Source organism: Danio rerio, chromosome 15 (assembly GCF_049306965.1).
Source record: "Danio rerio strain Tuebingen ecotype United States chromosome 15, GRCz12tu, whole genome shotgun sequence".
NCBI lineage: Eukaryota > Metazoa > Chordata > Actinopteri > Cypriniformes > Danionidae > Danio > Danio rerio.
Genome location: NC_133190.1, coordinates 29,390,369 through 29,462,457, shown reverse-complemented (window position 1 = coordinate 29,462,457; position 72,089 = coordinate 29,390,369). Strand labels below are relative to the sequence as shown.

At 35.3% G+C, this 72,089-nt stretch overlaps 3 protein-coding genes across 16 annotated transcripts in view; 1 reads left to right on the top strand and 2 right to left on the bottom strand.

Moving 5' to 3' along the window:
- The window catches only part of bcas3 (BCAS3 microtubule associated cell migration factor), a 402,314-nt gene extending 378,630 nt beyond the window's left edge, over positions 1-23,684 (bottom strand). For all 9 annotated transcript variants that reach the window (XM_021481360.3, XM_005157643.6, NM_200622.1 and 6 more), the window contains 7 exon segments: positions 23,628-23,684; positions 22,823-22,911; positions 22,576-22,630; positions 21,778-21,853; positions 19,010-19,116; positions 7,422-7,503; positions 2,853-2,925 (listed from right to left, as the gene is read on the bottom strand). In XM_021481360.3, coding sequence (XP_021337035.1) covers positions 2,853-2,925; positions 7,422-7,503; positions 19,010-19,116; positions 21,778-21,853; positions 22,576-22,630; positions 22,823-22,893 — 464 coding nt within the window. In that variant the 5' untranslated portion in view covers positions 22,894-22,911; positions 23,628-23,684.
- Positions 23,685-25,354: 1,670 nt separating this feature from the next.
- Positions 25,355-31,539, bottom strand: ppm1da (protein phosphatase, Mg2+/Mn2+ dependent, 1Da). The gene is given in 6 exon segments (NM_201090.2): positions 25,355-26,481; positions 28,004-28,234; positions 28,322-28,503; positions 28,943-29,067; positions 29,609-29,837; positions 30,984-31,539. Coding segments are annotated over 6 exon segments (1,608 nt in total). The 5' UTR covers positions 31,456-31,539; the 3' UTR covers positions 25,355-26,112.
- ccdc9 (coiled-coil domain containing 9) lies at positions 30,785-60,845 on the top strand. 6 transcript variants are annotated; one of them, XM_073923029.1, is made up of 16 exons: positions 30,785-30,900; positions 33,761-33,796; positions 35,579-35,683; positions 35,879-36,028; positions 38,310-38,639; positions 40,009-40,092; positions 40,179-40,346; positions 40,848-41,029; positions 42,798-42,856; positions 43,085-43,129; positions 45,694-45,799; positions 49,043-49,187; positions 49,307-49,757; positions 52,350-52,472; positions 52,568-52,666; positions 59,602-60,844. In XM_073923029.1, exons 2-16 carry the CDS (start codon positions 33,794-33,796, stop codon positions 59,604-59,606), a joined length of 2,055 nt encoding a protein of 684 aa, XP_073779130.1. In that variant the 5' UTR covers positions 30,785-30,900; positions 33,761-33,793; the 3' UTR covers positions 59,607-60,844. The 6 variants fall into 6 exon arrangements, with proteins under 6 accessions (XP_073779130.1, XP_073779129.1, XP_073779131.1 ...); XM_073923028.1 differs by having other exon boundaries at positions 43,082-43,129; XM_021481405.3 differs by lacking the exon at positions 30,785-30,900 and adding an exon at positions 33,225-33,306.
- The last annotated feature ends 11,244 nt before the right edge of the window (positions 60,846-72,089 follow it).

Below are 72,089 nucleotides of genomic sequence, written 5' to 3'. Positions count from 1 at the left end.
GCTCTAAAATATATTCTTTTCAAATGTCTGGGTAAAAAAAAAAAATTTTCGCCTTTGAACAAAAAATATTTTAATTTGAGATACATTTAAAATATTTTGGAACAGTAAACATGTCAGACTAAATAATTAAAATGAATCATTGACTTATGCTGTCTTCATTAGTTTTCTAAAAACCTAAAAAAAAAAAAAAAAAAAAGGAATGGTAAAGCAGATAATTTTGGTGGTTTTAAAGCCTTGACTTTTCCAAACCACGATACACCTTGAAAACGGTTATCGTCCCATCCCTAGTCAGCAGGGTTACGCCATCTCTTCTAGAACACTCCCTGGCCCTCGTCGGACCTTTGATGCAGGTTATTATGCAGAACAAATTACGGGTTTTCAAATGTACTTAAGATTTGTACCTCATAATATCTAAATGTTGCACACGCTAAGGGATGTGGCTTGGCCTAGACTGTGCTTTAAAATGGGAAAACGCCATAAACCAGACAACAGACGGAACATTCCATTAGCACATGGACTTCACTTCATGAAGAGTTTTACATGTCTCCACTCGTGTCGCGCACTGCGGGAGAAGGATACATGCCTATTATATCCATAAAACTTCACTTTAGGGAAAAGTACAAAAATTTTAAATGGCCTTGACCTGCATTTCACCTCAACTGGACTTTCTCAAATCATGACATGGTGCAATGTTTTTGCAATATGTCGGCACACTAATTATATTCATATTATATTCATATTAAATCTCAAATGAGACCTTCAAACAGCACAAAAATTTCCACTTACCTATTCTCATGCAGATTTTTAGTACTTAAAAAAAAAACTTGAGAGAATCTAGTTATCGGTTGATTGTGTCCCCAAACATCAGTCACCTGCCTCCGAACTCAAACGATCACGACAAGGACTGCTACTGTGTTTAGTGACTGTAGTTCTGAGTCACAACACATTTATTATAAAGAAGGAGGCATTACAGTTGCTTTCCCACTGGCAGGAACTTCCATTTTCATTATTGATATATTGTCTCATTTTCCCATGAAGTAACTATTTTATTGTCTTGAACACATGGGATGGAAACATTTTATATATGAAAAATGTTTTATTCAATATTCTAAATTTGTGCATAAGTTAGATAGAAATATTGGTAATGGCAAATTAATGCAGTGGTTCACGATCCATTTTCCATATCCATTCTTACTAATTCTCAATAGCACAAATCCATTTCTGTGAAAAGCATACAGATCAACAAGAAAATGATCTACTGAAGTGAGTAGTCAGGGGCACATATTTAAATGCTGTTGAGAATCTGAAAACACTTCAGAAAAGCTCATAAGCACAAACTTTGTGTGTGTTGCAGTCAAGTGTATGTTCTGCATAATAGGCTTAAAAGAACACTTTCTTGATGTTTAGTGTTTTAATGTGCATCTATATAGCGTATTTATTGGGTATGGCCATACACCCAAAGCACATTACAATTATATGAGAGGACTCGCCTCACCATCACCAGTGTGCAGCTCTACCTACAGATAAATGCACAAACTATAATATAAACACTACAGATTACAAAATATGACAGCACAGAAATTTAGACTAGGTCAAAAATATATAATTTTATAGTTTTAAAGGGCAATTATTTAAGCCCTTTTTCAAGATTTAAGATAAGTATTTTGTGTCTCCAGAATGTGTCTGTAAAGTTTCAGCTCAAAACACCCATCAAATTATTTATTATACCTTTCAAAATATTGAAATTGTCTGCTCTGAACACAATGTAGTTGCTTTTGTTGCCTGTGCCTTTAATGCTAGTTCTTCCCACCCACCGTTCCCACGTGCCTGTCAGAGTGTGCCTCAATCTCCACCTTGGCTGCATCAGATAAATAGCACAGTGACAGACATGAAGGAAACAGATCTCACAAAATGTTTGTGAGAAACACTACAGTAAGAACTTTACTAATGATTGTTAGATGTATTTGTTGTGGACTTGCAACGATGAGTCTAACACAATGTCGTTACAAAGTTAACGCATGCATGCACACATACAAACATCGATCGCAATTAACTTTGCACGTTTTTGCGTGGCAAATGTGACAGGATACATGCTAATATTCACTGCTGTATGGATATCCATTATGTTAATGTCCAAAACAAATGGAATTTAACATCTATAAACCAGGATTCAAGCGTCTTTCATTTATAACTGTACACACAGGTGGCTGTGGTAATAAAGTGAAGACGGTAAAATCGCTGTAATTCATTACAAACATGTTTTAAAACATTTAAAAGTTGTACATGTACATTTGATGATGACTGATGATCACAGAGAGCTGAACAGTTCTTTTAATCCCAGTTACTTTGCGCATGTCCTGTCTTGTTGATACGATTATACGCGTCACTACAGAGACATGTTAATACGCAACTGTCAATCAATTTGGTAGGCGGGGAAACCGCATTCCTACATCACGTTGTGGTCGGCTTCAAAATGGAAGGGATTTGAATCCTATTTTAATGTCAGGACACTAAAAAGAGACCAATTGTCTTTATATCACCCCGATATGACTGTGGAGACACTACACACAGTTCTGTCCAAACAGCTTACAAAAGATGATTTTCATCATAGGTGCCCTTAAAATGTCTCTGGTGCTAATCAATAATAGTGTCTCTCATTATAATACGTGATGGAAAATAATCTAAAAAGAACAAAAAAAGTTTTCGATAATAATTCTGTAATTGTGACCCTTCTGCTTAAACCGTACTTGTGTGCAGCTTTAAAAACAGCCAAGCATGACCTGTGAATATGAAAGCTCCTGTAACACTAGGCCGAGCTGACAGTGGAAGTGACGTGGTCGTTGTTCACTCACCCTGAAGAACCCGTGCTCTTGCACACGCCGAGGAGGGGCCGTTTCTCAGCGAAGCTGTCAGTGTTGAGGGAACCTGCACCCGGAGGGACAGAAGGGGGAACATTAACCACTGACCCACATAAAGAGGGACATTCATTAGCCACCCGCATATGAGGCCCGTTGTCTCTCTGCCAAAGCCACCCACCCGCCGAACTCCATCTTAAAAAACAGCTACCGCAACAGGAAGCGTGTTGATTGCATTACAAGAGATCTGTAATCAAAATTATGCCTTGAAAATATCCTTTTAAAAAAAGCGGGCACCTCACTCCTGTCAGCTTTGACATACACACAACCTCACTTACCAGAAAATAATGCCCTGGTCCTCACAAAGACTTATAGGGATCAAATGAAATTAAAATACCAGCATGCAAGACATTAAATGGAGACAGAGAACAGAAACGCCACTCAGCTCAATGTGTTGAACACAAACCATTTCTCCTCCGACTCTAATGGAGAAAGCCTTCAAAGCTTTCGGAGGAGTCTTCTGTCTGACTGGCTTTAATTTCAAGGCTTCGGAGGAATTACAGAATGGCAAAAGGCCGGTAGGCATACTTTGGGTGGAGAAAACATGTCGCAGTAAGTTTACAGATGCCATATTTATCTAATTCTCTTGATTTAAAAGAGAAGGCGGGGGGAGAGACGTTCATTCATGTTGGGGTAGAAGAAGATGTTAGCCTTTGTGGAGCTGTAATTTGGACAGCCATGCCATGACACTAATCAGCTCCAGGAGAGAACGGTCCCTGTGGCATGGCGTGTGAGTGCAAATGTGTCATTCTCAAACCTTAACACTTTAAAGGGCCTCTCCTCTATCTTCACTTCTATGTCATCAGACATTGCGACTGCTCACGATATCCAATCATAACGCAAATACGACAGGCTTCTAAAGGACAACAGCTGCCTTCTATTTAAAAGAACAATTAAGGGGCAGAAACCACCCCGTGTTCTTGTCTGCCCGTAGCTGTGTCCCCCGAAAACGGCTGGACTTTAAAAAGTGGCTTTCGTTTAAGATTTCCAATGTCTGCTTTTAATTTATGCGGAGAAATATTAAGGGAATTGTTTTCTGGAAGACATAACAAATTTCCTGTATTTCAGAAAAAGGTACATTTTTAGGAGAGCTGCTTTCAACAGTTAGATAAATTGAAATGGTGAGGAAGCAATCGCTGACTTTTGGTCAGCTGTGAATAGGAACATCCGTAGCGGTCACCTGGAAATGAATCATTGCAAAACAACAGCACAAGTCAGAAACGGAACGGATGTGAGGAAAAGAAAAGAGAGAGCCAGTTTGTCTCTTTAGAGAAAGTGGAACTTCCTTCTTTATTCTGGGAAAGACCTTGCCTTATTAAAATTGACACCTATTTTCAGGACTTTCCAAATCCGCCCACCCAGCTAAAACAATTACTCTTTTTAAATCCCACTACAGTATGACACTGTTTGCGCCAAACAGATCGCAATCAGTTTCCCCACTTGTACAATTCATTTGATTTAGCAGAGAAGCGTTCTCCTCATGTGTCGGCTGTCTGCTGCTTCTTATTATGACAATTCTCTTTTATCCCAATCCAGCCGGCATTCAATGCCTTTATTGTGCATTGTTTAAATCTGCCAAAAGGACAGAAAGCAAATTCTGGGCATAAATGTCACCCAACAATACAACTCAGTGCATTTCCTATTCCTTTTGTTTTTACATTTGCATATGGGATAAAAAAAAAAACAGGATTAAATTTAAAACTAACAACCTGATTTATTCACAAAAACCACCCTAATTTATCAAAAAGAAAATGAATATCTTTAAAAGGGAGAGAATTTGACCTTACATAAAAATCCTAGCACACCTAATCAGGTTGCACATTTTTTCTGTTTTGAAAGATGTAGCGTTCTTTTGTCAGGCTATTCATTTTGGTCCCCTAACAAACGGAATGAGCACAAGCATGCGATGACCAATGAGTGAGTCGTGATGAAAGAGAAGGAAAATCACAGAAGTCTGCAGTTCCTCTCTGCCAAAGCGGCGGTAAAAGTCCAGGCAGCCAGCTGACAGCATGCCAACATAATCGTGAAGGACTGATTTTAATATTATGATGGGAAAACAGCGGGGCTCTGGCGAGCTCTCTGCGCTATTAAGAAACAGAAGGTAGTCTTTAATTTAAACATGATATATGGAAAAGCCAGTAAGGAAGAGAGACATGGAACTTTATAAATTGCTACATCTCGGTCTAACTTGATTCGAAAAAGCATGTAACTGCCTCAAACTGATTTTATTTTCTGCAAATTTATGGACAAATAGCAGTGGCAAACGTAACATGTAAAAGAACGTGCCGTTTATGTGACATATGACATGTGAAATAAATTTAAGCGTAGCCGGAGATCGTGCTCTGTCGACACATATTTCAATTTGGGGGTGGACGCTTGTTCATGACAAGCTGAAAATTAAGATGTCACTGGAATGTAGAATTTGTAATAATATTTCAGAGCAGCAGCTTTGCACACAGTAATGAAAGGGCTTCTGGCAGGGATCTCAACCCAAAGTTGGATCCTATTATATCTATTCAGGAAAACAGCAGGAAGAGAAAACACTAAATAAATTCTAAAATAATAAAATTTAAATTAAATGAAACAGTTTTTATATATGCTAACTGTAGGATGGCAAACAAACTTTTATCATAGAGAAAAATGCTTCATAAAAGCAATTGTTTTATCTACAATATGCATTTATTTCATTAAAATACTGTAAATGCATTAAAAAATGCATTAAAAAGTGAAATACTATAGCAATTTAGTATAAAATAGTTTATACTAGACTTTTGTCTCTATTTTAAAACAAAGCTAAAGTAAAGCAGGAATTACTCCATTACTTCAGTGTCACATGATCCTTCAGAATGAATTTTAATCAGCTGATTTCATACTGATTTTGATTATCAGTGTTAAAAAATGCATTTTACTGTTGGTCAACAATAAGGTGTTGGGTGGAAAATGTTTGAATCAAGAAACAAAACCAGTTCAGAATCACAGTCCTACATTATAAATTAGCCCTCAAAATTTAGACAGTTAACAATATTAAAATATAACTTAATAAATAGACAGTGCTTCCCACACATAGACTTTACTTGGGCGGGCTGCCCAGATATATTTATGGCCACGTAAGTATATTTATTGACACTTTTTTTTTTACTATTATTAACATGCTTTTACACTTTTTGTATCCGCTCAATATAACCAAACATCAGCGATCGATTAAGTAGTGGAAAATCTTCTCTCATTTACCAGTTTTGTTCTGTGCCCGCGAGACTTGAGACTGTCTGCAGGACTGTTGACAAGTGCTCTGCATACCCACAGAGATGCATATTTTTGGGACTTAAAGTTCATCCAGCCTGGGTTTCTAAATCTCCTAAAATGTCCCGAATTCAACTTTTGCTGTCGCTTTCTAAAGCTCGTATGCATTTTTGCATTACTCTTTTATTAAAGACTACTTTCCAGCTGGTTTCACAGCTGACAGTGCACACACAGCCGCAATACAGAGAGAAAAAGTAAATAATAGATTCATTAATCTAAATGACTCCGAAAAACTTTACAATACACACAAAGGCGAAATGTCATCCAAGGCTGCAAAATAAATACATTGACTATTTTGAGGGATGTAAACAAAAACAATGATCCCAAATTATTTCCTGCTTAACACTTTTAATTTATATAGCTTCCAAGAATCCAAAAAGAGCCACATATGGATAATGTTATAATAGCCGTTTTAACTTTAAATTACGATTGAATTGCCTCTTGTAAAAGTTATGAAATAGTTTGATAACAAGCTGGAAATGTTCATAGGCCAATGACATCACCATATTGAAATAGTCTATACCATTAGTAATGGTTAATCAAGGCATTTGCCTTATTTTTAAAAAAATCTACTCGTTTTAAACTTGCAATTATTAAGTTTTTTAGAGATATTGTCTGTTTTTATTACCTTTTCTGTCATTTATTTCTTATTTGCTGATTATTTGATTAATTTGATGATGTTAATATATTACATGGGCTAGTTTATATACATATCTAAAATGCTTTGGCATTCTAGTTTGCTTTGAACTTGAAAGAGAGAGCGAAGCAGATTTTACCTGTCAGTGGGTGCACATGGCTCCTGATTAGCATAAAAGTTTTTTTTTTTTTTACTTTAACCTATTAAAAACAGTGTATAACAGTGTCATAATAAACACAAGTATTATTAAAAAGTATGTTTTGTTTGTCAAATATAGCTAAGTACCTATGTGGTGTGGGTAAATGGTGTGTTTCAATCCAGCTACCTCCACAAGTATACTTCAAGCCTATGCGAAGCACTGATATATAGCATGGCTATAGACAACAAAACATCAAAATAAGTGGCTTTGTTTCAGTCAGGCATTTCTTTTGAACATGCATTCATTTTAACAGCATGCAAAAGGGTAAATGTTTCAAGGAGTTGCTGTATGCTATTAAAATGAATGCATTTATGCGTCTCTGGCTGGTTCTGTTGAAGTGGGATGACAAGGTAGTGCATCTGACACTCACTGATATGTGGAGCAGGTAGGATTCTAGCAGTTCGCACAGGCCCATGCCGCACAGAGAAGAGCTCCTGTGCCTCCCCATTCAGCTGCAGAGAGAAGAAACATGTTTAAAGACACCGCATGGTGATGTTTGAGAGATAAACTCAGTTCAAAGACACAGAAGAGGGGACGGTGGGTGTGAGAATGTGAAGCATAAACTGTGAATGTGCATATGGGTTTATACCAGAGTCACATCACTAAGGTTATCAGGCCCGAAACAAGACGGTGTCCATAAATAACAGTACAAAGTTGATTGGGCTACATGGTTTTATCTTTTTTTTTTTAAATCAGCCAACACACAAAAAAGTTGACAAAGAGTGTCTGACTAAAAACACCCATGACGAATGTCCTAAACACTGTGGCATCCCTTTGGAACATTAACAGACATAAATGTCCTTGACTGTGATTCACACAATGCTCTGTTTGGTCTGAAGTGGCTTTGATGTGGTTTGATAATGAGTCACCCAACAACTAGAAGATAAACATCAGGCATCTATAGACAAACCGACGCAAGACACCACACACACACACACACACTCACCCATATACACACAAAAAGCAGTGTAATATTATCTGGCCTTCGGACATGAACAGAAAACGAATAGAAGCCACAAAACTCAAAGTTATTAATAATGACATATGCATTTGATATCCAGTAGAGTGGTGCTGTTCAAGCGAGAACGTAAACCATAGTTGAATTGCTTTCTCATCTTCATTTTTGAAGATTGTTTATTTCAGCCATTGTTAATTTTATAGAATAAAAGTGGATAAGTGAAAATGAGAAAAAGAAACTACAAAATGATCATAAGTGTTTGATTAACATGTTGTATTTCATGAGCCATAAATTTACAGGGAGAGTCATATAGTCATCGTTTTGTGTCAAGAGCACTCCAGTGTTTTTTATTCAAATTTTGATTTACCTCTTCCTGGAAAAGTAGTGATGAACAGTTCACAGACTTACAATTAGTTTGAACCAGATCTTTTAAATGGATCATTTTATCCAGCTTATAGCAGGGAACTGATTGATTCAGTCAGTCGGATTTTGGTTAGAGTTTAGCGGAACAGCTCACTAAAAAACACTATGTTGAGCAACTAATAATTCTTTATCAAGTGAGTTGCTGTGTTCATTCATTCATTCATTTTCCTTCGGCTTATACCGAGTTCAGACTGCATGATTTTCAAAGTAATCATGAAACTGATGTGTTCACACTGCATGACTTTCTGGGTTTGCGTCCTGTCACTGCTCTGTTTACACTCCAAGATGGATCAGCAACATTGGGTTTCATACTGAATTACTTTACAATAAGAAGAATCACCAACAACTTTGTCTCGGTCTGCAAACTACGTCTTACAACGTAGTAACGTGACATGAAAACAACGTGAGGTATATATTTTGTTTTTAACTACATAATGAGAAAGAAGCCTTTAGTGGGGTAGAAAATGTACTTATTTTGCTTACCTGGCTTTGAAAGGAATTAGTAATTTCTCTTCAATTTTGTTCTTTTTCAACCCAGTTGTGGTATCACTCAGATGACACGTCAAACAGACACAAGCGCTTCTGCAATATTTACACTAGTTTTTCCTCTATTTCTTGGGTCCAAATAGACAGACAGTTAGGCCTTTTAACTTATTCTCAACCACCTGCTGGCCTGCAGACACCCATACTAGTGGATGCTGCTCTCTCCTTAGCTGCAGGTCAATCGCCGCTGTTATTTTCAATTGGAACACATTTCACATGGCATGATTTTGAATCGCCAACAGCTCCAGATATTTAGCATTTCAAATATCTCACGGGCGTCGGTAACTCATCTGCCATTCTCTCAGATCACGCCTTTGATAGTTTACAAAATGTGATTGATACGCACGTAAACAAGCAGCGATTTGCCTGTGATTTCAGGCATTTGTCAGTAATTTGTCAAAACCCATCACCCAGTCAAAATCATGACGTCTGAACTCGTAATTAGTGCCTAATTTATCAGGGGATGCCAGAGCGGAATGAACCTCCACATAGAACCTGAGGTCTTCCAATGCAAATAGAATGACTGTGATATACAAATGACTATGACAGAAATTAGGTAAAAGTAAGTGTAATCATTGATATTCTATGGAGAACTTATATTTTTGTAATTTGCAGTGCTGTGGCACAGTGGGTAGCACTGTCGCCTCACAGCAAGAAGGTCGCTGGTTCGAGCCCCAGCTGGGTGAGTTAGCATTGCTGTGTGGAGTTTGCATGTTCTTCCCGTGTTCGCGTGGGTTTCATTCGGCTGCTCCGGTTTTTCCCCACACTCCCCAAGACATGCGCTATAGGTGAATTGGGTAAGCTAAAATGTCTGTATAGTTTATGTGTGTGCATGAGAGTGTTTGGGTGTTTCCCAGTGATGGGTTGCAACTGGAAGGGCATCCGCTGCGTAAAACATATGCTGGATAAGTTAGTGGTTCATTCTGCTGTGGCGACCCCTGATTAATAAAGGGACTAAGCTGAAAAGAAAACGAATGAATTAAAGTAATTTATTAATTAAATGTGAAAAAAACTAACACTTTTTACAACCACTTTTTAGAAGGCTTTTCAGTCCACAAAATCACCAGCATTTATACCTCCATCTTTACACTGTTTGACAATTTTAAGTAAATTTAAAAAATGTCATCATAAAATGTGCTTTTATGCACTTTAAATTAGTTAACCATTGTTCAAGTTAAGCCACTGTAAGTAAATAATTCAACTTAAAAACTTAAGGCATCAACTATTTTTTTACAGTGTAAAAATTGCTCTCAAATGTTAGTCTGGTGTCTTGTCTTACTGTCACCAGTGTAAGAAAAATCTGAATTGCTGATCAGCACGATGCCATTCAGGGGCAAAAATGTGGTTGATTGAAGTCAAAGAACAATGGGCCGCAAACAAAGAGCGATCTATTCACACTGCAGGACAAATAAAGGCAAACTGAGAAAAACAGATTTCACATGAAGGATAAAGAGCGAGCCAACAACTAAACCGCAAAACAAAGCCACCATGTACTTAATAAATGTGCTCCCCTCAAAAACAAAAAAAAACTACAACAGCATGTCCGTGACTAACATATTCAGCAGTCAGAACGACCAGCTACATTTGACTCAGTCGCAATATCAATATAAACACAAATTCAATTAGTCCTAATCGCGTCATTCCAATGCCGACACTGTAATAAGCTGGTGGAAATCCAAAGATCTGTAAAACGGAAGCTGGGAGTGGCATATCGCATCGCATAAGCGGAAATATTTTGATTGGCGCCCCAAATCCTACGACCTTTTATTCAAGCTTTTTTTTTTTTTTTTAAGAATAAGCCCTGAATGCTCGTCTCTGTGTGCGTTAAATTACAGAAACGTCCTTTATCACATTACTGCCCATAATCCACGTGTCTTAAGCAGATAAGCCCACAGAGGATGATCACTCTTTTGCACAATTAGTAGGTTTTTCGAATGCAGGATCAGAGTTGTGTTTTTATTAAAAGCGCTCAGTGCAGACTTTGTAGCTGCCAAGTGGGAGATTAATATGGCATCTACCGCACGGTACTTTTGATGTGAGAGAGAGAGTGACAGAAGGGGAGAAAACAAGAGAGAGGTAATGCAAGAGGGCCACAAAACAAAACCCCCGGCTGGCAAATAGGGCAGAGGAATAATGGAATTTAGCGGATTGTGAGGTTTACATTAATGCGACTGTCATTGTGCATTACCAGACTGCTCATCCTCGCTTTACACGGCTTTAGTGGTGGCATCCATCACCAAGCTCTCAGATATTACATTACTATTTATCACAGCAATATGCAAAATTGAGACTTCTCCCTCTTGTCCTTTCTGAATTCGTCATATAAATGGATGGAGTGTAGACGGTGCTCGTGAAATGAGTTTTGTTAATCTTCAGCCACTCTGTGTGATGGAATTCAGTGAATTGGGAATGAATGAACAGTATCTGGAGCTAAGAGAGACGGTAGCTCTGTTTGTTTTCTTAGAAAGAGAAGAGCTTCTGAAAGCAGATGGAGGTCTTACATTAGAAAAGAAGGATTGGTGACGTCTCCGTCTCCTGGCCTGAAGAGCTCTTGATATAATGAGAAGGAAAATGGATATGAACTTATGATCTGCTTCCTAAAGTACTCTGAGCAATGTAAAGGCTGAAACGCATTCATGTTCACTGTGATTATTATTTGAAAGGAATTGAATGTTTCATTTTATAATAATCTAAACATCCGTAGGGTGACATGGTGGCTCGGTGGTTAGCACTGTCGCCTCAAAGCAAGAAGGTCGCTGGTTCAAGTCCCTGCTATGTCAGTTGGCATTTCTGTGTGGGGTTTACCTGTTCTCCACGTGTTGCTGTTTCTTCCGGGTGCTCCAGTTTACCCCACACTCCCCACAAAATGTTTAAAAATTAAAATGAGCATGACAAGTCCATCCATTAACAATGTAATGCAATTTTCATACAGTAATAGATAGATTGATGGCAAAATCAACAGTAATTAAATTTTAAAAAAGAAAATATTATTACATTGCCATATGATATTAAGACAAGGCCTAAAACTATTTATCCACAGCATGTTAAATACAAAAAAACATACACCATCCAAGAAAAATACTTGTAGACATAAATATATAAACAAGAGTACTAAAAAAAGTAAGAAAAACTATTGAACAATTTAAAGTTTAACAAATTAATTAAAAATAAAAGAAACAGAATTCTCTCTCCCTCTCAATACACACACACACACACACACACACACACACACACACACACACACACACACACACACACACACACACACACACACACACACACACACACACACATACACACATATACATATATATATATATATATATATATATATATATATATATATATATATATATATATACAGTGGAAGTCAGAATTATTAGCCTCCCCCCAACCCCTCTTACACAAAGGGCTTTTTCTTGATATTTCAAGAAATATAAGCCAGTAAGTCCTGAATGACCACTTTGTATGACTAGATAATACTAAAGCAAAACTGATCAAATTGATTTTGGGCTAATGTAAAAAAAAATGGTATAATAATGTCACACAAATATGATTATGAATCTGATTATTGATTATCTGAACCTGAGCTGATGCTAATATGCAGATAAATGTTTTTCATGCTATAAATTATAAGCTTACAAATGTATATTGTCTATAAATAAATGTAATACCAAAATAAACTTTAAATGTGTAGAATCTTGTTCAATAATTATTTTCAACATATTTACAATAATGCAAAACACAGTACAATCACAAAGTTCTGGCATCAAACTCTGTTGGGAGTGTAGGCTGATAGGAATCATCCAATCTACTTCCAACCACATCAACTCATGTCTCCTCAATATTTAAATAACTCAGTGTTGTTCAATTAACAAACTGTGGAAAAATCTTTCATACACACTCCACCACCACAGCTCCACATATGTATAGATCTGCAACAGGATCAAATGTATTTTATGTGTTATATTTTGTTATATTCTCAGACAGCATGTGTGTAAAAACACTGACAGTAGCAAGTCTTGTTTCTTGCTTGTTTCTGCACCAATACTCAAAGTAGCAGCAGTATAGCAGATCTACACCACCAAGACCAAAAACAAACATTTCTATATACATATTCATTACCAAACTAGATCTCACAGAGAGCTGTTATGATAGAACTAAAAATCAATCATATTAAATACTACAGGTTTAGAAAAATCTTAACAATATCATTAATAAAAAAATATCTGTGAAATAAATTAATAGTTTTCTGTATTTTCTGATTCATGTTTTTTTTATTTTTCCCCATTTGTTTGTGCTTTGGAGTCGCATTATGAGACTTTGATATTTCTTCTGACAACTTTTAACCTTAAAAAGTTGGAAAAGTGACTTTTATTAACATTTTTAATAGTATACACTACAGTGATATATTGTCTGAGTTGGTGTTGTATATTACAGTACAAAAACCCAAGTAATAACTTGCCAGCGTATTTTCTGTTATTTTACAGATTTATTTCTTCATATGTTATTTCTTAAACATTATATTCTTTCAAACTACTAAAACGTCAATTAAAGTCATTTTGTGTTAAACTGTTCAGCTGAATTTTTTATCATCAAATGTCAACAGATCAGAGATAATGCTCCCATAATGTAATTTACAACCATTTATAAATATGTTAATTAACATATTTTTTACAGTGCATGTTTACATTAAAATATTACATTAAAATGTTAAAAGTTATATATAATAATGCTATTTAATAACATTTAAATTAGGGCTGCATGATATTGGAAAAATCTGACATTGTGATATTATTGCAATACGAAAATAATTTCAGACGAGTTGAATAGCTCTACTTGGATGTCTCTGGGATGATCAATTCTACTTCATTCACTGCATCTGCATAAATTATAATAAACTGAAAGTAAAAATAAATAAATAAACAGTGCTTTGTGGTTTTCTGAAGAGTCAAACAGTACTCAACTACAGAAATCGAACAATCAAATGTAACAGAGCATGGTCATCATTGCATAAATATATATTTTTATTAATCTTTTAATATCTAATCCTGCGGTGTGACTGCGGCAGATACATTCATTGCAATATAGAGGCTCAAACTATATATTGTTCAGCCCTAATTTAAATACTCACTGATGTCATTGTCATAAACATATTGAATCTATTTATAAACAAAAGAAATCATAAATAAATATAATATTATATGATACATTGTGCACCATTATTCCCTCCTTAAAATGTACAATTTTATACAGAGTCAGATTTCCAAACACCCTGATCCAACTATAAAAGCATAAAAAGTATTTATAAACTAAAAGTACAGCAACAAATAAAGACTACACACATTCTAGCACTTCTTAGCACTGTACTAAATGTCATCCTTTAGTCTACCACTTCAATTAGCCCCATCTAATCTTCCTGCCCTCTCCTGCAACACCTCCATCAAAAGATCCTGCTTCAACAACAAGATACAAATGCACAGAAATGTACTGCTGCTTGTGTCTCTCCTCCTCCTTTAAGCATCAAAACAGAAGGTGTCATCTCAGCAACAGTCACAAACACTTTACAGGCAACATACAGTCAGACAATGTGACGCTTCCAACACCTTCTACACACAAAAATGTGTGATATTCGCTCTTCCAAAGAATAGCGAGCTCATGTCCGTGATGATGCTCAGCATAATTTATGTCATAAAAAGTGCAACTCTTTCCTGAGGTGATAACTGTCAGGACACTCATAAAAATAATACAATAAAGGGTAAATCTTTCAAAGCAGAGCAAGGGTGACAAAACACATTATTTGGAGGATATCTTTATCTACCCTACAACTGAAAAACCAAGGCGGACACCTTCTCCATTTTATTCGGGAAGTGATATCATTTATTGTTTGACATGATGAAGAGCTTAACATATTTTCACATCATTTCATCCAACTTCAATACTAGGAACTTTACTCTAGAATTACAGACTTGTCTTTGTCTATGGTGACACCACGTGGTGAAAGAGAGTCACAGCATTGCACATTTACCCCAAAATTAACAAGTTCACCCAAAATTAACATTTCTTCATCATTTACTCACACTCAAGAGATTCTAAACTTTTTTACAGAAAACAAGATATTCTGAAATCATTGGTAAAGTAATTCCTCTTGATCCCAATCTGTGTATATTACATATGTGTCCATTGGACTTTAATGTGACCAAACAGGAACATTACCGCTAATTTTATGTTTGATGCAAACTAAACATGTAATTGTGTGTTCTTGGAAAAAAAAGACAGTCCTGGTGCATCTCAGTGGATAAAAAGGATGACCTCTTGCCTTGGAAAAGGCCTATTTTTTGAAAAACAAAATGCAGATATTTTGGTCTATTATAAAAGTATTCTATGACTTTTTGGAGAATCTAAATGGTGACTCCTGTCTTGAACTGATGGACATTGAAAGTATATAAATTAGACAAATATATTATTGCTGTATTATTTAATATTATATTATTTATTTATTTTACTATTTTAAATTAAGTTATTTTGAGTCTATATTTTTCTTGTTTTTTTGTTTGTTTTTGTATTTATTTATTTATTTTTTCAATTTGAATGGCAATGTTTAAAATAAAAATTGTCGTTTAAAAAAATTACACACACACACACACACACACAGTTGAAGTCAGAATTATTAGCCCCCCCCCCCCCCCCAGTTTATTTCTTTCCTAATTTCTGTTTATCGAAGAGAAGATTTTTTTTTTTTTCAACACATTACTAAACATAATAGGTTTTTATAAATCATTTTTAATTTTTAATTTACATTATCTTTGCCATGATGAAAGTACATAATATTTTACTAAAGTGTAACTAGGTTAATTAAGTTAACTAGACAGGTTAGGGTAATGAGGCAAGTTATTGTATAATGATGGTTTGTTTTGTAGACTATCAATTGCATAAAGGGGCTAATAATTTTGTCCTTATTTTATTTAAAAAATTAATAACTGATTTTATTCTAGTCGAAATAAAACAAATAAGACTTTCTCCATAAGAAAAAATATTATCAGACATACTGTGAAAATTTCCTTGCTCTGTTAAACACCGTTTGGGAATTATAAAAAAAGGGGAAAAAAATTGAGAGGGGGGCTAATAATTTTAACTTCAACTGTGTGTGTGTGTGTGTGTGTGTGTGTGTGTGTGTGTGTGTGTGTGTATATATATATAATCTAGTAAAATATTATTTACTGTCATCATGGCAAAGATAAAATAAATCAGTTATTAGAAATGAGTTATTAAAACTATTATGTTTAGAAATGTGTTGAAGAAATCGTCACTCCGTTGAACAGAAATTGAGGGAAAAAATAAGCAGGGGGCTAATAATTCAGGGGGTTTAATGATTGAAAAAATTAATAATGATTAATGACTTTGTTTATAAAATGAAGACTATGTGGTATTATTTTACATTAGATTATTTAATTACTGTATACCTGAATACAGTTTGACACCACAGAAAACAATCAAACGCTGTTTATTTAATTTGTATCTTTTTCATTATCAAATTTATCTATGCTAGTAAATGGTTTATTATATTCTGTGCTCTACCATACAGAATCACCCAAGTCACTTGAAAATTTAAAAATTATTCCAAAATAATTATTCTCATTTGGTGAAATTGTATTCGCATTGCAATATATATCCTAAAATAAAAAATATCACAATGTTAGATTTTTCCAATATCATGCAGCCCTAATTTAAATGTATAAATAAATGCAGCTTGTGGAGATAAGAAAATGGAACTTTGGAAAGACCAGGGGCCTCATGTACGAGGACTTGCGTGGAAATCATACTAAAACATTGCGTACGCACAAAGCTGTAAATGTGCGTACGCAGAAAAAAATTCAGATGTATGAAACACTGCGTACGCCGAATCTCACGCATATTCTTTTGTACATCCGAATGAACGTGAAACTGAGCGCAACATGCACGAGCACAAAACCCCTCCCTGCCTCCTCCCCCGTATGAATATGCTAATGACTCTACTTTGGCAAAACCCAACGAAAAAGTAATTGCAAAAGCAAGCAAGAAGAGAAACTTTGAACAGAATGTGAATTGGAGGTGCTGCTTTCGGAGGTAGACCAGAGAAAAACGGTGTTATTTGCAAGTTTGTTCTCCGGAATTAACAACAAATGAAAAAAGTTTAGCTGATGCGGTTAACACAGTTGGGTCTGAACATCGCACTGAGAGAATTGAAAAGAAATAGTGTGGTTTATAGGTGTAAAATGTTGCAGTACCCATAACAATCTCAGTGGCGCAGCTCGTAAGACGCATGTCAATAAGTTTTGACACGTTCGAGCATGAACTCGGTTCGAATCCAGCGTCTGATGAACTCTTTCTTCTTTTTTCCCCCGCTACATATCAGATTTTGCCAACTATTTATCATGAGAAAGACAAGTAGGAATCATTAAGAAGTTTGTGCATCAAATTTTATTTGCACATTTATTGAATGGAAATGTTTCTGATTCACGCATGCAAATTCATCTTCAGATAGTGTCTTTATAGCAATGTGCGTGCAGTAGATAGCTCAGATTACATTGGGAAAACAGGCGACCGCTGCAAATTGTGCTTTAATGTTTAGCTGGTCAACTATATGGTATGGAAACCTTATATACCTGCTAGTCTCATACAGCTACCATTGCAAGGCTCAGACACTTTGTAGAGAGCAATTTAACACAACTGCCTCTAGGAGTCGCCAATGGAAATAAAACAGACACGCACAAAAAATGTGCGTACGCCAGCCATAAAGCTGGCGTGGAGCTGCGCATATTCCCACGTTCAGTTCATTGTTAGTAAATCCAAACGTGAGCGATTCTGACCGTGAAACCAGGCGTACGCAAAGTTTTTGTGCGTACGCAGCGTTGATACATGAGGCCCCAGATGACTATTGATATTGAATAATTTTTTATTTTTTATTTTTTTAAAGAGTGTATAATAATTATAGGCACAGGTATGTACACTAATTATGGGCACAGGTATGATTATATCCCCATCGGCTGTCTAAAACTTTTTCTTAAATTATCCTAGTTGTGGTAGTGTCAAAATGTTCATCTTGCCTTTATCTAACCCACTTTAGAAACCAAAAATTGATTAAATTGATTGGTTGTCGATAAAATGTATATGTAAGCCTTCTTGACAAACCTTTGCAGCATAAAATACTGATCACTTGTTTAAATTGTTGATATTTAATGGAGCAAAGCACTTTGCACAACATTTTCTATAATATTTTATTCTTCTTAAAATTCTTTGTTTTATTTTGGCTTTTGACCATTTAAGGTCAATATTATTAGCCCTTTTAAGAATCTTTTTGATTGTCTACAAAAAAACAATTGTTATACAACAACTATATAATTGTTATACTCGACTGATTATTTTAACTTATAGTTAACCTAATTTACCTGGTAAATCATTTTAATTGCTTTTTAATCTGAATACTCGTATCTTGAAATTATCTAGTAAATATTATGTATCATGTTTTATGTATTATGTCATCATGGCAAAGATTAGAAAGTTGTTAGAAATTAGTTGTTAAAACTATTACATTTAGAAATGTGTTGAAAAAAACTTTCCATTGCACAGAATTTGGGGAAAAAATTATAAACAGTATTCAACTTTAACAGGAGGGCTAATAATTCTTACTTCAACTGTATATGTCTGAAGAAAAACATGATAGCTAAAGTCCAAAAATGATGTTCTATATAGCAGGAATGTGTGTAATATCTAATTCAGATGTATTAAATTTGTCATGCTGTCATGTGATTTACAGTGCCTTTTGTGTTACTGTTAATGCCATTCACGACAATCTCAGGCAGCCTCATAGGATAGTAAAGTGTCCATTGCATGTGCATTTCTGAAACTCAACAAAAGTATAAGGTCACCAGTATAAGCTTTGCCTACTGTTTTATGAATGCTATGAATTTGGTATTTTCACATACTGTTCTTGGACTACCACAGACAAGTATTTACATTTGAATGCAGACCATGTGGTGCAGAGAGAGACTCACTGATATGCTCCAAATCTGCATTCCATCAGCATAGCCAATCATCAAGCAGAGAGGCGGGTCATTGCCACTGCTGTGCATCTCTTGGAACTCTGGTAAGCGGGCCACATCTGGGCAGAGGACAAGAAACACACTTCATCATTGCTAAAGTATTGACACAGATAGAAAAGAGAAAGTAAATCACAAATGTTTGATGTCAACATTAAAAAGCTAAATAAACAAACAAGGTAGAGAAGGTCAGAAAAATGTTATAAATATATGTTTATGATCTTTCAAGATGCCTTCTTGAATGCCACACTTTATTTAACATAATTTTAAAAAACTGTAAAAGTGAAGATTATGGAATGAGTTGTTACTGTACAACTCATGTGTCTCATGCTGTAATCCTAGAGCAAAAGGGACAAAAGCCGCAGTCAAACCCCATAGAATTCCATTTATACCCATGCGAATGCGACAGACCGGAAACGCAAGCTTGTGCGAAGTTTTGCAGTTCACTGCATTGCAAAGTTAAAGCTTGGTGAACTCTGACCTGCAAAATTGCATCACGTGCGTCTGAGACCAATCAAAAATCAAAGCATGACCTCTTTGGACAGATATTTAAAATATGGACCAATCGCTCACTTTTTTTAATGTCTAATCATCTTGTTTAATTCCATCCCTTTTCGCAGCACTATACGACAGAATTTCGCATGCTAAAACTCTAGTGTGACTGTGGCATAAAACTGGGGATGCCGACATGCTAAATAAACTCATAATTAATTAATTCATTCATTCATTCATTCATTCATTTTCTTCAAACTCCACAAAGAAACACCAACTGACCCAGCCGAGTATCGAATCAGCGACCTTCTTGCTGTAGTGTGAGAGAACTACCTACTGAGCCACTGCGTTGCCCTATAAAGTCATTAATAAATAAAACTGTGATTGACTCATCACTAAGAGGTAAATGATGTCACCCATCTCATCCATTCCATGAAATATTTGCTGGAATGAGGGTCATGTTCACCTAGTATTGGTGCAATAAAAATCTTTGCGAACCTAATATGGCAATATAAATATAAACTACGGCATAACTTGCAAATCATATTAAGGCAGTAAAAATTGTTATTACACTCAAAATGATGACAAATATATTTAATATTATATTTTATAAAACATCATGCTGTTCTTCTTAATTTTCTATTCCAATGAACCATGGAAAAAATTTATCACAACAAGTAACTTTTGAATCATTGGTGTAGACCTTTTTCTTGGCTGCTGCATGAAAGGCGCCATAGCGACCAGCATGTTCCACGAGAATGTTTAGAACTTCCGTTTACAGCGTTTACAACCGGTAATTTGCGCTCTGAAAATGGGTTTCAACAGAGCTTAGAGTGAATTACGGAGTGTTTTTAAGACACACAACTTTAAAAGGTGTGTGTGTTAAAGCCACTATAATCTGTCATATGTGGTTCCAGCACGAGAGAAAAACGTTCTCCTAGCTCACGTATCTGCCGTCAGAAATACAGTGTGTGTGTGTGTGTGTGCGTGTGTGTGTGTTCCCAACCTGTCAGCTGTTAGCTCAGTGGCTCTTCAATGCACGCATACACACACACAAGCAATAATTGACTGCAGTATAGAGCAAACCAGATTACTGCCATGAATCTAAACAGGTATGCAAGTCATGCAATTTATAAAAATGACCAATAAAATTTTGAGATACTCTGAGGATGCTCTGCTGGCTGATTTGCATGTTGATTCTAATTGGGAGTTGTTTATGTTTCATTTAGTGGGTTGTGTAGTATTTATCACAGTATGTGTTTTTTAAAACACCACCTTATTTTCACTTTGTGATGCTTATTAAATCAGTGTGTTAGTCGGACAGTACAGGCTATGTGTGTGTGTGTCCAAAATTTTGATGAATTACATTTGTTTAGGTTGGTTATACGTTTAAAAAAAAAAAGAAAAAATGATCACTAGCAATGACAAGGCTTTATTTAAACTTTACAAGATGCCTTCTGACAACTAGGTGAAAATGCCTCACTGCAGTTGTTTTCCATCCTATTAGATCACATTTTTTAAAAGATGGTGCTGTTCGACAACAGTATTAGTTCAAAGACGTTAAAAGCGAATAAAATAGATTTAAACTATTATATCAAAGCTGTCCAAATGTTTTTCTTTATATGCATAAGCTGCCGACCGGAAGATCTTACCAATCTCTTAATGGGTAATTTTGCGTTCTAAAAAAAAGTTCTAAAAGAAATTTTTCTTGAACACCAAATCAGCTTATTAGATTGATTTTAAATGATGGTGTAATACCCAGTTGCCTGAGTGCCTGTTGAAAATCTGTTATGATAATATATAAGAAAAAACAGTTATTTCATATTACATAAAAAAAATATTTATTACTGCTTTTTTTGTATAGTAACAAATAAGTAAATAAAGTCTTTGTGGGAATACTTTTTAATATTGAATATTTAAATATACTTTAAATTTATACTTTAATAAACTGGGCAAATTAGCATAAGAAAACAAATTTTAAATTACATACAAATGTTACGTTTTATTAGACCTACTGACAAAGTGCGAATTAAAGAACACAGACTCCAATTAAATGTCACTTTCCATAAATATGACATTTAAATATGTATTTAGGTCAACCACAAAAATATCAGGACTAAATTACTATGTGCCTCTTAAAAATTCATTTTTAATTTAGCTTTTTTGATGCAAAAAGAGGATCTGCACTGATGTGTTCTGCTACTCATCATTCAAAAATGAAATGAACTTACCATTAATGTCTGTTTTTTCAAAACGGACCCAAACTATTTTCTCTTTTTCATCATTTGGAGGTGCCCCAGTGTATGCCTGAAATTTCCAAGAAAGAGGCAGAGATATGACACTTGTTGTGATGTATAAATACTTCTAAGAACTAGGTTCACAGGTTCTTAAAAAATAAAATCTTCCTTCTTGAAAGTGAATGCACTGAAAACATTAATAAAAATTAAATCCTGCCAATGACTACAAATTTAAAAGAGTGATAGCATAATTTTATCTCTTGAATTTCTAAATGTATTCATAGAATAGAGAGCTTATAGCTTGTAACAGCAATTTATATATATATATATATATATATATATATATATATATATATATATATATATATATATATATATATATATATATATATATATGTGTGTGTGTGTGTGTGTGTGTGTGTGTGTGTGTGTGTGTGTTTGTGTGTGTGTGTGTGTGCAATTGTTAGCTTAGGTCAAAAGGTTGTGACTAAAAAGCCAGCCATCTCAGCATTGTTAGCAAGCCTATAAACTTGCAAATGCAAGAAATGAAGTTGCAAATCTAAAGGGGAAAAAATCTTAATTGCAGACTTTTTTATTAAATGCATATACTATTATATTGTATTTGAATCTTGTACATCTAACAGTTTTTTTTTCTCAAAATCTTGAAATTTTAAAATTCTACAAACCTTTCAGGAGAGAATTTTATTTTATCAACATGGACACCAAATTACATGAAACAAAAAAAGGTGAATTTCTAGTTTTGCAATCACAAAATTAAAGGAAAACAATTACCTGAGGTACTACATCCTGCAGGAAAGTAACTACACTCTCCATGTACGACTGCTCACTGAAAAAGAGTCAAACCAGTACTCATGATTAAAAACAGATATCTGAACAAGAAAATACCAGAGAATAAAATTACATATAAAAGCATGGGCAGGAATGTTCTTTTTTTACCATATCTTGCAACACATCTTAATATTTACAATCCTGAACACTGGATTTACACATTCAAAAAAAAGAGAGATTGTGTTCTTACGTTGCAGCCTGTGCTCGAACCACAACCCCACCAGCACAGCGGCTCGGTCTGCGTGGCGAGTCAGACGCCATGGTCAACCACTCAGTATCCTGTTGAAACAGAGTACATGGATTTATTATATTACAGCACACATCATTATTTTCACAAGATTATTACACTAAGCTTCACTGTAGGTACATCTCACATTAGAGCACAGTTTATCATTAATAAATATGGTCTCTGTATAACCCTACACTGAGAAGGTATAAAAGTAAATATGATAACTGCATCACTTCAAAATGGCAACACTTTGCAGATGAATGTAAACAAATGAAAACAAAGATGTGAATGGTTTGGATTCATCAGCACCATGGGCACATTTCTAATAAGAATTAATCATAAAAAGTTACAAACAGCCAACTTAAGACGACAAACATCTGTGTGGGATAAACAAAGCAAACTCTTCAAATTAACTCCAGCAGGTTTTACTAATAAACAGACTGTGATATACTACAAATAATATGTGTATGTCTCTTGGTTTAGTAACATTTTGCCATAAATGTTAAACAATTTATTGTGAGACGATGTCCAAGCAGATGTCAGAGTAACACAGCTGGCAGTTTTGTCCGTTCAAACATTTCATCATATCAACTATCTCCCACTCTGTCTGTTAGCTTAGCCAATACCGCTATCTGTCATTACAACGCTTCAAAGACAATAAACCAAACAATGACAATAACTTATATCACTTCCTGAAATAAATTCCTATAAATTGTATAACTGAAATGTAGCGTTGGGTATGTAATTAAGCGACATTTGTACTGACCAGAGGCTTTGTGTTTTCAGAGCAACGGAGGTCCTCACAAAACGCCACAGTGAAGCTGACATGCAGCGGAAACAACAAAGACTTTGGCCAATCGGAAATGAGTGTAGGGACCGAGTAGCCAATGAAGTTAAGCTAGAGGCGGGCGCTTGGGCATTTCTGACCAATCATGGATGACGGGAGATTTTAAGGTTTTTTTGTTCGTTAACGAATCTGACGAGGTTGTTCAAATTAACCTCCACATCAACATGCAATGTTTTAAAAAACTTTGGTTTGGTTCGCGTTCATACGAGCATATCTACATCTGAAAATGTGCAAAAGTCTTAATAAACCCTCATGTTGCATCAGGTCACGTTGGTGTGTTTATTTACATCGAAATATCGCGTGACGACCACCCGCCGAGATACTTCGTTCATTTCCGTCTTCTTTCGGAAAACGAGGCTTTTTTGGCATAAAAAAAACATAAATGGATATGACTTGGTGCAAAGATGCCCAAACCAGGGCCCGCGGGCGAAAGTTGGCCCACGGTAACATTTGATTTGGCCTATATTTTACAGTCTATGGTTTGGCCCGCCATCCCATCTGAGAATGGTTTAGAGTAGAGATTGTCATTTTTAAATGTAATGTACCCTATTATTTGTTTGTTTTATTGTTAAGCTACAAAAGCCATCTAAAAATAAATGTTTTAATCTAAATGGTTTATATTAAACAGATTTAGTTTAAAATGTATGAACAACAGATAGAGGACAATGTAAAGACTTCAGTGAGTGAATTAAGGCGAAGGAAGATTCTGCTTGACTAGTGTATTCGACATTGAACTCCACTGTTATAAATATGATTCTTTTTTTTTTTTTATTGGAATAAGTTATTTTGGGGTTTTGTTCACCAGTGAGGGAAGAATAGAACGTGAGACTGACCAGCGGATTGGTGCAGCGGCAGCAGTAATGCAGTCAATGTACCGGTTGGTTGTGGTAAGAAAAGGAGCTAAGCTTAAAAGCAAAGCTTTCAATTTACCAGTCAATCTACATTCCTATTCTCACCTATGGTCATGAGCTTTGAGTCATAATCGAAAGGACAAGATCTCGGATACAAGCGGGCACACTCTTAGAGATAGGGTGAGGAGCTCGGAGTAGAGCCACTGTTCTTCCACATTGAGAAAAGTCAGCTGAGGTGGCTCGGGTATCTGTTTCGGATTCCTATTGACACCAACCTTGGGAGGGGTTCCAGGCATGTCCCACCGGAAGAAGGCCTCAGGGAAGACCCAGGACAGCTGGAGGGACTATGTCTCTTGGCCAGCCTGGGAACGCCTCAGGATCCCCCCGGAGGAGCTGGAGGAAGTGTCTAGGCAGAGGGAAGTCAGGGGTTCTCTGACTGCTGCCCCCGCAACCCGCCCATAGAAAAGCGTTAAAAATTGAATGATGAATGAAAAGTTATACTGTGTTAGTTAAAACAATTCAAAGTATTTTTTTCTATTTATTTTTTTATAATATAAAAAAAATTAAACAAATTAGGAAATTACCCTTGGCAACTTTAATGTAAAATGGTTTGGTATATTTATTTTCAGCCTACGGCTAACAAATGAGATTTGATTTTTGGACCTTTATATGAAACAGTTTGGGCACCCCTGACTTAATGGTTGTCCACATTAAAGAATTACTTTTAATGATTTAAATGAATAATATAAAAAAAACTCAGATGTAAACATGGGAACAGATATTTCATATCTTCAATACATCCTATGTTTTTATTGACGAAAACGTTTTTTTTTTTTTATTGACCTGTTTAGCATAGCAGCACCTTCAGTTTAGAATGACACTTACTCCCATCAGAGAGACAAAAACAATGTTAATGAAATCCGTGGAAACATTAAAATAACTGTTTAAAATGCATAATTCATAAAGTTCATGCTCACATTCTACATTAATATTAAACCTTATGACACAGGGTTAAGATATCAGTGAACACTACAAATGATTTACCGTTCTCCTTGTCAATTAAAACCATGTACAAATACAACCAATAGCATTGATCCCAAAAACTATTTTTGAAACAGGTGACATGTTAGCTGCAGAGAGATATCTTCTCAGAAGATAATTTCTTTTTTGGTCATTTTCCCCCACAGTTCTCCAGGCAGCACAAATCCAAAGTAAAGTGCAAATATCCCTAGTTGACCCATCATCTCTACCTGACTGACCCGAAGCGTAATAGAAGTGAGCAGTGGACATACAAAGGTGTAAAAATTAAAACTCATTTAAAATCAGACAAAATCTCACATTTTCATTTTCAATGGTCTGTAAAATATAAAGTATAACACAAAACACACTAAAGCTGGAGTGTTGTGAATGGAAGCGGGTGATTTTTTTTTTCTTTTGACATTGTTACTTGTTTCAGGATTTGGTTTCTCGATAGCTTATATAAACTATATGAATATCAGAGTCTGACCGTCCAGCATGAATGAATGGATTGCATTGTAACAGCAGCACAAATGTCAGCAAACACATACAGTAGTCTTCCCATGCTGAAGCAACACTTGGGCGTTTTCAGACTGACCACTTCCATCACCATTGTTCCTGGCCGAGGGCTCTGTACTTGGTATTTGCAAGGATGTACAAGAGGACTCTTTAAGAGAGGACTGGGTCAAACTACTACGGGGCTTCTTCCCCACAGGAGAGGAGGAGAAATCCTCGAGCACCCGTTTGCCAGTCGGTGTTCGGTCACAACTGGCCCCATTTTCCAGCAAGTCATTACAGGGCAGGTCCTCAGAGTTTGTAAGGCTGTCAGAAGATTCAAATATTATGCTTGCACCAGAGCTGTTATTTTTTTGTTCCAGGATGGGCTGTACTGGAGCATCAGGAACCTAAAAAAGAAGGAAAAACCATTATTGAAAGTAAAGTTTAAGCGTGTTGTTGTTTTTAGGGTGTGTTCAGATTGAGTTGGTTTGATTAAAACAACCCTGCTTGAAAATGCCCTGTATGGACACTGCATTTGAAAAAAAAAAAAAAAAAGTGTTAAGCCATTAGAGCTCTGGCATGCACTGAACAGGCATAAAGAGACTTAAAAAAAAAAAGATGGGTCTCACTCTCAATCCTTTCCCTAATGAACTCAGGTGCTATTTAATAGAACTATGAATGCAACAAATCAATGACATTTTAAATAAATAAAAAAAAATGAGTTAAAAAAAATCTTGAAATCACAAGAAGCAAACAATGGACAGATAAATCAGCTGCATTACCCATAACAGTTTAGTACAGGAGTTGAAGATGCAATCTCCTTGTAAATTAATTTATAGTACAGTTGTGACTCCTTTACTTATTTTATAATAATTATACAATTTAAAAGTTAGATGTAATAGTTTAAAGTTAAAAATAAGTTATAATAAGCTCATTATGTGTTCTCAGCACATAAAAATAGCATGTTTTTACACAAACATCAGGTGGAGATGAAAAGTTCGGATCATTTTACTGACTCGGACCTTTGAGTGTCGTTCAGTGAGTTGAACGAATCTTTTTGAGTCATTTTGTTTAATTTGTCAAAATATTATTAAAATGTTGCGAGTTGCTTCCAAACTCATCTACAACTACAACAAACATTGATCACACTACAAACAGGTCATAACTAGAAAACTAGAAAATAATCATTTACAGGGTTCAACGGTAAGGATTTTTCCTATTGGCTTGACTGGACCAGTGGTTCAGATTTTTACTTGCCCTGCCAAAATTTTCACTGGCCCCACCAAAAAAAAAAAAAAAGAAATAAAGTTAATTGCTATTTCTTTGCCACATATATGACATAATTTGTCACAAAATAATGTATGTAAATCTAGAATTTAAATTTCAAACGTTAAAATATTTAGCAGTAAAATATAGCCTGTGGAAAATGTCCAGGTATTTTATTGCAAAACAAAAGGTGGCTGACTTAAAAGTGACGGCAAACTAAGCAAAACATCACTTCATTTATTTCATCGTGTTGTACCCATGTACAGGTTTCCATAACGTTAGAAGCAGACATTTTCTTTTAACCTCATAATTTAATAAAAGAAGACTTGAAAACATAGCTAATCTTTTACTCTACCTGCACAGATGTGTGCATGCTCAAATGAACGAATCCCTCCCTGGGAGGACTCATCGTTCTCAAGTCATACAAAGGATTTGTTCAAGAACGACCCATAACTAACAACAAGCATATTTAGCTGTTTTGAATGTTCAGTAATGTCCAAATATTTGTCATACAATACTTTTTTTGTTTCATTACTTTAGGTTTAGTCTTTAAAAAATATTTTCTTTTATTGTCCAGACCAAGCAAACAACTGTGAACACACAAATAATTTAAAACCACAATATAATCCATTACAAAAGAAAAAAGATTAAAACATTCCTAACCTGAGTCTGCAAAGAGTTGGTGCAAGGTTTAGAAACAGCGCCACATTTTGTTCCTTGAAGATTGTACACGGTCTCATAAGGTGGCAAACACTCGCTGGATGTCCCAAATGACTCCAAAGAGATAACAATGGCACTGGTATTATCAGCACGGAGCATGCGCTGACGCCATCTCAATAAGGCATGGTTCACAAGCAGAACAGCATTTGAAACATTTCCCTTTTGGTTCTTCGCCTGTTGGAATAGGCATTCATGTAAGTGAATGCTTCTAAAAGTAAACACCAATGACATTGGCCTAAAATATCAGGTTAAACGACTCACCTTGGCCTCATCATTGTCCTGACAAATAGACACAGCCTCCTGCGGTGATACCATGTTCCATAACCCATCACTGCCTAAGATAATGTAGCGGTGCTGCTTCAAATCCAGCTTGATAACAGCAGTATCAGGCTCTGGGGATACTACAAACTCTCCACTGTAGAAGTCATAACTCCACAAATCACCTAAAGACACATTTAGTGCATTAAATATCTAAATGTGTATGCTAAAAACATATAAAAATCAGTTTTATGCAATTTAGTCAGCCAAGCTTCGATTTGCATTGGCAAGATCTTTAAAAACTTTTAATGCTAGGGGGAATTAATATAGATATTAAAATGTTCTTATAATTCATATCTTTATTTTACAATCAGTGCTTAAAATTAACTTATTTTTATCTAGCCCATCAGACAGTCTTTATTTAACCTCTAAACAACTGTTTCAATATCAGACTTTTTTTGTTGTTGTTGTTGCAAAACATGGGTTTATCACAGTGGCATGTTGCAATTTTCCAGAACAACAATCTCTGCTGACTTGTCAAGTGTACTAAAATTCACTCAATATCTTAATGACTTTTTTCAGTCTCAACAACAACATTACAAAATCGTTTAGTTTGCAACTTACCAAGAGCTCGGGCCACAGCCAAAAAAGGGATCTGATCTATGACGGTGCTCCTCCTCACTGGTCCATTGTGGGTAAGTCTAGGCCTCTTCCACACCACCCTGTTAACTCCAGACTTTTTAATCACACTAGAAGAGAAATTTGATAATGATCAGTGGTGGCTGTTAATGTTTACCAAACAAACTGCTTACCAACCATATTTTACCTCAAGCTAAATGAAGCCTAAGAAGTATCCCCACATCATTACAAAACATATTTCTAAAGCATACAGGTCACTAAAAGTAAGTCTATATCAAACTGACATGCTTGCAGTGTTCTTTTAGGCTAAAAGACAAAGCTTATAATTAGAGTATGTAAATGATGACAAACTGTTATGCTGTCTTGCTTTAAAGCTCTATGTGCATTAACAAAAACCAGTCAGACCACTTTAGATACACAAAGCGGGTTACAGATTGTGTTTTTCTGATGAGTATTGTCATAAAACAAAAGGGTGAGGATTGTTACATGATACAGTTAGTCCAAAAAGATGCTGATATGAAAGTCTGTGTGGCTTATGTGCATCCACATATGTTTTACAATAAAAAAGTAGAACAGGGTGTAAAGATTAATCAAAGTAATTAAAAAGACTAACCTAACGTCTGTGATTTACTGTTTTATATAAGAACTCACCTGCCACCGAGCCCTTCTATTCTCTCTCTTTCCTTTGGGAGGTCAGGTTTGTGGTCTTGAGTAATTTCCACTGCTCGGATGAACTCCTCAGAGGGGTGATCCTGCACCCCTAACACTACTGCGGAGTCACCAACATGGGCAACGTACATACGGTCACGTCTTAATACCACAATACTTGCAGTTGTGCCCGATGTGCTAGGGAGTCCTGTAACTGTTTTTGGCCATTCCGCTATAAGAAAGCAGATTAAGTATATATGGGATGAGTTTATATTTTTTGGGAAATGCACATAAAACAACATCTATTGTCATAAAAACATAAGGCTGCTTTATTTTCATTCATTAAACGTACATGGAGACCAGGGGCAGCCAAATATTAAGTTTAAATTCTGTTTAGCCCAGTGTATTGCTTGATCCAACAGCAAGGGTACAATGTTAAATACAAGTATAAAATGTTATGAGCTTGTTTACTTTCAATCACTTCCAGAGGTAGTCAAAACAAGAATGGGTCTCTCTGATCTACTTTGATCTGATTGATCAAAGCACATTTAATAGATTTAATAAACAAGATCTCTCTGTGTTCCATGCAAGAAACAAGCATGCAGGTTTGAAATGACATGACAGTAAATGATGAAATAAATAAAAATAATGTGGCTAACTATCTTTGTAACACACGATCTGTGATATCTTGTTTGGACAAAAGAATGAAGATCACACAATCACATGCAGACTAACTTGGGCTCCATTGCATAGGTATTTCTTTAAACATAATTAGCTGTTATAGTGTTTGTTTTGTGTATTGCCATGTATTAATATATATTTGATTATTTTAATGTAAAAACAGGCATATGTAAGTGAAAACTGTTCTATTTTCACATGAAGTAGTAGCATTGTTTGCATTGAGTCTCACATTTTGTAAACATGACGTCCACGAGGGGGCGACCCGCCATATGTATAAAAAGAGTATTTAAATTATAAAACTGGAAACTTCATCTTATGCGAGTGTATATATTTTTCAATGTTATTCTCGTTTGTTCTTCAAGTTAATTGCTCAATACTTTTATTTACAAAAAAAAATCACGTGCACATTTAAACCAACTAACACAAGTGTTATGAGAGTTGAGCTGATTTCAGCAAGCACACTATTCTGATATGCAGCATCTCCAATTTAGCTACAGTATGTCTTGATTAGCTGTGTTCTGTCTGGCATGGAGGGGTTGTGCAACTTATTTGGCGGGATACATCTGATGGTGAAACTTTCATTCATAAAGACCAGCTGCCCGACTCTGTCCAAGGCACGTCCATAAAATGGCTGAGACTTCACAGCGGATTTAAACAAGAACATATGTAAAAATATCGCTTCGTTTTAAAAACTTACGTAATTTTTTCCACATGGCATGGTGACAAGTGATGAACCCTTTTCGCAGAGCAGCGCACACCTCGTCGTCGTCCTCGGACCAAAACCCTCTTTGTTTTTTGATGTGATCCCACAAATGGTCGCGAGCAAAGCGTGCGGCGTCCGGACCCCCATGTCCATCGAACACCGCAAACAGAGCCACGGCGCGCGGCCGACGGGCGTGTACGGACGAGGGCATCGACGCATGCTGAAGAGTAGAGATTGGCTCGTCGTCTTGAATATACGTAACCGTGATAGATCCGGGGATGGAGTCTTGAATTGAAGCGTCAGGGTTTGGGTCTTTTGCTGGTGCCTCGACCTCGCCACGTTCGGCGGCGTCCAGTTCATCCTCACTCGGCTCATCCTCCTGCTTCATCGTTACTAGGTCCTCCATGTATTTCCGACCGCCCTGGTCGTAATAAATACTTGCTCGGCATGAAAATATCCCATCCATGATTCGATCGAACAAGAAAGGACGGTAGAACAGTAACGTTGAATACTAGGCAGGATTCAGGCCGGGTGCGCGCTTTCCTCTTTGTTTACCTCCGATGTTGTGAGCATGCGCAGAAACACCATGACAATTGTCGGGTCATTGGAAGTCTTTAGATCTGTGACCCATAATTTGAAGGAGAATAGTCCCTTTTCTTCGTCTGATACGGTTTAATGGCGGCTGACAAGCCAACAAGAAGCCTTGAGACTGTAATAACAAAAAGTGGAACTAGTTTAAAATATCTATCTATCTATCTATCTATCTATCTATCTATCTATCTATCTATCTATCTATCTATCTATCTATCTATCTTTGAGGTTGTAAATACAGCACTAATAAGCATTAAACTGTCCTCGTATCAGCATTTTTTTAAATATATATATAATTAGAAGTTGTATTACGTTTATTAAAATTTTATATTATTCATTTGTTATATTACAGTATTGCATGTATTACAGCAGGCTGACATGGGTGAGATGGTTTTGATTGTTGTTTTGTGTGTGTGGAAATGTTTAGGGTTTTACCTCGCTGAGAGATTCATAACAACAAATGTAGCAATTGATTTTGTCTCCTTTAAGTTGTATTTATATATAACGGTCACATAATACTGCCTTTACGTATGGGGACTGTGTTTCATTTAAATAAGGTGATTTGCAATTATTCTAAATAAAATTTTCAACTGTATATTGGTTTAAGCCATTCATTTAAGTTACAGCATGTTTTGTTTTTTTGTGCTTATTTGTCTTAGGTCAGTGTCACGTGGTGATTGAAAGTTACTGTTATTCAGAATAAATACAGAGCTTATTGTGATGATAAATATTTTTAGGTTATTGGGGTATATGCAGACTTTTAATTTTCAGCCAGCCCGGCGACTTCCGGTGAACTGTCAATACCGTCACGTTTAAGATCTGTTTTGATTAAAAAAAATAGATATATTATCTAATAGATATTTGAAATAAAGTGGGTCCCAGACTGGACAAGAAGCACTAAATTATTTTTTCCTTGCTATCACTTTAAAATATGAACCTTTATTTTACCTTCTTGAATGGAGTTCATGTGCTAGCATGCTGGTACTGACGACGGTTACACGGTTTATCATCTTGTTTTATGCTTGAACAACTAAATGAATTCTTACATTTATTTAACTGATAGTATGTTAATTACATTATAATTTCAAAACTGTTAAAGGAACCTTATAAACTTTTAAACTGTCACATTAACCTTTCACCGGAAGTTTACCGTTGGCTAAAAAACACTAGCTGTGCATATGGCCCATTGAATGAGTTCATTTAATTTTGCACGGACAGATGGGGATCTGCTTTGAGAATCCTTGTCCAGCAGATGGTGCAGTAAGCCTAAAAGAGACACAGTTTTTAGAACCCAATTTTCCCAGGATCTTACTCAAATACATTTCTAACACCATTACTTTAAACTGAATTTATTCATTAATTCTTTTGTTTCCATTTAACTTTAGTAAAATGAATTTCTAACATCATTAGCTACAAATGTACATTTTATGCATTTTTCTGCGGCTATGAGACTTTAGTACGTCTGTTACTGCGTAGACATTTTCTTTAACATTTATTACATTTTATTTAAACATTTATTTAATTATTTTACTTTTGAACTTTAAATGTGTGGGAAATAAAACTACTCAAAATCTGCGCTATGACTTTTATTTTGAAATTCTTCCTCTTTTCATGACTTATCTGGAAGTGGAAGCTTTTGTGAGCGGAAGTACATTAAGTAATAGTCGGTCTTCGTTGATCGAGTGCACCTTACAAGTCACTTCAAGGGGTGCTGCGCTTACCAGAGGTAAAACAGTGCCTAATTGTAGAGCTGTAATGTATACTTTTATACATACAGGAGTTATTAGTGATTTTCAAATGTAACGTTATTTTAGATTTTTTAAAATAAATAAAAACGACGAGAGCTCGGCTGAATTTGGCGCAGGGCAACTTGGCGGCTGCTTTGATTGTAACTATTGATACATTGCAATAATCTCCACTGGCGCTTCAGAGTCACTTTCTTATAAACACACTCTGACAGTGTATTCAAACATTCATCTTGGTTGGTCATGGTGTTGTGTTCACTAATACGCTTATGGAGGGCTTTACAGAGTCTGTGTGTTCATAAGAGGGTTTATGATGATGCCAACCTATAGTAAAATTGTGTTGTGCATAGTATCTTTGTGTGATCATGCATGTAATTATTAGGAAAAATAGCTGTTGTTGTATTGTCATATTTTGTATTTGTCTTTTTTCCTTAGGTTTAGGAGTTTCTCAAGATCATACCAGCAGCCATGGTGAGGCTCATTATCATCATTTCTGATATTGAAATAATAATGAAATGGGTGTTCCATGTAAAGAAATGAAATGGGTTCTGATAGTTATTGGTGTCTGGTAGGGCTGAACGTTATTGGAAAATCTGAGAAGACAATATTTTTATTTTTTTTGCAATATATATTGTGATATAAATACTATTTCACGAGATGGCCTGAATTTGAAAAACAAATCTCGAATATAAATTGATTGGGGTGATTTTGTAAGGGTGTGAATAATGTATAAAAATAAAAACAAATTGCAAGCAAGAATAAATACAATAGCGAAGAGGAAAAGGTAAGAGAGTCAGTCGAACAATTATTCAGGTAAATAAATTTTATAATACAATGTTAAATAAAACTGTATGGTCTTCATTGTAGTAATTCAGTAAATCTATTTTTTGTTAAAGTTACAAATGTTGTACATTTTTGTGCATGAATGCTTTAAACTCTCTTGAAATGTCTTTGTTGTAAAACATAAGCACTCTGTTATGGTTATACTTTGCAATGACTCCACAAATCTCATGTATTCCAAACTGTTGTGCTAATCAACTATAATCCCATTCCCAACTCAACATTGTGTATACTGCGATGTGACTATTGCAGACATATGCATTGTGATATCGATACAGGAACCAAATATTGTGCAGCCGTAGTGTCTGAGCTGCAAATAAATGTTATTTTGATCAATGAATCTTTTCTGATGTATATATATATATATATATATATATATATATATATATATATATATATATATATACACACACACACACACACACACACACACACACATATATATATATATATATATATATATATATATATATATATATATATATATATATATATATATATATGTGTGTGTGTGTGTATATATGTGTGTGTATATATATATATATATATATATATATATATATATATATATATATATATATATATATATATATATATATATATATATATATATATATATATATATATATATATATGAGAATAAGAGAGCAAGTTATATTTAAATATATATAATATAAATATTTTCCCAGTGATGGGTTGCAGCTGGAAAGGCATCCGCTGCGTAAAACATGTGCTGGATAAGTTGGTAGTTCATTCCGCTGTGGTGATCCAAGATTAATAAAGGGACTTAGTCGAAAAGAAAATGAATGAATGAGTAAAATAAATATTATTCCATTTCTAATTTATATATAAATTGTCAGCAGTGTTTATAAGGTAAAAGTTCATGAGCAATTTATGGCGTGTCTGCATTTGTAGTTATGTCCATGGATGAATAGGTCTGTTTATAATAATTATAATAATACAAAAGACAAAGGCATAAGCTAATATGACATAGATTAAAAAATTGCATTATTGATGCATATAAAACTTATAACATCATGTCCTGTAAAAGGTTTTGTAATTTCTTTAGAAATCTTATTTACACCCATTTTGAAAAACCTGTAGATTTGTACTAACAAGTTTACCATTCTACAATGGCTGTTGAATCAAATTTGGCATCAACATATAAAAATATATGGTTTTCTGTGCACAGCATGATGAGCCAATAATTTTTTTGTTAACCGTCTTTTTAGTCACTTATTATCATTATTGGATCAATTATTATTTTTTTTATTATGATTATTTTAGTCAAAGTTGTTTCAAGAGCATAAACATGCAAACCCAATGATTATTTTTAACCAAAAAAATTAAAACTTATCGTTGTTTAAACTGTATTTATTTCTTTGACCATCATCTCCCTTCTTTCTCATTCAGTCAGCTGTGGTAGATCTAAAGACGAAGGAGGAGAAAGATGCGGAACTGGACAAAAGAATTGAAGCCCTGCGGAAGAAGAATGAGGCTTTGGTTAAGCGATATCAGGTGAATTTGGGTGTTGAAATTTGATACACCGCTGCCACTCCGCCAGTTAGTTTTTTGTGTGTGAATGTGCTAATAATCATTTATTTTCTCTTCACATTTAACATTGAGCAGTCACAATGCTCAGATTCAAGTTACTTAACCTGTTTAGATTTTATTAATTCATTTAGTTTACTTGTATTTCTCTTATGTCACCAGGAAATACAGGAAGATAAGAAGAAGGCTGAACAGGAGGGCATCGCTGTGACAACAGCTCGCAAACCTCGCCCTCATGAGCATGAGTCTGAACGAAGAAAGACAGAGAAGGAGAATTTCACAGTAACAGTCGACTTATCCAAACCAGCTGGGGTAAAGACAGATACCAGAATAGTTTCGTAGATTCACACTATACTATAATATGCAGTGACTAAATATGTTGCATTATCATCACCACAAAATAATTAAATAAATGTAGTGCTTCTGTGATCTGTTGCTGTCTTTCTAGTGCAGTTTTCCTTGTTTTGTTTTCACTTGTAGGTGCTAATGCGTAATAGTAATTTAATTGTTAGAAATTATATTTTGAGTCCAGTATCAAAGCAATCTGGATAATTTAGTTTGTATGTTTTTATACTTCCACAAATGCTCAAATCTTTGGTTTTCTTTTAATTTACAATTTTTACACAAGGAGTAATAATAACATTTTAAGCTAATTACATAAGACAATTTAACTTTAAGGTAACAATGTGCATCATCTTTTATGTAAAGTTGTTTCATTTAATCAATACATTTAGTAAATTAATGTATTTGCTCTGCAATTTTGATTGCCTTAATAACGCTATGCATTTTGAACATTGCATGGTTATGGAATGCTTAAAATATGCTTTCAATATAAAAGTAAAGCTTCCAACATGTGAATTCAAGTCATCTTCTTAAACCTTATTTGCACCTGGTATTAACAAGTGATTTCAGTGATATGATCACAAGATGGTCGAGTCTAGATGGTTTATTGTTTGGTTACTGTGTTGAAGAATAGGTAATTGAGTTACTCGTCATTTCCAGTTTATCCATGTATGTAGATTTATTCTGTAACATTATCAATGACAATACATATTAAACAATATATGAAATAACCCCAGACTGCTAATGTTTTGGATCACCTCCAATAGAGATCAAGAACCTGTAAAAGTTAATTGCCCCTCCCATTCCTCACAGCTCTTAGGGTTTTAATTTCCCACCTGGGGAAGACTGAGACAAGCTGTAGAGCATTTTAATCAATACCTGTAGAGTACCTGTCGGCCACAGATGGCCTGCACAGCTGTGTTTGAGCCTCCTATTGTGGTCTGTGAAGGTCATGCCTTTCAGTGTCTGCAAATTGAGAGTTTAATCTTCAAAAAGATTTATTAAACTAGACAGATGCAAATGATTATAATTGCCCTGTTAAGAAGCTGATTCCAGGTTATTGTGCATGCTAACATGTTATTATGTAGGGATTTTCTAGTTAACGTAAACTATTAAAAACAGTAATAGTTAAGAATAGTTTTCATTAATTGATATAAAATTTGGATCTACCTAGGCATAGCTGAATAATAAAGAGTACATAGAAATGACATACCACAAGTCTCAAACACCAGGTTGTTTCCAGATTCTCATGAAAACCCAGTGAGTGTAATATCCCAGTGAAAAAAACAGGCCAGTGTCTGGTTTGAGATGAGCTTTAATGAGTAGTTCTCATCCATCCATCTATTCATATTGTGTTAGAATGCACAAAACAGGATATAAAGATTCTAAGTTTATTCACCACCACCCCGTAGAGTCATAATGTCCGTTTAACTGTATTGTTTGTTAGTTTAATGTGTATATTGTGGAATTTGCCACATATATTTGTAAAATAAGCAACAGACAAACTGTTGATTATGTGTTTAATCCACATTTATGCAATGTGTCATATCACCCAACTCTTATTGTGATTTTCTCTAGAATGCCAATAAACTTTACTAAAGTAATCTGTTTATGCGGAAGTTGATAACAATTGCTGCCTATGTTTTCATATACAATATGTCAAAGTTTCAAAATACAACTCTAAATACATATGTTATATCTGTATAATTATAATTTTGCCAACATTTCACCCACAACATGACTGAGGAACAAAATAGTTTTTTTTTTTTCCTGCATCTAACACACTTCTAGCTAAAATGAGCCTCTCCACCAATTCAGCTAAAGTTTTACCAAGGAATCTACTCAATTTGTTGCAATATTTTTTGCACATGTTTATTCCAGAGTACATCATACTGTATGCGAGTTTGAGAGTAGGTACTTGACACAAACTGCACAGCTCATTAATATTCATGACCCTTCTAAATATGGTCAAACCTGAACTTTTTTTTTATTCTAGTTGTACATTCTGTGTTTATAAATGAGCATATAAAACCTTTCTGTAGAATTTTTGACCTTACCTAACCAAATACTTTCTATAGCACCTTATAATTGCAAATACTATATACACTAAACTGAGAAATAAATCTGAAAAGAATTCATGAAATCTAATTCATGAAATCTATTTTACTGTATTCGTAATACTAAAATAGCACCAATCTTATTATCTTTTTACTTTCTAGTTTCTTAGTAAAACTTTATGCTGTTTTTCTAGGAGAAGCGTTTTACAAATGACAGAAAACCAGCTGGTCCTCGTGGAGATCCTGGGCCAGAAGAAGAGGAGCCTGGTCGGCCACATGGCGAGAGTCCCCCAAACAGAACCGGATCAGGCCGGCTAAGCAGAGGCGGCCAACGCAGGGAACGAAGAGAGCCTCGTCCAAACAAAGGCGAACCACGACCAGACAGGCAACCTCAGGATGGTGAAGTTGGAGAGAGTCCCGCTCATACTGAACGCTCCTCTAGAGGAGGACGAAGAGGAGGAAGAGGTGGAGGAGGAGGTGGAGGCGGAATGCAAGCAGGACCTGGCTCAGATAGAAAGTCAAAGGTGATTTGTTTGCAAAACTCATAATTTATTCACAGCACTGCTTCCTCAAGCATAAAATATGTTGTTGTCATAAAAAACAATGCTGTTTAAATAAATATAAGGATTTTTGCAACAAACCAAGAAGGTAGTAGCCTTTAGAAAATGTTACAGCTGTTTTAAACAACACAAATTAATTCTTAGGGTGCTTTCACACCTACACTTTTGTTTCGGAACGTATCTCGTTTGCCCAGTTGGCGCGGTTCGATTGGCATATGTGAACAGGGCAATCGCGCTCTGTTCTGCGCCAAAGTAATCGCTCCGAGATCGCTTGAATGAGGTGGTCTCGGCTCGATTAAAACTAACCCTGGAGCGGTTCGATTGCAGTGAGAAAGCGATCCGATCCGAGCGCGGTTATATCACAGTGTTTTATGGATATGTATAAGGCTTATGACTATATGAAGAGAGAATTATGAGTACAGCGGGAAGTTTCGCGAGTCTCCGGATGCCTGCAAACAATTGATGATCTCCCGGTAATCTTGCGTCTCCCTCCCGGTCCTCAAATAGGCTTCGTCGCGCACCCTCACCCCTCCCCACCGCGTCTCTCCTCAGACACGTCACGCGCGCGCACTCTGTCAATCACCACCAAACCACCACCTCTCCTGACAGCTTAGCGGGATGCTGCCAAATAAACCCTGACACTCTGACCAATGTAAGGAGAGTTTACTCGCACGTGACTTGTTTTAGCTCTTTTGGTCCGATTAGAAACTTTGCAGTGTGAAAGCGAACCGCTCCAAGAGCAAAGAGCAACAATGTAACAATTGTAATCTCTGTTTCGGAACAACTGTATCGATTCACAGGTGTGAAAGCACCCTTAGGTGGTGGTTTGATGGTGATTGACAGGGTGCGCGTGCGCGATGTGTCTGAGGAGAGATGCGGTGGGGAGGGGTGAGAAGGGTGCGCGACAATGCCTATTTGAGGACTGGGAGGGAGACGCGAGATTACCGGGAGATCATCACTCGTTTGCGGGCATCCGGAGACTCGCGAAAATTCCCGCCATACTCATAATTCTCTCTTCATATGGCCGTAAGCCTATTACATATCCATAAAACACTGTGATATAACCGCGCTCGGATCGGATCGCTTTCTCACTGCAATCGAACCGCTCCAGGGTTCGTTTCAATCGAGCCGAGACCACCTCATTCAAGCGATCTCGGAGCGATTACTTTGGTGCGGAACAGAGCATGATTGCCCTGTTCACATATGCCAATCGAACCGCGCTAACTGGGCAATCGAGACACGTTCCGAAACAAAAGTGTAGGTGTGAAAGCACCCTTAGACACTAGTAATAAAAAACGTAATTATCTGATATTATATTTTTAATTGTTTTCAGGAGTGGGAGGAGAAAAGAAGACAGAACATAGAGAAAATGAATGAGGAGATGGAAAAGATTGCTGAATATGAGAGAGGTCAAAGGGTATGTTCTGAGCAATGCAACTTTCTCTTTATAATGTTTGACTGTATGTGTTACACAAGTACTACACATGTATTATTGATTAACAGGCTGATGGAGAGAAGATTCCTATGAGGAACTTTCTTGATGACCCACGGCGCAGCGGACCCATCCCAGACACTGACCGCAAAGAGGGAAGCAGACGACACGTGCGCAACTGGGGTGGAGTTGACTTTGACAATGTGAAGACTGGTCCAGAAGTTGAGAAAGAATGGACGGTACTAAACATTTGATTTGACGCACTAACACTTTAAAAACAATTGGGTTTTAGAGTTTAAAACCTATTAAGCAATCATGCATTATATTGATTAAAAGTGCAAAAGACTTCTAAATTACCAAACAATACACTATTTTTGTGATTGTATGTAATAAATTATCACATGACACAAGACTGGAGTAATAATTGCTGAAATTCAGCTTTGATAACACAGGAATTAATAGATTGTTGAAGTGTATTAACAATATAACAATATTTTACATTTTGTCTTATATTATTACAGTTTTACAGTATTTTAATCATATAAACAAAACATTACTATATCTACCACCCTAAAGCAGCCATCCAAAAAACACAAGACTGCAAAACACACTTAAACCCCTAAGCAAAGAAGCACTCACACGTGCATCAGTTCACACAGGTAATTTTCTGACTGTTTAAAAATCTTGACTTTTTTTTTTTTTTTTTCACTTTTCCAACTCTCCTTCTCTTTTTATAACAGAATCGTAGGCCTGGTGGTAAAGGCTCAGTGGATATGACTCTGTCGATGACGGGTAGAGAAAGAGCCGAATATCTCCGCTGGAAAAAGGAAAGAGAGCAGATTGATGAAGAACGACTGGCTCGTCACCGTAACGCAACTGGACAATGGAGGCGAGAGTGGGACGCACAAAAAACTGATACGATGTGAGTGTCGAAGGCTTAATTCCTCACTATTGTAGCTATGAGTTTTTTTATACAAATGTTATATTTATGCATATTCAGGACATGCGAGATGTTGTTGACATGTTTTTTAATCTATTAAAGGATTATTCACACATTAATAAAATTACCTCAATGTATTTTACCCCATGTGGTTTAAAATCTTTGTGTTTCTCCTTTTGAACACTAAAGTAGATATTTTGAAGAATGCTGGTTGCTGGCACTCATTGGCCTTCGAGAGTAAAAAAAATAACTAGGAAAGTCAAGGAGTGCCAGCTACCAGAGTTCTTCAAAATATCTTTTGTTTAACGAAAGAAACTCAAATAAGGGTGATTAAATGATGACAGATATTTCATTTTTGGGTGAGCTTTAATGGCTTGTTTCCACTGAGTGGTACAGTATGGTATGGGTCAGTACGGGATACCTTTTTCACAAGCTTGCGTTTCCACTGCCTAAAGGCTACCAATGGTACTCTTTTGGTGGGCATGGTGTACGACAGAAAGTTTCAGTCAACTTTATTCTTGCTCGAGGAAATGTCAAAGTAAAGCTACACAGGACATATCACATGAGAAGCACTTTTCACAAAATTATAAATGCTATATACACATACATACTTGTGTATTCATTACTTATATTCATGGAGATCAATGATGCTAAATAGCCTACTGTAGCGTCTGCAATTATATAAAATAAATAAATAAATGCTACATATATGAAAGGATACAGACTCTTACCGTCTCCCATATTTTATCAATGACAGAAAAACTACAGACAGCATACATTTAGTTCGTATTTAGGTTCAAAAACAAAACGCAACATATGGCCAACAGTCAGTGCAAACCTCTCATCTGTGTCTTTAACCTTCACCAGCATATGTAGCCTCTTGTTAGAAAGTAATTCCGTCATTCCGAGTTTAAAATAGTCTAAAATGTGATGATCATAGTTAAACATGAGTTTGTTCATGTTTTAGGTTGTTGAAAAAACCATTTGTTCCTTTGTTTTTTCGCACGTCACTCTCACATTTGTCCAATTGTGAAAGGATCGGATCTCAGAAGCACTTCGATAATCACGTGCACGTTATTATCATAAGCTCAAAAAGTTTTTATTTCAAATATTATTTCACACGAGCTCTCTCGAGAAATTTAAAACGCTCTCACTTTAGACAACCTTATAAACAACAGTGGGATACAGGGTAGATCCTGCTCTTCTTCTTGGGTTTGTGGCTGTTAATCAAGAGGACGACAAGGTGTGTTTGAGCTCATTATTATATGTATACTATATATTATTACAGTGTAATGTCTTGGCTGTGTATTTAAAAATAGAGCTTTATTTTCGTTCTCCTGGAGTGTGCACAAGCGAGTGACAAATATCTGGAAACCAATAGCTCTGCCTTTTGGTACCATTTTGTTGTACAAGGTACACTTTCAAAAGGGCACCCAAAAAGTGGTATAGTACAGTTCGCTTTTTGGTACCTTTTGACAGTGGAAACGGCCATAAAAGCGTACCGTAACGTACCATACAACTCAGTGGAAACAGCCCATAAAATGTTTATTTCCCCTTAAATCAAAGCCCTGTCATATTTTACACGCTTTCATTTAGTTACAAACTTGTATGACAAAATACCACTTTATAACAAAATTCTGTTTCTTTTTGAGTGTTAAAAAGAGACACTGAGAAAGACTCTACAGACAGGCATAATAAAACCTGACAGGGCGAGAATGAGTCGAGCAGTGACCCTGTGGCGTTTTCACAGGTTCAAGGAGGAATCAGCTGTGGCTGGTGAGAGCATGCAAGAACAAAGCAACAGGAGAGGTAAATCACACAAATACTTCCACACCTACCACAGTGACCACCTGACACCACTACACAATGCCCTTATTTTCCTGTGTCTTTTTTTAAAGATATTTATAACTGTCAATAAAGTAAAGCACAGCAACAAATTTTAGAGGAGTTACGCATTACTATATTATATTTTTGCTTGTCTGTGTCTCTATTTGGTGATTTTTTTTTTTTTTTTTTTGTGCTGTGGTCTTTCAGCAGCTAGGGGGCGCAATACCCATGCACAGCAACGCGGTGCACCTTCAGGTCAGCGTAAGGCATGGGATTGTGTTTGTGTGTGGCGAGTGTTTTTTATTTTTTTTCTGTTTTGTTTTTTTAACCCACTTCAAACTGGCTTTAGTCTGAGTGCAAACCAACAAGCTGTTCCTGATGCACTGATGGTTTCTAATTGCTTTCCATTACTACAAATTACAGCGGGTGGCTGTAAATCTGATTGGATTATCCATTGTCTAAGATGCATCTTTCTGTATAGCTGAGATAACGTTTCCCCATCATTGCTTTCTGTTAGTTGCCCAGTCATAAGCTGCTTCCCGGTCAATTTGTGGAGCAGAAATTTCCAGACACTCCTCATCTTCTTGCCTTGATGGATTGCTTCCTCCTTAAAAAATCCCAGTAAAAGAGATTTATTTAGTCGTGTGATGTCCTTAACATTAGTAGTAATGCTGTAAATGGAGAAAAAATGTTCTTGGACAAAGAGAAGTTTAGGTTTGAGTCAGCTGTCAGCTGTGGTGCTTGAAAATACTTAAAGGCATTTCAAATTTTCAGATCCTTATGGTATTGGAAAAAATCTTTTGTCAATGAAAGTCTGAGGTGCTTCAAAGGTCAACAGTAACAACTTTTAACCAGATGTCCTTACTGTAATTATTGTAAAAAGTATTTTTAATGTTATCGTTGTTTTATTAATTATATTATTTTAATATGTAACACAATAATAATAATAATTATTATTATTAGTATTATGTATAATTTAACTGAAACATTTTTAGCATTTTAATAAAATCTCAATTTTATCACTTAACATTCTTCCTTAATTTGAAGATACTGTATAGGCTGGTAAATTTTGGATCCAATCAAATTAATTTTCCTAATCTTTTATAACTTCTTTCCACTTCTTTTATAACCAAGTCTTTATGTATGCTTTGAGATGTGTTGTGTTATATTTATGATTGTATCATACTGCGCTAATGAACTAACATCGATCTAACATTGTCATTTTAAGACCTGTTGATACCAAGGATGATGATGACATAGTTCTTACAATAAATCTCCATATAAAACAAAGTTTAGAATACAGCAATAACGACATAGAAAATATATAATTGGGATCGAAGTTTAAATACCATTAGACAACATTTTTATATGGCGAGGACAATGATAGATATTTTTAAAAAGGTACCACCAGGAAGAATCTTAAATTATTTATCAAAAATTGAACTAAAAGATCATATTTAAATTTTAATAGATTTTTCTGTGAATTTTATTTATTTACATTTATAAATTTCTCTAAGTAACTTTTTTTATTGCAGTACAAATTTGTTTTTATCATGTAATATTTTTATATATGTCCATTTTGCCATGAAATAGCCATAAGTTGCTGATGTGGCAATAAATAAATATTAAATAAATAAATGTCATTGTGATCATATAGAGAACTTTTTTTCTATTAATAATAGGCAACAATGCCACAATCCATTCAAATATAAAGGGCTCACACATTTAAAATCTCTCTTTTTGCCTGCTTTAATTTCCAGTAAAAGAGTTTACATTGTTGTATTTATTCCACTACACTGCCTGCAATAAGTATATTCACTGTTACAGTATATGAATTGCACTTCCCAGATTTTTAGAAATTGAGCATATGGAGGAAATCTGCTGATTATCAAAAAATTATATTAATACAAATATTTTTTAAAAGTTTTTTTTTTTTTTTTACTTGGTACCTAAACATGACAGTTTACAAAAAACAAAACAAAAAAATATAATTTCCCCTTTCCATCAACCCTTCACTTTTTCCAGACCTGAGTGAGTTTCTTTATTCTGTTGAACACAAAAATTGATATTTTGAAGAATGCTGCAAATGGGTAACCATTGATATCCACAGCAGGAAAAACAACTACTATGGAAGTCAATGGTTACAGCATTTTTCAAAATATATTTTTTGTTTAACAAAATAAAGAAACCCTTAAATGTTTGGAACCACTTGAGGGTGAGTAATTAGCTTGTAAAATTTTTAGGTGAACTATCCCTTTAAAATAACAGCAGATCATATCAAATGTATCACACAGCAATCGTTTTAGTAATTTTGAAACTCCAGCACATAGGCATAGAATATACAGAAGTTATTGTTTGCTGTATGGACACAAACATAGCTATTGCATTTATCATTATGATTTTTGGTGTGAACAGGCCTTTACACTGTCCCTTCAAAGCTGTCACACGCACTAAAGTACCTATTTTTACATTATAGAAAATCTTGTTGGGTCTTGCGCATGCTCATTTGCTCATGTCTTGGCTTTGAGTGCTTCACAAACCCAGTATGCATCTTTTTCAACGTTCAAGTCAAGTCTCATCACTGCACTGTCAGATCAAGGGCACATTTGCATGTTTTTCTCATCGATTTTCTTCTTCTCATCCTGAAGAGTGATGCATTGAGGGGCAATCCATCAGAGTGACAGGCGGCCATCTGTTACTGTTAGCCCAGGGTCATTTCTCTACACTGCAGATTTCATACACAGAATTGTGCTCCAAGGTCTTGCTCAGCTGCATGACACTCTTGGAGGATTAATATTGCTCTAATCTCTCTCATGCAGAAGACAATAAGAAGCCGCCCAAGACACCAACCTTCGGGGACTTCTTGGGGCAGGGCAAACCCAGACAGGCAGGAGGACGTGGGCGAGGAAAGGGCAAAAGCTACAGGTATGTAATTGAACCTCCTTGAACAGGGTGTCTAGTCTTGATTCAGGAGGGCCAACATTTTTGGAGAATTTACCTCTAATCGCATGGTGGGTGGCATGGTGGCTCATTGGTTAGCACTGTCACCTCACAGCTAGAAGGCTGCTGTTTCGAGTTTGCGTGTTCTCCCTGTGTTCCCTCTGAGTGCTCCTGTTTCCCCCACAGTCCAAACACATGCATATTCAGGTGAATTGGGTAAACAAAATTGCCCATAGTGTATGAGTACATGTGTGAATGCGAGAGTATATGGGCTTCTCAGTGCTGGGTTGCAGCTGGAAGGGCGTCCGCTGTGTAAAACATATGCTGGAATAGTTGGTGGTTCATTCTGCTGTGGTGACCCCTGATATAAAAGGGACTAAGCCAAAGGAAAATGAATGAATGTTCTGGGGCAGTTTGGAGCTAAACTTTGAGTGTAGCGTTGGCCGTCCAGTAGCAATGACCAGATGAATTAGTTTGACTTTCTTTCTGGTGTTTATGTTTGTTTTAATAAAACTGGCAGAATGGGGCATATTGTCCCTGTCCCAAATCATGTTCTGAACCCTACACTCCACATTTTGTAAGCTATATAGAGAAAAGCGAAACGCTTTTTTTCCCAAATGGACCTCATTTGTCATTTTGACTGTCCAAATCAAGCATTGGTGGGCAGAACTAATGTAAATAAGGTGGACTATTTGCTTCTAGTGTAAATAGACAATTTGAAAAGATTATGGTCTTGTCAGTAGGGGTATGAAAAAAAACAAAAATGAATTTAATGATGCATTTTGATTTGTTCTTTAGTAATTCTGAATCTGTTCTTAAAAGTTAAGAATCAACCATGTATTCAAAATTAGATTATGATGGCACAGATGTGAGCTAGAATCAAAAAAATAATGAGTGCTGACAGGCACATATACATGTGCTGCAGAATTCACTTTATTTGGACTAAGATGGACAAACTTAAGAATTTTTTTAAGATGCAGTGTGCGTGGTGTTCAGTGGGCAACCAGCAAAGGACTGATGCATTGTGAACTGCTGTTTGAAAGCTATTTTTTGCTGGCTCTGAACTAAAAGCAATTCAGAATAATTGACAAATATATTTTTTTATTTAAACATTTTCACTTAGAAGATATTTATTTGTTAAAATGTAAACAGACTAAAAAAATAATTTGGAATAACAACTGTTTATTTTTTAAAATTGCTCATTGTAATGCGGCGTATCAGTGTTACATTCAGTGCTTGTTCATGCTAAATATAACAATTTTAGACACTGTGAGGCTTAGGGCTTGAATCAGATTCAGATTTTTTGCATAGCTGTTCACACTGTTTTAAATGTGGCCAATGTCAGATTTCCAGTGTGAACAGATCATGGTCCTAAACTAACCCAAATGTGCCAAAGTCCAAGTACGCACAGCACAAAATGTCTATTATGCACACTGTTTACTGTATGAAATGAATGAAGCATGTTGTCGGATTATGTTTAATATGATTATTGACTGAAAAACACAGACGACCACTGTGTTTCTTATGAACTCTAAATGGTTATTTTTCTAGTACTAATAATACATGTTTTGTGATAATTTGTTAATAATGAGAAGTGCAGTGCACATCTCACTGACCACCGGTGCGTAGTAAGTCATCAAGGCTTAATAAGCAGCCCCAGATTAAACTGCGAAAGCAGGGATCATGTCTGGTGTTAGAAATTATATTGTTTGCAGAGTCTGATAAGCTAGCCTACTGTTAATTCATGTTAATTTGTTATAAACAGTATAGGCTGTATCCAGTTAAAACTCAAAGTGAAACTGAAACATTGCCTATTGGGATATTGAAGGATTTTTGTCCAAAAAGGTTAAAAAAGAGCAGCATTAAACTTGTTGCAGTTGGTTTTGTTAATGTTTTAACTATTTATGTGAAATATAGCTATTTCATGTAGGCCCATGTATTTTATATATACAGTTGAAGTCAGAATTATTGACCCCCTTTGAATTTTATTTTTAAACATTTACCAAATTATGTTTAACAGAGCAAGGAAATTTACACAGTATGTCTGATAATATTTTTTCTTCTGGAGAAAGTCTAATTTGTTTTATTTCGGCTAGAATAAAAGCAGTTATTAATTTTTAAACACCAATTTAAGGACAAAATTATTAGCCTCTATGCAATTTTTTTTCGATAGTCTACAGAACAAAGCATTGTTATGCAATAACTTACCTAATTAACCTAACCTGCCTACTTAACCTAATTAATCTAGTTAAGCCTTTAAATTTCCCTTTAAGCTGTATTGAAGTGTCTTAAAAATATCTAGTAAAATATTATGTACTGTCATCATAGCAAAGATAAAATTAATCAGTTATTAGAGATGAGTTATTAAAACTATTATGTTTAGAAATGTTAAACAGAAAAAAATAAACGGGGTCTAATAATTCAGGGGGGCTAATAATTCTGACTTCAATTTTATGTATATCTTTTTATATATGCAATTTTATTATGGTGGTATTTTTATCGAACAATCCTTTTTTTGTTTACTGGTTAATGTTTGGTTAACCAGCACCAGCTGTCATTTAAAAATATTCAAAATAAACAACCTATTTTTGGTGTAGAGTATTTGTCCAATGTGATATACTGTGCTGCTGAAAAAAAGAGGATGTTTGCAGCACTAACCAGAACAGAATAATGTTGATCTAAAATAACGTAAAATCACATGAATTCCTACATGACCGTTCACACTGCAGTCGGATAGCAATACATCAGATCTGTATCTGATTTAACACCACATATAAAAGTGGCACAAATCAGAATTGAAAAGATCAGATTCCATGCAGTTTGGGCTGTTCACACTGTCATGACAAAAACAGATCTGAGTTGCATGTGAGCAAAAAAATCTGATTCAGGCCATGTTTGCCTGCAGTGTAAATCATAAACAAAAGCATAGATAGATTTATTTGCACAGCTGAAGAAATATGAAAAAAATGTAGGTCAAGAATCAGTTTGGAATTGGATCATCACACCGCTAAATATTTCCAATCCTACATCTCAGCCTAGATGCATTACCATTTTTGCTATTAATGTCTTTTGTGGGACTTTGGATTTCATCGAGACATTTCCTTCATGTTTTAATACTTTAGTTGGAGAGCCTATCGCCACTCTAATCAGTTTGAATAAAAAATATATGTATATTTAGTTTCGGTGCACTTTCTGATGTTCATTGACCACTGCACATGTTTCCTAAAGCATGCATGATAATCGGTGGGAAGGAGAAAATGAAGAGGAGAAAGGAAGAAAGGAGGAGCAAGAGAAGGAAAAGGACGAAGAGAAGGACAAAGAAAAGGAAAACGAAAATGAGGACAGCACCCTTAAGGCTCCATTGTCAGAGAAGGTAAGAGGGCAGACACTTATTAAGCGCTAAGTATTACGTTACAAAGAGTTCATTTGTAAAGCCATTTGACTTAAATTAGCCTGTTTTTAATTTATTCCTGACCTTCTCCTGCTGTGCAGAAAACTGAAGAAGAAGAGGAAGATGAGTGGGAGGATGCCAGCGATGGTGAAGAGGAAGATGTGGAAGAGGATGAAAAAGCAGATCACGAGGAAGACACGAAAGATGCTAAATCAAAAGAAAAGAGCATTTCCTCTGCTGCATCCTCTACTCCCAGCCCAAAAGGGCAACGTACCCCAAGACCCAAAGTCCACATCCCTTCTCCCAAGGAGATGCTCAGTACACCAGAGGCAGCAAAACCCCCTAGCCCTTTCTCCCCGCTGGACGGCCACCAGCCAGTGTCAGACTGGGGTGAAGAAATGGAGATGCTTTCTCCTAAGAGCAGTCTGGGCGAGAGCCCTCTGAGGCCCAGCAGCACCGAAAGCAGTCCTGCTCAAGCTAAGAGCAACCCGGCAGAGAAGGATGCTACTGACACACACAGCCATTCTGAAGAATCAGAAATAACACCTACTGGTGAGATGATCATAGTCTTTATTTAGTGCAAAGATTCTTCAATTTTCCTGATGACCAATGTCTTATGAAGCAAAATGATCGGTCCGTGTAAGAAATTGAACATTATTTACAATATTATCAGCTTTAATTAACAGCCTGCTCAAACAGTTCACCTGCATCTTAAATAATCTGTGGGTGAGTAAATTAACAGGAAATTATTTGAGTGAACTATTAAGTATGAACTTGTTCAAACAAGTACACAATTTATTTATTTGTTTGTTTATTTATTTTTTATTTTTTATACAGAATATTATATTCCTTCTGGCCTGAAGGGGGCAGCACAGAGTTGTGTTCGTATACTTAAGGGTTGTATCTATATGCAATATGTATATGCATATCTATTGTGGATGTCTACACCTTCTTGTATTTTATTTCTTTTTTTAATATTATTATATGACTAGTACAAAAAAAAAAAACAGCAGCCCAACTCTTAAGGCGGATTTATACTTCTGCGTCAAGCGCACGCGTATGCTACGGCGCAGCCTACGTGTTGATGCATAGCCATATGCTGTCGACGTTGCTGACGCGCACCTCTCAAAAAATGTAACTACACGTCGCAATGACGCGTAGCGCAAGCTCTGTGATTGGTCGTTTTGGTAGTGCTGACGAGTCTGGGCAGGACCGTGAGCCCAAAGGAGCAATTGTTTACAAGTGTGGAGTCCCGTGAAGGAGCTCCAGATGGAAACTGTTGTTTTGTGTTTACCTCATGGTTAAAGTTGTTGCACGTCCGCCTGTTCCTGCCTCAAAATGAGTGATTTTGAGCCACTTGTACATTTGGGAGTGTTCAGAAAAAAACAAAACACCAGCAAATAAACTCGACAGAGGAACATTAACACCTCACTGCCAACGAGCGTTTACGAAGTGTAATTGCAGAACCACAGAAACATTGTGCAGAAGTATAAATGCACAGCCATGCGAGTTGCATGCGCCGTGGGTCAAACCTATCTCTTGATGCAGAAGTATAAACCAGGCTTTAATGTTACCCCCTAGTGGGCAAGCATTGCAGAGAATTTCCTTGATCATTGAATTGGTTTGATCCACATTCAGTCTACTCAAACTTTGTGGATGGTGTGTTGGGAAACCAAAAATGTAGCATAATTCAGAGTTAAAGTGACTACCTAGAACATGCTAGCAGCAACATAAAAATCTCTGAAATGCTACAAAATGAATCAAGTTTTTGAAGTTGAGCTGCTAAAATTCAAATAAAGCTATATTTAAAGAGCCCATATTATGCATTTTAAAAGGTCATATTTTGGTTTTGGGGGTCTCCAACACTTTCATTGTCTTATAATATGCATTTATTTTTACCTAATTATCCTAACAACTCCCATATGATTTGTTTAGAATTTCATTTGTTCCCAAACCCCTCCTTAGCGTGATGCTAATCTGCGCTGATTGGTCCGATGAACCAGTCTGTTGAGATTGTTCAACTGCATTCAGCGCGGGACATAGAGAAACGCACACCATAGCTTATCAGCATTGTTGAAGTAGTCAGAGTTCAGAGTATATGTGTGAGCTCAATGCAAGAGTGCTTTAAAGGAAAGCAGTTAAACACCAGCATATTGCTTTATTCTTAACCATAAGTAATAACAATAATGCACATTCAGTATTAACCCACACAGTGGCAAAAGCTGAACTGCTTTGGAACTTGACTGCGTGTATAGGAACAGCTAACGGTGGCCATAGCAATGACAAACAGCAGAGCATCGCAAGCTCACAAATGCATTTAAATTCATAAACAAGTCAACACGCATCTTGTTTTCAACATGGTTTTAGACGTTGAATATAAAAAGTTAACCAGATACAGTACAAGCCACGTGGAGCAGTTACAAGTAACATAAACACATAATTTGCAAGCTAGAAAAAACAAGGAGGAAACCATTTTAATCACACTTGCTTACACTTGTGAAATTGAGGAAGAAACTGATCCATGAACTGTGTACTAATAAAGTTCCTGTCAAGCTCTGACAAAGTTCCATACATCAATAGTCTTTTCTGATCCTTCCTTTAACAAACAACCAATAAATCCCCTGTTGCATTAATTGCATTGCAATAATCACCAGAACGTTCACTCATGAAAAAATGTTCACTCATCTTCAGTCATGCTCAGTCCCACACACCCGCACTCTGCTAACATTTGAAGGGAAAAGCACGTTCACGTTTGACAGGATCGGCACTTCATATTTGGTATCGTTTCGTATCGACATTGATACAAACAGTCAAGAGACCCAGACAAATGACGAATCATTAAAACGACTGAGTCTGAATGTTTTTTTTTAAATCTATACTTTTAAACTAAGTGCACTTTCAGATTTAAATCTCAGCTGGATGTTTTCATTTACTTAGAGCTATGTTGCACACTGCATGGAAGGTAATTTTCAAAAACCCATAATAGGGGCTCTTTAATAAAATAAACTAACAATGAAAATGAAATTAACCACTTAAGAGATGAGAAAAAAAATTTTGTGACTATGCCTCTAAATATTGTTTTTCAGCATTGTTAGTGTCTTTGTATTTTAAACATTAAGAACATAACTGTCTTTCTGCAAGCAGTGGTGGATTCCACTTCCTGTGAAACAAAAAAGGAGTCTTTACGAGCTAAATCTCCCGACACTACCACCTCGAGCAGCCAAGAACCCATAGTTTCGCCCACCTCAGACAGCACCAGCCAGAGCAGTAAGTCCAAACAATTCATTCACACAGTATTCTCACTCTATGATTTCCTCCAGTTTAAGCAGTAACTGTAATATCCAATTTGTCCTGTAATGCAGAGGAAATCGATGTCCCTAATGTTGAGCTGGACCAGAGTCAGTGTGAAACCAGTCCTGAAGAGGAAACATCAGTGGATTCTTCAGAGCAACCGTCCACAGGTGCTGTTCTTATTACCAGCTTTGAGACTGTGGCTTTTCGAAAGAAGTCCCTTACTTCGGCTGACTTCTAACAACTAATGAACGTCCTCCCCCTTTTTTCCTGCACACTTCAGTATTTCCGTTCTCTGTCTGTCTCTCCCCCTCCCTGTTCACTATACTCATGTCTCTTTTACATCTCTGTGTCCATCTGTCTCTGGCATAAGATGGCATATGCTATCAGGCTTGTTTTTATCATCTTTGACAAATGGGAGTGCAGCACCTCAGGCTGCGACAGGACTCAGCACTTTTGTCTGCAGCTTCACACTGGCTGTCCTTCTCCACTGTGAACTTATACACCTCCTCCAGCACGACTAATATCCTGTGTTTACTGTGCTCCTGGATCCCCCTCATTGTTGATCATGCACCTTTTTGATTTCGCACCTCTGCCTGGATGAAATGCTTGAATGTGGTTCTGGCTTCTACCCTTTCATGCATGCCACAATCTGCTTGAGCAAATAATTGTTTTGATTTTATTCCATTTTTGCAGCTGTGTGTGTGTGTGTAGATTTAAAACAGGAATGATCTATAAGCTCATCCCAACAGGATGCCATTTGACTGCTCTGTAGGGTCATTAAAAAGCTGATTGACTTTTCTAGCAGAGCAGCTTGCAAAGATGAATTGAATATAGGAAACCAAATCTTGTTTGTAGCATCTGTATGACGTCTTATTGGATTTCATGCCATTTTAATGTCCATCATGTATGAGTGTCCATTAGGCCACACAGAATGAATGTACCAAGTTTACTAGGGTGGAAATCAGGGTATTTTTTTTAGAAAATCAGGGTTTCTCTTAAAGGGTTTATTCACACCTGTCTTGTTTGGTTCTGTTTAATCAAGCTCATGTTAATTTATCTCTTTGATGTCTATGTCCCTTTGGTGTAGAGGCATGAACACAGCAGTTGCACTTTGCTGCGCACCAAACAAATGGACCGAGACCCAACTGGTACTTAGAGGTTGTACTTAATCTACTTCCAAACAAACTCTCGTTAATTTAGGCTAGGGTATCAAACTCTGTTCCTAGTTTCTAAATTTCTCAGAATATAGTTCCAACCCTGTTTCAGCACACTTAAATCGTAGTCACACTAGAGTTCGAGCTTGAGAAATTCTGTCATATGGTGCTGCAAAAATGGGTGGGATTAAACGAGACGATTACGCGTTAAAAAAGCGAGCGATTGCTCCATATTTTTAATCTCTGTACAGAGAGGTCATGATTTCAGCTTATTGGTCTCACACAATCACATGATGTGATTTTGCAGATCAGAGTTCACCAAGCTTGAACTTTCGAACGCAGTGACATGCGAAACTTGTCGCACAAGCTTGCATTTCAGGTCTGCTGCATTCGCTTGCGTATGAATGGAAGTCTATGGGGTGAAAAGTCCTGTGTGAGCACGGCTTTACCAGCAGGGTTCAAACAAGCCTGAATGACTCATTTAGTATTGATCAGGTGTGCTTAATTAGGGTTAAAAAAAGCTAAACTGTGCAGAGCGCTAAAGTGTAGATAGGATAAACGGCCGGCTGAACATGTGATATGCACATCAATATAGCAGTGTTTGTTATACAGGCACTGCATAACAATAATTAATATTTTTACAGAACTGTGACAGTTGGTGTCAGGGTTAGGGGAGGGGTAGACATTAAAAAATACAATTTATTGGTTAATATAACAGATAACATAAATAATACTCTGTACAACTACTGCTTTTATGTTACTGTGATGGTTGGGGTAGTCGTTAATAAAATTCAATTAATGGGAAATTTAATAAATAATTTAAATAATTTTTGTTAACTTCCGGCCGTAACCATATCTGATCTAGCAACAAACCTGCAGTGCTGTGGCCCTCCAGGAACTGAGTTTGACACCTGTGGTTTAAGGTATGAATATGATCCAACCTCAATCCTACACATTTGCAGAAAGCCCTGCGCCTTTTGACTTAGCAGGATGTCATAGTTTGAGTTGCATACCCATGGCACCTGCAGTAACCATCAGCCTCGCTCTACAATGAACCACCACTAGCCAACTGTCAACTAAGTCCCAGCTTCACCACTGAGCCAAGTTTTTTTATGGATAAAAGAAAACACTTTGCCGTGTTTGGCTGTTCTGCATTTGCCTATATTAACTAGTCTACCGTTATAATTTAAATGTGTACTATACACATTTCACAACTGTGTTGCTCTCAAATTACGTGTCCACATTTGAAATAAAGCAATAAATGCAATGTGCGAACGGTCCCTTAGGGCTTCAGCAAGAGTTTGTCAGTAGTGGTTCTTCAGAAAGCACAGATGATTGTTGCATGACCAACACCATGCCAGTGAAGTGCAAGCATTTCTGTCTATTATAGGGTAAAGAAAAGGGCAGTGTGAAGCAAACTACACCTAATAAAAAAACAATATTGTGTTTAGTGTTTAACTAAACCCCAAACCATGCAGACCAAAACATAATTATATAATAATCCCTGGTTCATTAGTGTTCTCAGTGCCATTTTTCAGACCAAACGGTCCACTTGTTTGGTTCACACCAAGGTTTGTATTTCAGTGTTGACACTTATTCCAATAAATAAGTTCATTTTAATCCAACCAAACCAGATAAGTGTGAATACAGACCTAAAGCCATTCTTTATTCATATGAACTGCAAATTTAACACTGCGTTAATCATGGTTTTGAAAACATGCGGATATCAGGAAAACTCAAAAAACAAAAACTTAATAATCATTGAAATATGAAAGCATCTAGTTCTAGGGTTCTGTTCTATATAGTCGCTTTACTAATAATAAATTATTTGATCAAAAGGAATGGAAACCCAGAATCAAACTTGATTTCTAGGTTTATGAACTAGCAAAGTAAACAAAAAAATAAAAAATTAACAAAAGCTCAAATACAAATGTATATCATGCACAAAATGACTTTCCATATAAAAATCTAACCAGAAATGTAATTGGTGGCCTTTATCCTGTAATTTCTAAAGTCTGAAATTTGTCACCTTTAATTTTCTTTAAATCTGTGGTCACATTCACTGTTGTTCAGTGAATTTGTGCAGGCAAAATATTCAATATTCAATAGAAATCCACACAATCTTCGCATGAAGGCGAAAGATTTCATAATGTGTTAAAGTTGGTTACACAAATTTGTGATGTTGACCAACAGATAGCTGCTTGATTTGAATGTAATCTGTGTGTGCGTTATGCTACATGCATCGCTACACTACCGACAATAGGATGTCTATAATGTTTGTATCTCTAGTGTGACCGCATCTGAGATTGTATACACTGTAGGAAATGATTTTTACTCATCATACAAGTTTTTGTAGTTTTTATTGTTGTCATTTGGCATGATGCTTGAATGGCAAATAAATGTTGTGATGCTTGTTCCGTCTGATTGGTTCCATTTCCCTTTTAGCCAGTTTGTAATTTGATTTACTCCTTACACCATCTCTACTCCAGACACAAGTGGCGAGACTTTAGGCAATAAATCATATTACAAACATTGCTTATGTCTACTTATGATGCAACAAATCTCCGATGCCACATTTAATTTTTGACTTATTGACACAAAGGAGAAGTGATATGCAACTGTCTATACAGCCTGAAGCTGTTGTGACTAGGCGTCCGTAGTCTGGAGTAGACACAGTGCTAGTGTTTTGTGAATGTTTGATGTCATATCCTCTCCAGTGCCACAGGCTCAACCTTGTCACTTAATCATTTGGACTCAATGACCTTGTCCACCTACTCCTCCTTATTGTCATTACATCATACCAGTTAATTGTGCGACTAACGACTCATTATCAACTAATGAGTGGATGTGGTTTCTGGCCAGTTCCCTCATTCAGATTTCCATTGCCCACATGCATTATAGAGATCACTAATGGCTCAATAACCAGATTCTTCTATTTCCTTTAATTCAATTTCTATGCTACATTTAGCCTGTTTAACAGGAGGAAATGTCCAGGAAAACATTTTTTATTGCAAAAAAAATATATGGGGAAGTTGCAGATGACTTTTGCATTAGAGATGTAATAAAACCACCTCACTAAGCAGTCAATGAGTCAAAATACAGGGTCTAAATTCAAGTTCAAGTTACCAAAATCACATTCCTGTATGTTGTTCTGGATAAAATAATCTTTAATAGCAGCATGTTAATTTTTTTATACATAAAAGCCTGTATTTGACCACAGAAATGCACCAATTCAACAGTGCTTATTTCTAAAGAGGAATGCAAGGTAGTCACCACATTTTTGTGTTTTTGTTGGGGGAGGGTTTTGCCTATTTTTACATCGTCTGTGGCTCAATGACATTTTAAGAGAGTAATCGAAGTCAATCATAGTTGCTTCAGACTTTAATTTCTATAACAACTATGACAAAGCATTCCAACTGAAATTAAATATTATGATGGGGATAGTGTTTATTTTGTTGCTCCTGCTTTTATCTTTCACTCGCAGCAAACTAATGGTTAGGGGCACAGCTAAGTATATTCAAAGTCCCTTTCAGGCAAGTTATTTCACTCGGCGGCCATCTGTTTGCCAAGCTTACGATTAAATTACATATTTGGAATCGCCTATAAAATTCAACATTAACAGTCTCATAAGTTTAGTTTCTAAACGTTCAAATCAAAAATCTGTATTTTTCAGATTGCCTATGCTAATGCACATGCGCATTCGAAAGGAACGAAATCACGACACCAACTGCATTTAATGCTGTTCTACACATTATCATCCTCTAATTAATGCTTCGTCAGATCACGCTGGTCTTCTAAAGTAATTCACAATTTGGTCTTGATGGCGAATCTCCTCCAGAATTAACAGCGACTCTTAGGTTACATGTTTGAGCGTTTGAGTAGCTGCTGTCATGTGATGTTTGTTTCACTGGATCGACTGTACCGCACGTTCGTTTCATACAGATTACAAAACCAAAAAACTTTTTGTTTTCAAGTGCACTTGGTTCATTTAAAAGTACAGATTTCAAGCTTTATCTGCATATATTTCTTATGTCTATGAAGCAAGTATTCATTGATATTCCAGTATGTTCCAGTTGTTGACCACATACTGTCATAAAAGCACATGTCTGTAATGAGCTTCTGCCCTGGAGAATCGTCAGTCTATAGCGATTGATGATTGGCTCCTGTACTCATAGATGGGGCTTCATTCGCCATATTGACCGGTACACTTTTCTCCATTCAAACTATATGCGTGACATGTCTTGTGTACTCTATAGTCTTTGATACATTTCCCCCATGCCGTCAATCTGACATCATCAGTCAATGAATGCTATCCCGGAATGGAAGCAAATAGTTCGATTTTGATTAAAGATTACCAAAGCATGCTTTTTATGGCAAGGTACGCCTGGCATCCACACTACTCTGGCAGATTCAACCTTCAAACACAAAGCATTCTGATAATACTAAAGGCCCTGTTTTAGTTTGTAATCCTTTTCAGTATAGCTGGACTAAAAAGCAGACTTTTGAAAACGGAGGTGGGAATATCCACAGTCGCTCTTTGATTGGTCTTCTGGGCTATTGCATATCGTATCCTGATTTGTCAAACGCCTCTCATGACCATTATACAAACAGTAAACTGCAAAAATGGAAGCCGGCAAAATAAGCCCAGTAAGTGTAAATGGTCATTGTTCTGAAAATGAGTATAAAGTGCAGTCTGGATGAGGAGCATTTTCATTCTTAAACACCATTTTAGACCTGGATTCCACCTGAATTAAGTTTCATTCAGTTGTCGTCCAGTCAATTTCTTTTTCTATTAATTCAGGCCTGAAAAAGTTAATAACTTTCTTCAAAAAAATTCAAGTGCGTGTGAATGGTTTTGTATCATGCGTTTTAGGCTATAAAGTGTGGACAGAGATGTGTTTCTTAATCTAAAATAAAATAAAAGCATCAGTCTGAAAGCGTCTTAGAGCATTTTCATTCTTAACAGTGTAAACAGCATATTATTAACCCAGTTGCAACTGAATTTAGTTTCATCTACTTGTCATCTAGTAGACAAAATTGCAATAAAGGTGCAGTAGGTGATCTGCCAAAATGCTAATCCTTAGCATAATATCTTTGAAACACCGTCTCTCCCCTGCCTTTCAAAGGCACGACTCCTGAAATTACAAACGCGCACCTTAAAGATGACCGTAGACAACCCACTAGATCATGTCATTCGCCAGTTAGAAAACTTTATAGTACTTTTAAAATATTGCAAACTATTATATCAAGCATGTTTTCAGTTGTGTGGCAAGCAAAAGTTGTTATAATGTGCAATATTTTAAGCATGCAAGGATCGCTGGTATCACCGTCACGTGCTTTGTCTTAAAGCAACTACTGTATGCTTATTGGTTTGCCGGTGGGCTGCAGGTGTTACACTTACTACAAAGCCATACTTGCATGTAATTTCAGACAGAATATTCAAAGTAGCATGGTAAACAATAAAAGGAGCACGTCACATGTTGTCATCTGTTAAAAAATTAACCAATGTGAATATAAAGCCAACTTAGTAAAGCAGGCTGGGCAAAAAAGCGCTGTTTTACTTATGTTATTAAACAAAATAAAAATCTACATTATAGATGCTGTAAAAGGGAGCTTATGAAACTGAAAATATTCACATCAGTCTTTCACCGGAAGATTTCAGTGGCTCAACAACACTTCTGGCTTATAACCCATTGAAATAACAACAGAATCTACATCAGTTTTGCATGACTAAAATAGTAACATAGCATTACTGTACCTGTCTAAAAGAAAAAGAAATTTGATCAAAACAGGAATCTTTCTCGCTCATCTACTTGGGATCCAATTGTCCAAACACATCCCATTACCAGATCTAAACAAGGCCATAAGCTACTAAGCATTTTGACTCTATCCATGTTTCCATGTTAATAATAATTTCTTAATTCTGACTGATTTATATATGTCAACAGGCTGAGGACTTAATGCGCAGACCAGAAGCGGAGAAAAGTGGAGACATCAGGTGTAATGGACGGCTGTTGACTGTAAATTAAAGGTTCGAGGGGAGTCCTTGGATCCTTGCCATCGCTTCATCCAAACTACTCAGTGTATTATTTAATTATTCCTCATTGGTTGGGACAGTGCTGTTGTCTAGCTATGCTGCTGCTGCTCTTTTCTCACGTTTACACTGGGATTAAGTAAAGCATGTTAAACTCAAGCCACAAAATTAGGTTTTTATGACGGAGCAATGCAAGTTCCTGTTCCCCAATGTTGTTTGAAACAACGTTTGGCGCATCATAAACATGATATCTGAGCTCAGATTTATATTTTAATGTCAAAAGGCAATATATGAAGTTGTATTTATTGCTGAGAGTGGGATGCTTCACTTTTTTGCAGTCCCGTCATAAACTAGGGCATTACTTTTTTTTTTTTTAACTAAAGAATTCTCACATTACATTTTAATATTATATTCATGAGAATGAACTCCAAATTTTTAAGTTTAGCTTAGTCAATTGATGCCCTAGAAATAATGTGCACACTGACCAAAGATTATAAAATCATGGCAAAATTATGAGTTTGAATGAGAATGATGAAATGACTTGGGTGACAGATCATGCATACAATCAAGTCCAATTTTAGTTTTGACCTTTTATTTGTTGTTGCATCATGTTTAAGTACTGCATTTATCACAAGTGTATTTGTGTGTTCCTGATTTTGAATGGATGGAGCTGGAGCTTGATAACATGCAATATGTTTATGTCTTTTAAACTGACAGACATTCCAATGTGTTGTGCGAGTGTTTGTTTCTTTTTTTGTGTGTGTGCATTGAATTTCCCTTTTATTTTCCAGTTGAGCTCACGGAGCAGAAAGAATCATGACATTTGTGATTGTATCGTACCTGCTGCACCTCCCTGCAGATGAAATGTCTTCCTGTTTGGGGTTAGAAAGAACTTCTATATTATATAATTTGGTTTGCCGCTTGTAGGAGGTTTGGTTTGGCTTTTGAGAAGTGCACGTAGCATGATACTAAAGTATTGATTTTCCTCCAAAGTATCCTCCTAAGATTTCAGGCATTTGTTTTTTTAAGCTTACTGGACATAATTTGTTGTTGCTTTAATCACTGTGTTATGTATGATGTGTGAAAAGTAAGTAAGCAGTGTAACTTTATCTGTATTTAGTAAGCTGTCATATCAAATAAATGACATACTTGCCTTACTTATAATTGTTTTTTGTCTTAAGACCAATACTTTTTTCATATTACATCTCAGCAAGTTTATTTGATCATTTTAAGTTTTCTTTTTCCAATAAAATAAATCACATTTTGATAACACTTAATAGAATTTAACAAGTTAAATAAGTTTAGATTTTAATGTGTTGGATAATGCATTTGATAACATGAGCTAGCAATGAGCAATATATCTTTGCAGCTTTTGTTAGTCTTTGATGTAGTGAATGTGTTACGATGTTTAATTTTATTTATATTGAATTAGGCAATATAGACCAGGGGTTCTCAAACTTTTTAGCCCGCAACTTCTAAAATTACAACACCAGTGAATCGCGACCCCCTCTATCCTCTGAGGTGGTTATAAGCATACAAATGTTGCACACAATGGTGCACATACACTTATAGGAACTGTATAAACAAGCTTACTGACGACACAAAAAAGTGCAGCAGTCTATTTTTTATAATCATTATTCATTTGTTTAATTTAATATTTATCTCACTTAATGAGAATAATGAGCACAATGTTTATAGCACAAGACTATAACTATAAGACTATAACTTTTTTGTTTAATTTTGGAGACTTGGAGCAACTTAGAGGTCGTCCTCCATGTTCAGTCGTGGCTTTTTTAATGTATGTGAATGCCATTAAAGTTTAACATTGTACCGTAAAATCAATCTGCTGCAACTAACGTTAATGCTGTGATGTTAATCTAGCATAATAACCTCAGGGGTTGCAATCCAATGGAAAGTAAAGTGTAAGGCTGATGATTTTTTTTTGCATATTTTTTTTATGTAACTATTAAATAATAGGTATATATTAAATGTTTTGTTAGTTAAAAATAATTAGCCTTAGTTTTTATATTCTGCAGGTTATGGATAAAATATGATAGTTTTAATAGTGTAATAAAATATATGAGACTTTTGGAAATGCTCAAACACATAACTATAAATAGGTGGAAGGGGGGTATATATGGCTATAAAGTTTGTAAAACAACTTTAAACAAATTTGTATTAAATATGTAGCCTACAGAAAAACATCCCCTCTGTGGTTAAATTAAACTAAATTCAGAAACAAAGGCACAAACATTTCATGAGATATATATTTATATACCTTTAAAGTAAGGTACAATATGGCCACATGTAAATTTTGCTTAAGTGAAAACTGAATGGTTACAAAGATCAATTTGTAAGTACACTACAAAGATAGTCACTTCGTGGGACCATTAATCACTTTTCTTAACAGAAACAGCGGTCTTGTTATATAATATTCCCTTATGACGTTTTATCTGAACAAGACATTTGCAAATCCTAATTTCTGCAAAGAGCCTTTGCATAATTACAAAAAAAATGATAAGAGCTGAATCAGTGGTGAAGCAGATTGAACTCCGCCCTGTGTTCTCTTAAAACTAGTGTGCATATATGAGGAATGAGAGAGGCAGTGGTGGTGCAGAGGACGCTCCGTCATCCCCTCAAGAGAAGTGCGGGAGAGAGTCAGTCACCTGATTCAGCGGATTCACAGCACACCTCAGTCAGAGCCTCCGAGAAACAAACACTGACCACTGGAATAACCTAGAGCATCCGTCACCTCAAAAATGAGAGGAAACAACCCCGCCAGGTCGAACGGAGGAGCGGAGCGGAGACCGAGTTATCCCGGAGACCAGCGGGTAAAGCACGCCAACAGAGCCACGAAGATCTGGGTGAAAGTGGCCATGGGGATCGCTTACTTTCTGTGCGTTTCCGTCGCAGCTTTCGTCTTGGCTATTTACTATGTGTTCTTCTGGGAACCGGAGACTAACATGAAAAACACGACGAAGACGAACTGCTCGTGTCGGGTAGTTTAACGTTACCTGAACAGAGAGGAGCGACGATGGAGTCTCTCAGATGGAAATGACGGGAGCTGTGAGCGCTGTTTCTAATGCACTATGCAAACTGTCCCATCACGGCACAATCAGTGCGGATGCCCTTCCTCAACACTGACTCTGCTTATTTAAAATGGACGGCTGAAATTTCTTAGGCTATATATTATATTATATTATATTATATTATATTATATTATATTATATTATGATTTATTTTTCCTATGGCACCTTCTGTTTAATGGCAATAATGAAGAATTATTTTTGTGTTGATATTATTATGGAATAAAATAACGACAGTGTCTTTTGGGCACAGTTTCATAAAAAAGAGGTTTTGTTCACTGCATCAGCCTGCACATTTTACAATGATTTCCTTAATTGTACTGTACTTTTTTTTTTTTTTTTGAGAAAAAGTGAGGGTTATCATGCTGTAGTAAAGTCATATTAACTAAGTTGCCTTAACGTGCAGTATTAATGTTTAAAGATATATATATTATTTTACATAAACAGCACAGTTATATTGTAAAATGTTTTATCAAGCTTTAACCCACATATGAAAAGTTCCAACAGTGTATTTAGAGGTTTACAGTGAAAAATTACAAAATATAGACTAGGTACCTTTTAAACTATTATTTAAAAAAAAAAGTATGCAAGAGCATTCCAAGAATGTTGACATGGTGTTTGAATAAATATAATTTAATTATTACACTGAATAAAGGAATAATATACTGGTTATTTTTTGCAACATAAATTTCATGCATTTTATTTGTTAAATAAGCAATGCAATGCAGGGTTAAATGGAAAATGCTGATGAAATACATGTAAGAAGAATAAAACAGACAATTCATTAATCTTAATACAGCACATTGTGTCCTGTTTTTAGCATGCAATGTTTAATTTTTTCCTACTTTTAGATAATTTGTCATGTGATCTATGATACATTTACATAATTTATTTTTAAGGCCCGTAGCCAACCTATTGAAAGGGACTGTTCTTTTTTTTCAAAACTTTGAGCTTATTGCAGTTATTCTCCTCAATTTCTATCAAATATAGCATTTTAGTGACATTTTAAGCATTAAACTTTGCTGCATTACTTGACGGATTCTGATCATAACCACACTTTTTGTTGCAAAAAAAATATTTCCTACAATTTGGTCAAAGTGCTTACCGTACTGTTTTACCAAGTGTTTTTTTAGAAATGTGCGTTTAAAATCTAATTTATTACATTTTGATTAATAATGTTATGATATTAGATTTTTAAATAAATTAATGTGAATAAAGAAATGTGAAAAAATATGTATTACAAGTTTATTATCATGCATCATTAAAAGAAAACAATTAGGAATCTGTTAGAAGTGATTAAAAACCAACAACAACAAAAAACATTAAAAACTGTAGCCTGTAGGTAAATAGCAAACTGGCCAGCTCATTTCCTTAGTCAGAATTTATAAATTTGAATAATTAAAAAATAACTTTGTTTTAAAGCCTTCTTCTATGTGTTATTTTCACAATTTATAATTACATACTGTCAAAAATGGGACAAATTAGCTCATATATATATATATATATATATATATATATATATATATATATATATATATATATATATATATATATATATATATAGCGGCCAAATTCTGGACTTTGACAGTGGGGCGTACGTTTTTCAAACCACCTGAACCCCGCCTGGCTACGGGCCTGTTTTTATCATTTAATTTCTGTTATTTTACTTCATCCAAAAGAGAATGCATATATTTAAATATATAGTTTTAGTGTGGGATATCAGTGTCAGTATTTATAACCTCAGACAATGTCTAAATAAAGAAAAATCACTAGCCTAACCAAGATGTTTGCTGACTGCACTACAAAACAAAAATTAATCCCAATACTATTATTTTACTTGCCATTTTTTATTATTATTGAAAAACTGAACATTAACTTGTCTAAAATGTCTTTTTAAACATACATAATCTGTCAACTGTCAGATTTAATACAACACTACATGCATGTAATGTATGCACTCATTACACATGACGCATGCCATAATCATAAAAGATTCATGACTACCATTTGTATGATGAGTGCTAAATACATCTGAGCTTTCTGTAATGCATATGATCATTACGCTCTGATTCTGCTAATTCAATCTGATAGGATGCGATGATGCCAGCCAGACTGTATTTTACAGCAAATCAGGAATGGATTTATCTTGATTGTGCCTCTGTCAGTGTCTCTATCGCCTCTGTGTGTGTTTGCATGATGAGTGGACCTACTGGAGACACACAGCGTCTCTTCACTTGCTCAATAATTAAACTGAACTGAAGGTTGCCAGGACACATTTGTTCTCCCTCTGTTCATACTTCCAGAGGTATTGTGAACTTACAAGGTTCCCCAGTGAGAGGAAGATAAATAAAGACTTGTAAAATGGGACAGATGTCACACTACTTGCACACCTGCCAGCTGCAGCAAACTAAAATTGACCACGTTTACAATTTTCTCATTAATATCAGTATGAAAAAAAGTCTGTATGTACTACTACAGATATTATGGTATTTTGATACATATGCAAGGATTATTTTTCCTCCTTGCTGTTATATATTCAGAAATGCAATCTGTTATGTCCCCTATCAGTTATTTTGAATTGTAGTGTAATCAGCCCATTAATTATGTTCATGTTTCTAATAGCACAGAGGAACATGGGGAACTGAAAAATAGAGTTAACAAAACTCTTTAGAGGAAAGCGTTTAATGTTTGTTTAAGGATTAAAATGTATGTTTCTTTATTTTCAGTAGTTTCCATAGTCTTTTCTTAGACTTTTCAAGAAGAAAAATCACACAGAATTGAATTTCTAAGAGTGTGCAAATATATTATTGTACCCTCATTAATGTGCACCTGAGAAATCTGCAGCAACATGACACTCAGTCTATATGAACAACTGATATGATAATGTTTCCTAATAAATATACTTAAATCTCAGCAAACACAGGATTTGATGGTTCTGAATGCAAAGGTTTGTCCAAATATGTAGTAGCAATTTTTATTATATATCTAAAACAAGTTTCCCCATACTGAAAGGGCATTCGCTGCAAAAAACCATTGCAGGCTCATTCTGAAAACGTACCTCTACATACATTTCTGGAGACTGCCAAATACATCTCAGGATTTAAGTTTTTTTATTTTATTTTTTTTTTTTTTTGCAGTTTTTGTTTTTACGAATCCACTAGAGGGCGCTGTGTATGCTTTTTGAGATCTCAAATTTCTCTCACGAGGGACATTCGCCCCTGCTGTTCTTTGTGAAATCCACCAGAGGCTGCTGTCGACTGACTGCTTGACTGACTAAATGACTGACTGACTGACCCACCCTCCCCCTTTCCTAAATCCAACTAATCGTATTTTAAAAAGCACCAATTGACCCGCCCACCCACTTTCCTAAACCCAACCGACAAATTTAAAAAGCACTTCAGAAAAAGAAAAGCCCTCATCTGATTTTTACCACATTCTCACCCTGTTATTTACTTATTTATTTAGTTTTTGGCATCTGTTTTTGTCTTACCTGCTTTCTGGATCCATTCTTCACCAGACTCGAACCCCGTTGTTGTGGTCATCTTCTCTCTGCGTTTCAAGTCCACCGACGTACAAGGCGAGCTAACTGGACAAACTGGTATCAGCCAGAAAATGTCTAAACGGAGGTAAGTGATCAGCTGGTAAGCATGAAAAAGAAACGGCATCATACCGCCCTAAAGGAATGCAGCGATACATACTTTTGGCTACATAATTCACGATCCCCAGAATTGTATATAGGGCTACGTTTTCGAATGAGCCTTTGTTGCAACCATTGTCCTACCAGATTGTCCTACATTCATAAATTAGGTAGCACATTTTGATGACGCAATATGCTACACATCAAATTTTGCTACTAGTGTAAACTCTAATGTGGAGTAGTGTGATATGAAGCTGTAGTATTGCCCTAACATACTTAATCCCTAACCCCTACCTCAAAACCATTTAAATACAGTGTTGGTAGCATAATCTGAGGGGTAGCATAAAATATCAGGACACCTTGAATAGTTGGTGGTTCATTCCGCTGTGGCAGCCCCTGATAAATAAGGGACTAAGGCTAAGCTGAAAGAAAATTAATCAATGAATGAATCCAATAAAAGTACTGGTGATTGTGCATATATGTCTCATTTTTCACACTCTTGACTACAGTCACGCAACATGTTTAATCTATTTTAGCTAAATTCTACATAATCTTCACATTTCTATTCTTGTGTCAATGCACATTTTGCCCCATGTGTTCATTTTCAAAGGATTGGCATTTGGTAGTTATCACAAGATCATCACAACCTGAACCCAATTTACGCACAAATTTCAATATGCAAACACTCATTAGGCATATGCTAATTGTTTATGGGCCAATCAGTGGAGAATGTTATTAAACGGCTACATGTGAGCAAAGATAATGCTAATAAGTTAGAGGGATCATAGTTGCACCTACACGTCAAGATTTTGTCAGTATTCGTGGTTATACCGTCACCTCAGTATTATAAGGTACATATCTGACATTTTTGTCAAAATTGAGTTATTCACATTCTTATTAAAATGACAACTTGTTTACATTATGTGATGTTTTTTTATAAGTCGTTTACATTTTAATATTTATTTAAAAAACAAAAAAGGTTTTATCTACAAAGTCAAACTCTAGTTTGGCTCTATTTAAGGTCCTTCTGCGAGCTAATCAGCATTTCGAATGCAAGCACGAGGGCCAATCGGAATCAGCTTTTTTGTCATCGTCAAATCAGAGTCTGCTAAATAATGCCACATCACATAAAATTAAAAAGAAACCTGAAACTAAAAAAAAGTGTATAATTGTGATAATTTAGAATCGTTTTTTTGACTTTGAGATGGAATGTTACAGTTTACATTGTTAAAAAAAGAAACAATAATTAAAAAAACATAAGTAATGTGTAATTACAAACTTTAATCTTGATTTATAAACATGTTTGTACGTGTGTGCAATTACTGTGTCGTTACATTGTAACGTAAATGTTTCTTTGTATATTTCAGGTACTGTTTTGTGTATTTACGTAAATATACACAATACACATCGAATGTAATTACAAACTATTATCTTGAATGTAATTACATTGCTATCATATTGTGATTACATCCCAGATAATGTTTATGAATGCGTTTCTTTGTACATTGCATGTACAGTGTGTATAGTTTATACTTAAATGTATACAGTACACGTGTAATATGTAGTTACAAATCCTTACATTATCCTGTATGTAATTACTGTCTCAATACATTCTAAATACTCTGTAGTTACATCCAAGATAATAAATATCAATGTAAATGTTACTTTGTATATTGCCTGCAGAGTATTTATTTATAGTAGTGTACATAAATATACACAGTATACATGTAATTACAAACTTTAATGTTGGGTGTAATTACTGAATCGTTACATAGTAACTACTATGTTATTACATTGCTATTACTATGTAATTAATCTAGGAAAATATTTACAAATCTTAATGTTTCTTTGAATATTTCATGTAGAGTATTTGTGTATTTATAGTTAAATATACACAGTACATATGTAATTAAAAACATCAATTTTGGATGTAATAACCATGTCATTACATTGTAACTACATTGTAGTTACATCTAAGATAATATGTATAAATGTAAAATGCATGTGGAGTATTTATAGTTGTATACATAAATATACACACTACACATGTAATATGTAATTACAAACTTATCTTGGATGTAATTTCTACGTTGTTACATTATAACTACCGTGTCATTACATTGTAATTACATTGTAGTTACATCCAAGATAATATTTATAAATGTCGGTATTTCTTTGAATATTTCATGTACAATATTTGTTTATTTATAGTTGTATACATAAATATAAACAATTTGTACACATAATTACAAACTTTTATCTTGTGTGCAGTGAAAGTGTTGTTACATTGTAATTACTGTGTCATTACATCGTATTTACATTGTAGTTATATCCAAGATAATTATAATGTATATATTTATTGTATATTGCATGTTAAGTTTTTGGTTATTTATATTTGTTTAATAAATATACACACAACATGTATAGCTACAAACTTAATTACCATGTTAATAAATTGTAATTACAACTAAGATAATATTTATAAACATGTTTCTTTGTATATTTCATGTACAGTATTTGTGTATTTTTATGTAAATATACACAGTACATATGTAATTACAAAATTTTATTTTGCGTGTAATGGCATTATAATTACATTGTTAATAACATAATAACATTGTAATTGCATCTGAGATGTAATATGTAATTACAAACTTTTGACTGGAAACAATTACTGTGTGGTTACATTGCATTACTGTGTAATTAAACTGTAGTTACATCCAAGACAATATTTATAAATGTAAATGTACAAAGTTTCTTTGTATATTGCATGTTGAGTATTTGCTCATTCATAATTGTATACATGAATATACATAGTACACATGTAATATGTAATTTCAAACGCATACTGGATGTAGTTACTATGTTATTACTTTGTCATAACATTGTAACTACATTGTAGTTACATCTAAGATAATATTTATAAATGTAAATATTTCTTTGTATATTGCATGAAGAGTTTTTGGTTATTTATAATTGTATACATAAATATACACAGTATATTATTGTAAATGTGTTCTTGTATATTTCATGTACAGTGTTTTTTTATATTTAAATACATAAATATAAACAGTACACATGTAAGATACAGTTACATTCTGTTATCTTAGATGCAATTACTATGTCATTGCATTGTAATTACATTGTAGTTACATCCAAGATCATATTTATAAATATTGCACGTGCAGTATTTGTTTATTTATTGTTATATACATAAACACAGTACACATGTAATATGTTATTACGAACTTATCTTGGATTTAGTTACTATGTTGTTACTTTGTCATTACATTGTAATTACATTGTAGTTACATCCAAGATAATATTTATAAATATAGAAGTTTCTTTGTGTTTCATGTGCAGTATTTGTTTATTTATAGTTGTATATGTAAATATAGTCAGTACACACATAAATACAAACATTTATCTTGTGTGCAATTACTATGCCGTTACATTGTAATTACTTTGTAGTTGCATCTAAGATAATATTTATACACTTAAATGTTTCTCAGTTGATTTCATGTACAGTATTTGTGAATTTATATGTAAATATATGCAGTATATATGTAACTGCAAACTTCTATTTTGGATGTATTTATTATGTCATTAAATAACATTGTAATTATCATAGTATAACATTCATCTATGATGAAATTGTAAATGTGTTTTTGCATATTTCATGTACAGTACAGTGGGGATAGCTTCTATGTTAATGAATACATTTGTTCTGCTTATGTTGTCTAAACCTGGTGATTAAAATGTTTAAAAGCTGCTAAATCACACAGAGAAAGACTTACTAGCAGGAAAGGGTGCATTATTTTGACATAATAAATTAAATGGGTGGTGAAAGATATGTATGAGCTGTATTAAACAAGATATTGTCTTAATATTTCACTTATTAGACTGGGAATAATCAGAACAAACAATGTTGACAAGTTCTTTTTCCTCGAAATCCTGGTTACGTTTGACCGACCACAAACACCTTTTCCTCTCTTCTGCTTGCTTTGTTATAACTTTCGGCAGTTAATAGTAAACAAATCATAGTCTGACTGATTAATACAGCCCAACAGATAACAATAATGGATTATGTTCAACAGCAATAATTAGCAAAGTATGCGAGATTGATTCAATCAGTGTTTTCATTCTGTGCCTTCATCCAATATGGCCGACTAATGACGCGTCATGAAATCCCTATATGTTTTTTTAATTTATTTTTTCATTATTAAGTATTATTAAAATGAGAAGCAAATACATGGGTTTCTAATAAAATGTGTGATGTTGTAGTTGACCTTGGCTGTTAATGAAATAAGCTGAGCAGATGAAAATGTTTAAGTAGGCCTGTAATAGTGCATCATTTACTTTGATACTTTGGTATCATTTTAAAGAAAACCCTTTGAACTTTCATAAAACACTATTGAAAGTAAAAAATCTGTATTTGTTGTCTGTGCTATAATAAACACCTAAAAAAGAGGCGCTTTTTGTATTTTTTTTATAAACTCAAATTTGAAAGTGTACCTTTTAAGTTCTGTGTGGTGTAGCGTGCTGTAATTAATTTTGGTAGTTCCTGCACATGTCTGTAATCACAGGAAAAAAAATGTCTCTACCATAATCTATGCAAAAGTTATTGTATTCCAACTGATGAGAGATGCTATACCAGCCATAGGGACCGATCATTGTTTTCATATTTTACTATTCTTTTGTTTGATCAAAAATAACTGTTTAATCAAACATAACCGGTACCGTGTAAAGTATAATCTTATTTTACATCCCTAATCCCAGCCAACACCTAATCCCAAATATTACCTAACTAACAATTAATAAACAAATAATTAGTAGTTTGAGCTAAAAGGGTCCATGTAGCATTAATGGTTTGTTAATAGCGAGAATTGTACATCAAAAAATAAAGTGTGACCATTTTTGTTAAAATAGATGTCTGCAAGAAAACAGTTCGACTGTTGAAGAAATGTAAAATAGTAGAAGGATGAATTTCAAGAACAGTAAACAAAAAGAAAGTTCATAATCCACATGTCATTATAGGAGAAATTCAGAACGTCATGGATGAGAATGGTAGTGTATTGTGTGTGAGCTGTCCAGGGTTTTTTCTTTTTGGCACTTCTTCTGCATCCATGCCATGGCCTATGAGGTAATTTGTTGGCAGCCCTTATACTTTCAGAATTATTGGTGGTCAAAACTCTGGAGGAAGAGAAGCCAGAGTGGTCATGCTTTGTGCCTGTTTTCCAGAGCCCTGTCCTGTGAGGAGATTAGTTTGGAGTCTAGCCAGGATTGAATAAAGAAGGTAATTCCTGCTGCAGGGCTACAATATGAAATAGATGACATTCTGTATGCATGCATAATTAAGGACGATCATTTAAATGATTTTTTAAATAAATGAAATTGAATGGATAACTGTCTGGCATTATAGTGTAGCATTCCCATATGAGGTAGAGATAATGGTTTAAGTTTTTAAATATTTTTTTCACCCTATTGAAGACTGGAAAGTGAATTTGGATAAAAAAGGCATTTTTGTTTTTCAACAGATTATAAATTGAAATGCATTATTGGATGTAAATTGCATGAGAAAATTTAAATTTAGTATGAATCCACATTTTGTATAGTCTGACTATTTTTAAATTGATGTAATTTAGATTACTTTTTACCTAACTTGTTTATTATGATTGT

What these genes read in the sequence shown, in the direction of transcription:
- ccdc9 (XM_073923028.1), top strand. An exon ending in ACTTATCCAAACCAGCTGGG is followed by an intron (nt 36,029 to 38,309) that starts GTAAAGACAGAT and finishes CTGTTTTTCTAG; the next exon opens with GAGAAGCGTTTTACAAATGA. An exon ending in AGACAGCACCAGCCAGAGCA is followed by an intron (nt 52,473 to 52,567) that starts GTAAGTCCAAAC and finishes CCTGTAATGCAG; the next exon opens with AGGAAATCGATGTCCCTAAT.